At 41.6% G+C, this 72,089-nt stretch overlaps 1 protein-coding gene across 1 annotated transcript; it reads right to left on the bottom strand.

Annotated features, from left to right (window-relative positions):
- Nucleotides 1-29,527: 29,527 nt before the first annotated feature.
- Nucleotides 29,528-32,561, bottom strand: LOC120039465 (endonuclease domain-containing 1 protein-like). The gene is made up of 2 exons (XM_038984856.1): nt 32,177-32,561; nt 29,528-30,533 (listed from the first exon to the last, which is right to left on the bottom strand). Exons 1-2 carry the CDS (start codon nt 32,522-32,524, stop codon nt 29,916-29,918), a joined length of 966 nt encoding a protein of 321 aa, XP_038840784.1. The 5' UTR covers nt 32,525-32,561; the 3' UTR covers nt 29,528-29,915.
- Nucleotides 32,562-72,089: the final 39,528 nt, after the last annotated feature.

Genomic DNA, 72,089 nt, shown 5'->3' with positions numbered 1-72,089 from the left:
TCTTGTGAAAAGGCCCAGAGGTCTGATCACCATACAGTCCCATGGAATAGACCTACAGGAGGTGAGTCAGTCCCATGGAATAGACCTACAGGAGGTGAGTCAGTCCCATGGAATAGACCTACAGGAGGTGACTCAGTCCCATGGAATAGACCTACAGGAGGTGAGTCAGTCCCATGGAATAGACCTACAGGAGGTGAGTCAGTCCCATGGAATAGACCTACAGGAGGTGAGTCAGTCCCATGGAATAGACCTACAGGAGGTGAGTCAGTCCCATGGAATAGACCTACAGGAGGTGAGTCAGTCCCATGGAATAGACCTACAGGAGGTGAGTCAGTCCCATGGAATAGACGTACAGGAGGTGAGTCACATTTTATTAGTTACAGCAGTTTCCATGGAAACGTACAGAGGAGTTTCACACCATCAACACCATCATCCCAGAAACCCTAGACCCACTCAATTTGCATACCGCCCCAACAGATCCACAGATGATTCAGTCTCTATTGCACTCCTCACTGCCCTTTCCCACCTGGACAATAGAAAAACCTACAGTGGCAAGAAAAAGTATGTGAACCCTTTGGAATGACCTAGATTTCTGCATAAATTGGTGATAAAATTTGATCTGATCTTCATCTTAGTCACAACAACAGATAAACATAGGGCGCGCACTTCGTTATTTTTCTCCAGTAATGAACATATTATTCTCCATCTTAAATTGTACCGTTTATTTACATATTAGGGTACCTGAGGATTGATTAGAAACGTTGTTTGACTTGTTGAGACGAAGTTTATTGTTATTATTATTACTTTTCGGATTCCTTTGTATTATTTTGAACGAGGGGAACGGGTGGATTACTGAGTCAAGCGCGCCAACTAAACTGACTTTTTTGGGATATAAAGAAGCACTTTATCGAACAAAATGACCATTTGTTAAGTAGCTGGGACCCTTGGGATTGCAAAATCTTCAAAGGTAAGTGTTTTATTTTATTGCTATTTCTGACTTTTGTGACGCCTCTGCTGGTTTGGAAAATGCTTTTAATTGTTTCGTACGCGGGGTGCTGTCCTCAGATAATCGCATGGTATGCTTTCGCCGTAAAGCTTTTTTGAAATCTGACAAAGCGGCTGGATTAACAAGAAGTTAAGCTTTTAAATGATGTAGGACACTTGTATTTTCATGAATGTTTAATATTACAATTTTTGAATTTTGAATTTCGCGCTCTGCAATTTCACCGGATGTTGTCGAGGTGTTCTCAAAGAGGTTTTAACAAGAAATTTGTGGAGTGTTTGAAAAACTAGTTTAATGACTCCAACCTAAGTGTATGTAAACCTCCGACTTCAAATGTATATCCTACTGTACTGACCTGCTTTAGTAGACTACTGATCTGACCTGCTTTAGTAGACTACTGACCTGACCTGCTTTAGTAGACTACTGACCTGACCTGCTTTAATAGACTACTGTACTGACCTAATTTAGTAGACTACTGACCTGACCTGCTTTAGTAGACTACTGTACTGACCTGCTTTAATAGACTACTGTACTGACCTGCTTTAGTAGACTACTGACCTGACCTGCTTTAGTAGACTACTGACCTGACCTGCTTTAGTAGACTACTGACCTGCTATAGTAGACTACTGACCTGACCTGCTTTAATAGACTACTGTACTGACCTGCTTTAGTAGACTACTGTACTGACCTGCTTTAGTAGACTACTGTACTGACCTGCTTTAATAGACTACTGTACTGACCTGCTTTAGTAGACTACTGACCTGACCTGCTTTAATAGACTACTGTACTGACCTGCTTTAGTAGACTACTGACCTGCTTTAGTAGACTACTGACCTGGCCTGCTTTAGTAGACTACTGACCTGACCTGCTTTAGTAGACTACTGACCTGACCTGCTTTAGTAGACTACTGACCTGACCTGCTTTAGTAGACTACTGTACTGACCTGCTTTAGTAGACTACTGACCTGACCTGCTTTAGTAGACTACTGACCTGCTTTAGTAGACTGCCTGGGTGTGGCTGGAAGCATTGAGTGACGTATTTAAAGGGAAAGTGCATTTTGACCCCACAACCCAACCGCTCCTCGTTTCTTCAGCTGGTTGTTCAGGACAGCACCATTTCTATTCAACTGAAGAAGAGGGAGAGAAGAGAAGAGGGAGAGAAGAGAAGAGAAGAGGAGAGAAGAGGGAGAGAAGAGAAGAGAAGAGAAGAGAAGAGAAGAGAAGAGAAGAGAAGAGAAGAGGGAGAGAAGAGAAGAGAAGAGAAGAGAAGAGAAGAGAAGAGAAGAGAAGAGAAGACAAGACAAGACAAGACAAGAGGGAGAGAAGAGGAGGGAGAGAAGAGAAGATGAGAAGAGAGAGAGGGTAGAGGCAGGGGCCGCATCAAATTAGCAATTTAATTAAAAGTTAATCTTATTAAATTGACAACATTTATATAATTACTCCTGTCTATACATAAATCAAATAAATAATTGAAATTAAGTTAGCACACCAGCAAGCATTATTTGGCCACAGATGATCATTCTTTAATTTATAAAACATAAGACTGGATTGTTTTAAATCACAGCCTACAGTTAGAAGGTCTGCAGTTTGGACAGTTTGTTCGGCAAATACAAAACATAGATGATTGTTGCGTAGCGACTGTCAGTAGAAACCAGCTGAAACAGGTCCAGAAATGTCACAATATTTCACAATACAATCACGGGGAAACATAGTTTGGAAAGCAACTGGCTGTTGGTGTAAAGAGAAGACAATGAAAATACTGATCAGTCTTTTAGTGATCTAAATTCTCAACTGGAGTGAACAGCAGGTTATTTTATTGTCCCCAGTGGACAGCATCATCCATATCCCTGGTGATGCGCTGGGCTCATATTCACTCTTTATTATTGGGTCAGTCAGAGACACTTGAAACTTTGTTTTTGGACAATGATTTCCTCATCCAGGTTAGATGGACGTCACGTTGCACAATTTGTGTTTTCCCTTTTCATAGATGATGTGGTTGGAGACAATGTGGTTTTTATTCATCTGTTCATATTATATTGGTCACATACACATATTTAACAGATGTTATTGAGGGTGGAGAGAAATGCTTGTTTGTCAGTGTCAGCAGTAGACTATAGGTCTATACTACCCTGTGTCAGCAGTAGACTATAGGTCTATACTACCCTGTGTCAGCAGTAGACTATAGGTCTATACTACCCTGTGTCAGCAGTAGTCTATAGGTCTATACTACCCTGTGTCAGCAGTAGTCTATAGGTCTATACTACCCTGTGTCAGCAGTAGTCTATAGGTCTATACTACCCTGTGTCAGCAGTAGACTATAGGTCTATACTACCCTGTGTCAGCATTAGTCTATAGGTCTATACTACCCTGTGTCAGCAGTAGACTATAGGTCTATACTACCCTGTGTCAGCAGTAGTCTATAGGTCTATACTACCCTGTGTCAGCAGTAGACTATAGGTCTATACTACCCTGTGTCAGCAGTAGTCTATAGGTCTATACTACCCTGTGTCAGCAGTAGTCTATAGGTCTATACTACCCTGTGTCAGCAGTAGTCTATAGGTCTATACTACCCTGTGTCAGCAGTAGACTATAGGTCTATACTACCCTGTGTCAGCAGTAGACTATAGGTCTATACTACCCTGTATCAGCAGTAGACTATAGGTCTATACTACCCTGTGTCAGCAGTAGACTATAGGTCTATACTACCCTGTATCAGCAGTAGTCTATACTACCCTGTGTCAGCAGTAGACTATAGGTCTATACTACCCTGTGTCAGCAGTAGACTATAGGTCTATACTACCCTGTGTCAGCAGTAGACTATAGGTCTATACTACCCTGTGTCAGCAGTAGTCTATAGGTCTATACTACCCTGTGTCAGCAGTAGACTATAGGTCTATACTAACCTGTGATTTTTGTTGTCATAAAAAAGATTCTTCGAATTTCTGGAGACATAAAGTGTTGTAGAAATGCATGACGTCATCATCTAATTAATTGCATGACGTGTATCTTCCAAGATGGCGTAGCAGTCGGACGCCTGTTTGTTTTGTCCCGTCCCGTCCCGTCCCATGTATATATGTATATATAATATCACTTTCCATCTATGGACTGAATATACTCTCCTGCAACCCGCCTCACCAGATGTGGTACGGATCTGCTATTTTTATACTTAAGAATCCAGAACTCCCATCAAAAGCTAGCCAGCTAACTGGCTACTAGCTAACTGGCTACCAGCTAACTGGCTACTAGCTAACTGGCTACTAGCTAACTGGCTACTAGCTAACTGGCTACCAGCTAACTGGCTACTAGCTAACTGGCTACCAGCTAACTGGCTACTAGCTAACTGGCTACTAGCTAACTGGCTACCAGCTAACTGGCTACTAGCTAACTGGCTACTAGCTAACTGGCTACCAGCTAACTGGCTACTAGCTAACTGGCTACTAGCTAACTGGCTACCAGCTAACTGGCTACTAGCTAACTGGCTACCAGCTAACTGGCTACTAGCTAACTGGCTACCAGCTAACTGGCTACCAGCTAACTGGCTACCAGCTAACTGGCTACTAGCTAACTGGCTACTAGCTAACTGGCTACCAGCTAACTGGCTACTAGCTAACTGGCTACTAGCCAACTGGCTACCAGCTAACTGGCTACTAGCTAACTGGCTACCAGCTAACTGGCTACTAGCTAACTGGCTACCAGCTAACTGGCTACCAGCTAACTGGCTACTAGCTAACTGGCTACCAGCTAACTGGCTACTAGCTAACTGGCTACCAGCTAACTGGCTACTAGCTAACTGGCTACCAGCTAACTGGCTACTAGCTAACTGGCTACTAGCTAACTGGCTACCAGCTAACTGGCTACCAGCTAACTGGCTACTAGCTAACCACGGCCCGCTAGCTGTCTAAAGCACATCGGACTGTTAGCTTAAGAGGCCCATCGGACAAATTCTTTGGCCACTATACCTAGTTTGCCAATTGGCCTGGTTTACCACACAGAGCCCTGCTGATCCGTCCTCCGAACCGGAACCCCAATGGAAGCTAGCCAGCTAACTAGCTATTAGCTTGTAGTAAGCTAGCCACTGCTTGCGGTCCTCAGCTACCACGGACAACTTTCGCCAGTCTGCACAGCACGACTCAAACCAGAGCTAATCGGACGTATTATTATTTTTTTCTTCTCCATATCAAGCTCTGAACCTTTTTGGTTTGTTCTTCACCTGGATCATCTCAATTAGCTAGCTGCTATCCAAGTGGCCACTCCTGTCTAACGTCCCTGTCCAGAAGCAATAACAAATTAGCCTGGAGCTAGCCTTGCCAGGCCCATCTGCTAAGCCAATCTCCCTGCTAGCCAAAAGAGGTCCATCAGCCATTCCCTGGGCTACAATTACCTATTTTGCCAACTGGCCCGGTCCCCCGCCGACCCATCACGACTGGACAACCGACGTGATTTGCCTGCGTCGTCCCCCTGAATGCCCATCCGTTAGCCTGTTAGCCGCAGCCTGCTAGCTGTCCAGAGCACATCGTACTGTTAGCTTAAGAGGCCCTTCAAACAAATTCTTTGGCCACCATACCTATTTTGCCAATCGGCCTGGTTTACCAAACGGAGCCCTGCTGATCCATCTGCTGACGTAATAGCACGAGGGGGCCACAACAGACTTTCGTCCTTCGCGACATCCCTCCAAGGCCCTTTCTGCTAGCCCCGGCCCGCTAGCTGCCTGAAGCCATTCACTGGACTCCTATGATTCACTCGGCTATGCATGCCTCTCGCTAACGTCAATATGCCTTGTCCATTGCTGTTTTGGTTAGTAACTATTGCCTTATTTCACTGTAGAGCCTATAGCCCCGCTCAATACGCCTTATTTAACACATCACCTGGTTTAAATTATATTTCTAGAGACAACCTCTTTCATCGTCACTCTATGCACAGGTTTACACCCACTGTATTCACATCCTACCATACCTTTGTCTGTACATTATGCCTTTAATCTACTCTACCATGCCCAGAAATCTGCTCCTTTTACTCTCTGTTCTGAATGTACTGAGCGTCCAGTTCTTTTAGCCTTTAGCCGTACCCTTAACCTACTCCTCCTCTGTTCCTCTGGTGATGTGGAGGTTAATCCAGGTCCTGCAGTGCCTAGCTCCACTCCCATTCCCCAGGTGCTCTAATTTGTTGACTTCTGTAATCGTAAAAGCATTGGTTTCATGCATGTTAACATTAGAAGCCTCCTCCCTAAGTTTGTTTTATTTACTGCCCTAGCACACTCTGCCAACCTGGATGTCCTAGCCGTGTCTGAATCCTGGCTCAGGAAGACCACCAAAAACCCTGAAATTTCCATCCCTAACTATAACATTTTCCGACAAGATAGACCTGCCAAAGGGGGCGGTGTTGCAATCTACAGCAGAGATAGACAGAACTCTGCAGGCTATCCAGGTCTGTACCCAAACAATTCAAGCTTCTACTTTTAAAAATCCACCTTTCCAGAAACAAGTCTCTCACTGTTACTGCTTGCTATAGAACACCCTCTGCCCCCAGCTATGCCCTGGACACCAAATGTGAGCTGATTGCCTCCCATCTATATTCAGAGCTCGTGCTGCTAGGTGACCTAAACTGGGACATGCTTAACACCCCGGCCATCCTACAATCTAAACTTGATGCCCTCAATCTCACACAAATGATCAATGAACCCACCAGGTACAACCCCAAATCCGTAAACACGGGCACCCTCAGATATCATCCTAACCATCTGCCCTCTAAATACACCTCTGCTGTTTTCAACCAAGATCTCAGCGATCACTGCCTCATTGCCTGCATCCGTAATGGGTCCGCGGTCAAATGACCACCCCTCATCACTGTCAAATGCTCCCTAAAACACTTCAGCGAGCAGGCCGATCTAATCGACCTGGCCCAGGTATCCTGGAAGGATATTGACCTCATCCCGTCAGTAGAAGATGCCTGGTCATTCTTTAAAAGTGCCTTCCTCACCATCTTAAATAAGCATGCCCCTTTCAATTTTTTTTTAACAAGGAACAGATATAGCCCTTGGTTCTCTCCAGACTTGACTGCCCTTGACCAGCACAAAAACATCCTGTGGCATTCTGCATTAGCATCAAATAGCCCCCGCGATATGCAACTTTTCAGGGAAGTTAGGGACCAATATACACAGTCAGTTAGGAAAGCTAAGGCTAGCTTTTTCAAGCAGAAATTTGCATCCTGTAGCACAAACTCAAAGTTCTGGGAAACTGTTAAGTCCATGGAGAATAAGAGCACCTCCTCCCAGCTGCCCACTGTACTGAGGCTAGGAAACACTGTCACCACCGATAAATCCACTATAATATAGAATTTCAATAAGCATTTTTCTACGGCTGGCCATGCTTTCCACCTGGCTACCCCTACCCCGGTCAACTACCCGGCACCCTCCAACTCGCCCTAGCCTCCCCCATTTCTCCTTCACCCAAATCCCGATAGCTGATGTTCTGAAAGAGCGGCAAAATCTGGACCCCTACAAATGAGCCGGGCTAGACAATCTGGACCCTCTCTTTCTAAAATGATCTGCCGAAATTGTTGCAACCACCATCACTAGCCTGTTCAACCTCTTTCGTATTGTCTGAGATTCCCAAAGATTGGAAAGCTGCCGCGGTCATCCCCCTCTTCAAAGGGGGAGAAACTCTAGACCCAGACTGTTACACACCTTTATCTATCCTACCCTGTCTTTCTAAGGTCTTCGAAAGCCAAGTTAACAAACAGATTACCGACCATTCAGAATCCCACCGTACCTTCTCCGCTATGCAATCTGGCTTCAGAGCTGGTCATGGGTGCACCTCAGCCACGCTCAAGGTCCTAAACGATATCATAACCGCCATCAATAAGAGACATTACTGTGCAGCCGTATTCATCGACCTGGCCAAGGCTTTCGACTCTCAATCACCACATTCTTATTGGCAGACTCAACAGTCTTGGTTTCTCAAATGATTGCCTCGCCTGGTTCATCAACTACTTCTCTGACAGAGTTCAGTGTGTCAAATCGGAGGGCCTGTTGTCCGGACCTCTGGCAAACTCTATGGGGGTGCCACAGGGTTCAATTCTCGGGCCGGCTCTCTTCTCTGTATGCATCAATGATGTTGCTCTTGCTGCTGGTGATTCTCTGATCCACCTCTACGCAGACGACACCATTCTGTATACTTCTGGCCCTTCTTTGGACACTGTTAACTAACCTCCAGACGAGTTTCAATGCCATAACTCTCCTTCCGTGGCCTCCAACTGCTCTTAAATGCAAGAAAAACTAAATGCATGCTCTTCAACCGATCACTGCCCGCCCATCCAGCATCACTACTCTGGACGGTTCTGACTTAGAATACGTGGACAACTACAAATACCTAGGTGTCTGGTTAGACTAAACTCTCCCTCCAGACTCACATTAAGCATCTCCAATCCAAAATTAAATCTAGAATTGGCTTCCAATTTCGCAAAACAAAGCATCCTTCACTCATGCTGCCAAACACCCTCGTAAAACTGACTATCCTACTGATTCTTGACTTCGGCGATGTCATTTATAAAATAGCCTCCAACACTACTCAACAAATTGGATGCAGTCTATCACAGAGCCATCCGTTTTGTCACCAAAGCCCCATATACTACCCACCACTGTGACCTGTACGCTCTTGTTGGCTGGCCCTCGATTCATACTCGTCGCCTTACCAACTGGCTCCAGGTCATCTACAAGTCTCTGCTCGGTAAAGCCCCGCCCTATCTCAGCTCACTGGTCACCATAGCAGCACCCACTCGTAGCACGCGCACCATCAGGTATATCTCACTGGTCACCCCCAAAGCCAATTCCTACTTTGGCCGCCTTTCCTTACAGTTCTCTGCTGCCAATGACTGGAACGAACTGCAAAAATCACTGAAGCTGGAGACTCATATCTCCCTCACTAGCTTTAAGCACCAGCTGTCAGAGCAGCTCACAGATCACTGCACCTGTACATAGCCCATCTGTAAACAGCCCATCTATCTACCTCATCCCCATACTGTATTTATTTATCTTGCTGTTTTTCACCCCAGTATCTCTACTTGCACATTCATCTTCTGCACATCTACCATTCCAGTGTTTAATTGCGATATTGTAATTACTTTTCCACCATGGCCTATTTACTGCCTTACCTCCCTTATCTTAACTCATTTGCACTCACCGTATATAGACTTTTTGTTTTCTTTAATCTACTGTATTATTGACTGTATGTTTTGTTAATTCCATGTGTAACTCTGTTGTATGTGTCGAACTGCTATGCTTTATCTTGGCCAGGTCGCAGTTGTAAATGACAACTTGTTCTCAACTAGCTTACCTGGTTAAATAAAGGTGAAATAAAAAATAATAATAATTTAAAAAATAACACAAAACGAAAGAAGAAACGTATCTGATATAGACTGTAGCCTAGACCTACTCTAAGAAACGTATCTGATATAGCCTATAGCCTAGACCTGCTCTAAGAAACGTATCTGATATAGACTATAGCCTAGACCTACTCTAAGAAACGTATCTGATATAGCCTATAGTCTAGACCTGCTCTAAGAAACGTATCTGATATAGACTATAGCCTAGACCTACTCTAAGAAACGTATCTGATATAGCCTATAGCCTAGACCTGCTCTAAGAAACGTATCTGATATAGACTATAGCCTAGACCTACTCTAAGAAACGTATCTGATATAGAATATAGCCTAGACCTCCTCGAAGAAACGTATCTGATATAGACTATAGCCTAGACCTACTCTAAGAAACGTATCTGATATAGACTATAGCCTAGACCTTCTCTAAGAAACGTATCTGATATAGACTATAGCCTAGGCCTACTCTAAGAAAAGTATCTGATATAGACTTTAGCCTAGAGCTCCTCTAAGAAACGTATCTGATATAGAATATAGCCTAGACCTTATCTAAGAAACGTATCTGATATAGAATATAGCCTAGACCTACTCTAAGAAACGTATCTGATATAGACTATAGCCTAGACCTACTCTAAGAAACGTCTCTGATATAGACTTTAGCCTAGACCTTCTCTAAGAAACGTATCTGATATAGACTATAGCCTAGACCTACTCTAAGAAACGTATCTGATATAGACTATAGCCTAGACCTGCTCTAAGAAACGTATCTGATATAGACTATAGCCTAGACCTACTCTAAGAAACGTATCTGATATAGCCTTTAGCCTAGACCTCCTCGAAGAAACGTATCTGATATAGACTATAGCCTAGACCTACTCTAAGAAACGTATCTGATATAGACTATAGCCTAGACCTTCTCTAAGAAACGTATCTGATATAGACTATAGCCTAGGCCTACTCTAAGAAAAGTATCTGATATAGACTTTAGCCTAGAGCTCCTCTAAGAAACGTATCTGATATAGAATATAGCCTAGACCTACTCTTAGAAACGTATCTGATATAGCCTATAGCCTAGACCTACTCTAAGAAACGTATCTGATATAGACTATAGCCTAGACCTACTCTAAGAAATGTATCTGATATAGCCTATAGCCTAGTCTTACTCTAAGAAACGTATCTGATATAGCCGTTAGCCTACACCTACTCTAAGAAACGTATCTGATATAGACTATAGCCTAGACCTACTCTAAGAAACATATCTGATATAGCCTTTAGCCTACACCTACTCTAAGAAACGTATCTGATATAGACTATAGCCTAGACCTACTCTAAGAAACGTATCTGATATAGACTATAGCCTAGACCTCCTCTAAGAAACGTATCTGATATAGCCTTTAGCCTAGACCTACTCTAAGAAACGTATCTGATATAGCCTTTAGCCTAGACCTACTCTAAGAAACATATCTGATATAGCCTTTAGCCTACACCTACTCTAAGAAACGTATCTGATATAGACTATAGCCTGGACCTACTCTAAGAAACGTATCTGATATAGCCTTTAGCCTAGACCTACTCTAAGAAACGTATCTGATATAGCCTTTAGCCTAGACCTACTCTAAGAAACGTATCTGATATAGCCTATAGCCTAGACCTCCTCTAAGAAAACTATCTGATATAGCCTTTAGCCTAGACCTACTCTATACCACTATACGCTCAACCATGCATTGAAAACTGCAATCTGTTTTGCCAACAGTGTTTGAGTTGTTATCATTCTAAATTATGGTAATCTACTACTGGATAATCTACTACTTATCTACATCACCTTTGGAATATTGTGCTATCTTATTTAAATAAGTCTGTGCTATCTTATTTAAATAAGTCTGTGCTATCTTATTTAAATAAGTCTGTGCTATCTTATTTAAATAAGTCTGAAAATATGATGATTGATGCATTTATTATAAAGGTGCATTTTTACTGTGAAAATGAGCTTCATCAAACTCACAAGCCGCCTATGGGAAGAGAGGGACAGAGAGGGACAGAGAGGGACAGAGAGGGACAGAGAGGGATAGAGAGGGAGGAGAGGGACAGAGAGGGACAGAGAGGGATAGAGAGGGACAGAGAGGGACAGAGAGGGACAGAGAGGGACAGAGAGGGAGAGAGAGGGACAGAGAGGGACAGAGAGGGACAGAGAGGGAGAGAGAGGGACAGAGAGGGACAGAGAGGGACAGAGAGGGACAGAGAGGGAGAGAGAGGGACAGAGAGGGAGACAGAGAGGGACAGAGAGGGACAGAGAGGGACAGAGAGGGACAGAGAGGGACAGAGAGGGACAGAGAGGGAGAGACCCGTCTTAACTCAAACTGTCTTTCGTACAGCAAAGCGCGTGTCCAACTACAAACCCCACTACTGAATAGATACATATCACGAGAGCACAGTTGACAGAATCATGCTGACTGTGGCCCATATATAAATATCCAATGTTTTCTCTCCCCTAATCTCTCCCCTTCCACTGTAAAGTCCAGACCTGTTGTATTCGGCGCATGTGACAAATAACATTTGGTTTGATTAGGGGAGAGAAAACAACAGCTGGTGCACGATATCTAAGGAAGTGTCGAGTCATTGCTCGACTGAGGTAGAGTTTCTCATGATAAGCTGTAGACCACATTACCTACTGAGAGAGATTTTATCTATATTCTTTGCAGCTGTTTACATACCACCACAGTCAGAGACTGGAACCAAGATAGGGTTGAATGAGCTGTATTCCGCCATAAGCAAACAAGAACAGGCTCACCCAGAGGCGGCGCTCCTACAGGGAAACTTAAATCCGTTTTACCTAATTTACATCAACATGTTAAATGTGCAACCAGAGGGAAAATAACTCTGGACCACCTTTACTCCACACACAGAGACGCATACAAAGCTCTCCCTCGCCCTCCATTTGACAAATCTGACCATAATTCTATCCTCCTGATTCCTGTATACAAGCAAAAATTAAAGCAGGAAGCACCAGTGACTAGATCAATAAAAAAGTGGTCAGATGAAGCAGATGCTAAACTACAGGACTGTTTTGCCATCACACACTGAAATATGTTCCAGGATTCTTCCGATGGCATTGAGGAGTACACCACATCTGTTATTGGCTTCATCAATAAGTGCATCGACGACGTCGTTCCCACAGTGACTGTACGTACGTACATACCCCAACCAGAAACCATGAATTACAGTCAACATCCGCACTGAGCTAAAGGCTAGAGATGCCGCTTTCAAGGAGCGGGACTCTAACCCAGAAGCTTATGAGATATTCCTCCAGTCCCTCCAACGAACCATCAAACAGGCAAAGCGTCAATACAGGACTAAGATTGAGTCGTACTACACCGGCTCTGACACTCGTCAGATGTTCAACGGTTGTGGCAGGGCTTGCAAACCATTACAGACTACAAAAGGGAAGCACAGCCAAGAGCTGTCCAGTGAAACGAGTCTACCGGACGAGCTAAACTACTTCTATGCTCGCTACGAGGCAAATAACACTGAAACATGCATGAGTGCACCAGCTGTACCAGAAGACTGTGTGATCACGCTCTCCACAGCCGATGTGAGTAAGACCTTTAGACAGGTCAACATTCACAAGGCTGCAGGGCCAGACGGATTACCAGGATGTGTACTGCGAGCATGCAATGACCAACTGGCAAGTGTCTTCACTGACATTTTCAATCTCTCCCTGTTTGAGTCTGTAATACCAACATGTTTTAAGCAGACCACCATAGTGCCTGTGCCCAAGAACACTAAGGTAACCTGCCTAAATGTCTACCGACCAGTAGCACTCACATCTGTAGCCATGAAGTGCTTTGAAAGTCTGGTCATGGCTCACATCAACACCATCATCCCAGAAACCCTAGACCCACTCCAATTTGCATACTGCCCCAACAGATCCACAGATGATGCAATCTCTATTGCACTCCACACTGCCCTTTCCCACCTGGACAAAAGGAACACCTATGTGAGAATGCTATTCATTGACTACAGCTTAGCGTTCAACACCATAGTGCCCTCAAAGCTCATCTATAAGCTAAGGACCCTGGGACTAAACACCTCCCTCTGCAACTGGATCCTGGACTTCCTGATGGGCCGCCCCCAAGTGGTAAGGGTAGGTAACAACACATCCACCATGCTGATCCTCAACACAGGGGCCCCTCAGGGGTGCGTGCTCAGCCCCCTCCTTTACTCCCTGTTCAGGCACGACTCCAACCCCATCATTACGTTTGCTGATGACACAACAGTGGAAGGCTTGATCACCGACAACAATGAGACAGCCTATAGGGAGGAGGTCAGAGACCTGACCGTGTGGTGCAACAGAGGGATGTGCGTACGGCCCAGGTTTCCTGCCATCCAGGACCTCTATACCAGGCGGTGTCAGAGGAAGGCCCTACAAATTGTCAGACTCCAGCCACCCTAGTCATAGACTGTTCTCTCTGCTACCGCACGGCAAGCGGTACCGGAGCACCAAGTTAAGGTCCAAGAGGCTTCTAAACAGCTTCTACCCCCAAGCCATAAGACTCCTGAACATCTAGTCAAATGGCTACCCAGACTATTTGCTTTGCCCCCCTCCCCTCTCCACACCACTGCCACGCTCTGTTGTCATCTACATGTATGCAGAGTCACTTTAATTAACTCTACCTACAATGTACATACTACCTCACCTAACTGGTGCCCCCGCACATTGACTCTGTACCGGTACTTCGCTGTATATATTCTTCTGTTTTACTGCTCCTCTTTTATTACTTGTGACTTTTATCTCTTATTCGTATCCATATTTTTTGAAACTGCATTGTTGGTTAGGGGCTCGTAAGTAAGCATTTCACTGTAACATGTTGTTTTCGGGCGCATGTGACAAAAACATTTTGATTTGATTTGATCATTTATATCAATCATGCAACTGGTTTTAAAAATACATATATGTATAATTTATATATATATAAAAACCAACAAATGATTATACCATCTCACCACCAGAGGGTGTTGCAGCAACTCCAGCACCCCTACTTCCCACGGCTGTAGTATCTTCCATAAGAGACATGTAATTTTCTACACTGTATTGGTGAATCGTTGGTAGGTAGGCTGCTGGCAGGCTTCAGCTGCAGCACAGCAAAGCCAAGTCAGCCCGTACTCATTGTTCTCACAAGGGAAGGGAACTGATAGGCTACAATGACTCTGCTCATGATGTACGTCACAGATGATGTAACAACGTGTACATCGGACACGAATCACCAATACAAATGTAACAACAGCACAACAAAATCGATAAACAAGTTCCTTCAATATTATTATGCTGGTGCGTGTAGTGAAGCAAGACTTTAGAGGAATGGGGTTCTCAGAGTGAAGGAGTGGTAGAGGAATGGGGTTCTCAGAGTGAAGGAGTGGTAGAGGAATGGGGTTCTCAGAGTGAAGGAGTAGTAGAGGAATGGGGTTCTCAGAGTGAAGGAGTGGTAGAGGAATGGGGTTCTCAGAGTGAAGGAGCAGTAGAGGAATGGGGTTCTCAGAGTGAAGGAGTAGTAGAGGAATGGGGTTCTCAGAGTGAAGGAGCAGTAGAGGAATGGGGTTCTCAGAGTGAAGGAGTAGTAGAGGAATGGGGTTCTCAGAGTGAAGGAGTGGTAGAGGAATGGGGTTCTCAGAGTGAAGGAGTAGTAGAGGCATGGGGTTCTCAGAGTGAAGGAGTAGTAGAGAAATGGGGTTCTCAGAGTGAAGGAGTGGTAGAGGAATGGGGTTCTCAGAGTGAAGGAGTAGTAGAGAAATGGGGTTCTCAGAGTGAAGGAGTAGTAGAGGAATGGGGTTCTCAGAGTGAAGGAGTAGTAGAGAAATGGGGTTCTCAGAGTGAAGGAGTGGTAGAGGAATGGGGTTCTCAGAGTGAAGGAGTAGTAGAGAAATGGGGTTCTCAGAGTGAAGGAGAGGTAGAGGAATGGGGTTCTCAGAGTGAAGGAGTGGTAGAGGAATGGGGTTCTCAGAGTGAAGGAGTGGTAGAGGAATGGGGTTCTCAGAGTGAAGGAGTAGTAGACAAATGGGGTTCTCAGAGTGAAGGAGTGGTAGAGGAATGGGGTTCTCAGAGTGAAGGAGTGGTAGAGGAATGGGGTTCTCAGAGTGAAGGAGTGGTAGAGGAATGGGGTTCTCAGAGTGAAGGAGTGGTAGAGGAATGGGGTTCTCAGAGTGAAGGAGTGAGAGAGGAATGGGGTTCTCAGAGTGAAGGAGTGGTAGAGGAATGGGGTTCTCAGAGTGAAGGAGTGGTAGAGGAATGGGGTTCTCAGAGTGAAGGAGTAGTAGAGGAATGGGGTTCTCAGAGTGAAGGAGTGGTAGAGGAATGGGGTTCTAAGAGTGAAGGAGTAGTAGAGGAATGGGGTTCTCAGAGTGAAGGAGTGAGAGAGGAATGGGGTTCTCAGAGGAATGGGGTTCTCAGAGTGAAGGAGTGGTAGAGGAATGGGGTTTTCAGAGTGAAGGAGTAGTAGAGGAATGGGGTTCTCAGAGTGAAGGAGTAGTAGAGGAATGGGGTTCTCAGAGTGAAGGAGTGGTAGAGGAATGGGGTTCTCAGAGTGAAGGAGTGGTAGAGGAATGGGGTTCTCAGAGTGAAGGAGTGAGAGATGAATGGGGTTCTCAGAGTGAAGGAGTGAGAGAGGAATGGGGTTCTCAGAGTGAAGGAGTGGTAGAGGAATGGGGTTCTCAGAGTGAAGGAGTGAGAGAGGAATGGGGTTCTCAGAGTGAAGGAGTAGTAGAGGAATGGGGTTCTCAGAGTGAAGGAGTAGTAGAGAAATGGGGTTCTCAGAGGAAAGGGGTTCTCAGAGTGAAGGAGTGGTAGAGGAATGGGGTTCTCAGAGTGAAGGAGTGGTAGAGGAATGGGGTTCTCAGAGTGAAGGAGTGGTAGAGGAATGGGGTTCTCAGAGTGAAGGAGTAGTAGAGGAATGGGGTTCTCAGAGTGAAGGAGTGGTAGAGGAATGGGGTTGTCAGAGTGAAGGAGTAGTAGAGGAATGGGGTTCTCAGAGTGAAGGAGTGGTAGAGGAATGGGGTTCTCAGAGTGAAGGAGTGAGAGAGGAATGGGGTTCTCAGAGTGAAGGAGTAGTAGAGGAATGGGGTTCTCAGAGGAATGGGGTTCTCAGAGGAATGGGGTTCTCAGAGTGAAGGAGTGAGAGAGGAATGGGGTTCTCAGAGTGAAGGAGTGGTAGAGAAATGGGGTTCTCAGAGTGAAGGAGTAGTAGAGAAATGGGGTTCTCAGAGGAATGGGGTTCTCAGAGGAATGGGGTTCTCAGAGTGAAGGAGTGGTAGAGGAATGGGGTTCTCAGAGTGAAGGAGTGGTAGAAGAATGGGGTTCTCAGAGTGAAGGAGTGGTAGAGGAATGGGGTTCTCAGAGTGAAGGAGTGGTAGAGGAATGGGGTTCTCAGAGTGAAGGAGTGGTAGAGGAATGGGGTTCTCAGAGTGAAGGAGTGGTAGAGGAATGGGGTTCTCAGAGTGAAGGAGTGGTAGAGGAATGGGGTTCTCAGAGTGAAGGAGTGGTACAGGAATGGGGTTCTCAGAGTGAAGGAGTGGTAGAGGAATGGGGTTCTCAGAGTGAAGGAGTGGTAGAGGAATCGGGTTCTCAGAGTGAAGGAGTGATACAGGAATCGGGTTCTCAGAGTGAAGGAGTGGTAGAGGAATGGGGTTCTCAGAGTGAAGGAGTGGTAGAGGAATGGGGTTCTCAGAGTGAAGGAGTGGTACAGGAATTGGGTTCTCAGAGTGAAGGAGTGGTAGAGGAATGGGGTTCTCAGAGTGAAGGAGTGGTAGAGGAATGGGGTTCTCAGAGTGAAGGAGTGGTAGAGGAATGGGGTTCTCAGAGTGAAGGAGTGGTAGAGGAATGGGGTTCTCAGAGTGAAGGAGTGGTAGAGGAATGGGGTTCTCAGAGTGAAGGAGTGGTAGAGGTCCTGGTCTAAAGTAGTGCACTACACAGGGAATAGGGTTCAAACAGGCCCTGGTCTAAAGTAGTGCACTACATAGGGAATAATGGTCAAACAGGCCCTGGTCTAAAGTAGTGCACTACATAGGGAATAATGGTCAAATAGGACCTGGTCTAAAGTAGAGCACTACATAGGGAATAATGGTCAAATAGGCCCTGGTCTAAAGTAGTGCACTACATAGGGAATAATGGTCAAACAGGCCCTGGTCTAAAGTAGTGCACTACATAGGGAATAATGGTCAAATAGGCCCTGGTCTAAAGTAGTGCACTATATAGGGAATAATGGTCAAATAGGCCCTGGTCTAAAGTAGTGCACTACATAGGGAATAGGGTTCAAACAGTCCCTGGTCTAAAGTAGTGCACTACATAGGGAATAATGGTCAAACAGGCCCTGGTCTAAAGTAGTGCACTACATAGGGAATAATGGTCAAATAGGCCCTGGTCTAAAGTAGAGCACTACATAGGGAATAATGGTCAAACAGGCCCTGGTCTAAAGTAGTGCACTATATAGGGAATAGGGTTCAAATAGGTCCTGGTCTAAAGTAGTGCACTACATAGGGAATAATGGTCAAATAGGTCCTGGTCTAAAGTAGTGCACTACATATGGAATAGGGTTCCATTTGGGACGGAGCAATACATCACTGACCTGGGAGAAAACATGGAGAACCCTGTACTCACCATGTTACCAATCTGTCACCAATCACTTTGCTGATCCATCAGAAACCAATAAATATCTCCAAGTCTGTTGAACAAAGTGATTTTCATTGTAACTGGAGTCATACCGACACACACACACACACACACACACACACACACACAGACACACACACACACACACACACACACACACACACACACACACACACACACACACACACTGTCTGCAGTGATTGGCATTATAATGTAATTTACTTATGTATTTATTTTCTGTTGTACAGAGTTGTCTACTGTTGTCTGTCGCCCCCCAGTGGTTCTTTGTTGTAAGAACGAACTTAACTCCGTCCCAAATGGTACCCTATTGTAGTGCACTATAAAGGGAATAGGGGACCATTAGGGACGTATCTAACTGGAATATGTTGTTGCACTACGTCCTAATGATTAGCTCTGGTCCAGGGTGTGACGTGCATCTTGATGGTGCTGAACCGTCTTGATGGATATAACACCCTGGACCAGAGCTACCTAACAATACACAGCTGGATAATAAGTCCTGTTATCTGATATTCTGAATAATGTTGTATTTTATACGTTGTTAAACTGATAAAAAAGGAGAAACCCGCACACTGCTCTTGCTAGTATCACTGCTCTTTATTCAGCTTTCCGTATCGGCCTCAAGGCCTTCGTCAGAGCTCTGTGAGTGTTAGTCGTTTGCACCCTTATGTAGACATTGCATCGAATGGGGTTGGAGTCGAGGGGAAATGAACATGTGTTACCAAATATAACAATGTGCATTTCATAAGTATTCAAATAAAGTGTGTACATAAAACGTATTAAACACGTTCTGCCCAGGACCTTGACATTCTGCCCCGGACCTGGACGTTCTGCCCCCCCAATGTGTTTGGCTTTGGGTCCATTTTTCATCTCAGCTAAAAGTCGGAGGAACAGAACATAATAGCAGCCCAATTAATAGTCCTCTGCTACAAATGAAACACCATTTTAACACATCTGGTTAGTAGGGTATATAATCAGTTCAATGTCAGTAAAATAGCCTTGTATTTTCAATCTGATTACATTGATAAAATCACCAGTGGCCTGGTTGTTCTGCCGCCCTAGGCGAGACAAAAATAATTACATCTTAGACATCCTTATGGATCTAAACTTGGCACTTTCAAAAGTGACCTTTCCACCCAGACAGAGGCTCCACTGACGCAGAAAACTGTAAGCTTCAACCGCTGGCTTCTCGTCCCTTGTAAAACCCAACAACAGAAGCGCTTCACTAAAAGCTGCCTGGGTTTAAACAAATATATTCTCTTTTCAGAAAGAGAAAAGCTCAATTAATAGGGACAGAATAGTAGAGTCAGTTTTTTTGTATCTCTTCGAATATTCTAGGCTGCAGTTCAGCTTCAGATTGTCATAGAGAGGAATCAATATATCTCCATATGCATCGGAGTCCCGTCTTTCTCGGGCATTTCAGAGCTTGTTTCTACTATAAGACGTCACAGAGTTAAGCATTGTTATAGAACGCTTGATATCATCTGGATACGTTTTATGTATTTATTTACAAATATAAAGAAAACAATAGATATATAATTTTTGCTATTTTCATTAACAAAGGATACGTGATACCCTCAGTCAATTCGAGCCCTGGTTTTAGTCAAACACACCAAGCCCTTCCCAGACACGGAGGTATTTAATCAGAACCAAACACACCAAGCCCTTCCCAGACACGGAGGTATTTAATCAGAACCAAACACACCAAGCCCTTCCCAGACACGGAGGTATTTAATCAGAACCAAACACACCAAGCCCTTCCCAGACACGGAGGTATTTAATCAGAACCAAACACACCAAGCCCTTCTCAGACACGGAGGTATTTAATCAGAACCAAACACACCAAGCCCTTCCCAGACACGGAGGTATTTAATCAGAACCAAACACACCAAGCCCTTCCCAGACACGGAGGTATTTAATCAGAACCAAACACACCAAGCCCTTCCCAGACACGGAGGTATTTAATCAGAACCAAACACACCAAGCCCTTCCCAGACACGGAGGTATTTAATCAGAACCAAACACACCAAGCCCTTCTCAGACACGGAGGTATTTAATCAGAACCAAACACACCAAGCCCTTCCCAGACACGGAGGTATTTAATCAGAACCAAACACACCAAGCCCTTCCCAGACACGGAGGTATTTAATCAGTACATGCGCCAGTATTGTAGTATTTGTCTATACCGACATCTATGGAGGATAATTGTGTCCGTCAAACAGGAAGTCTTACCACTTATTTATTGGAGGATGAAGAAATAAGCTCCAATGATCTGTGTAATTGTGTGTTTCTGACCGTTAACATGTTGGGTGGACGCGTGTACATATAGGAGGTTCCTTACCAGGCAGAAGGGAGTTTCACTTTAACCGCTGCATCGGAGAGTTACAATGTTGCTGTCACTATGTAACCTACTACCTACAGTAGGAAAACGAGTTTCTAATTAATAATATCACACCTGTTATCACACATGGCACGACCCCATAATTGTTACAATTACAATAGAAATAACAGTTTTATATTACATATTTAACATATATTTTAATATTCCTGTAGAACTGTAAAACACAGTAAGATCATTTGAGCTTTGGAAACAAGCGCGTTCATGAATGCATGGTGGGCCTCATTATAAATGGGTGGGCCTCGTTATAAATGGGTGGGCCTCGTTATAAATGGGTGGGCCTCGTTATAAATGGGTGGGCCTCGTTATAAATGGGTGGGCCTCGTTATAAATGGGTGGGCCTCGTTATAAATGGGTGGGCCTCGTTATAAATGGGTGGGCCTCGTTATAAATGGGTGGGCCTAGTTATAAATGCATGGTGGGCCTCGTTATAAATGCATGGTGGGCCTCATTATAAATGCATGGTGGGCCTCGTTATAAATGCATGGTGGGCCTCGTTATAAATGCATGGTGGGCCTCGTTATAAATGGGTGGGCCTCGTTATAAATGGGTGGGCCTCGTTATAAATGGGTGGGCCTCGTTATAAATGGGTGGGCCTCGTTATAAATGGCTGGGCCTCGTTATAAATGGGTGGGCATCGTTATAAATGGGTGGGCATCGTTATAAATGGGTGGGCCTCGTTATAAATGCATGGAGGGCCTCGTTATAAATGCATGGCGGGCCTCGTTATAAATGCATGGCGGGCCTCGTTATAAATGCATGGTGGGCCTCGTTATAAATGGGTGGGCCTCGTTATAAATGGGTGGGCCTCGTTATAAATGCATGGTGGGCCTCGTTATAAATGCATGGTGGGCCTCGTTATAAATGCATGGTGGGCCTCGTTATAAATGGGTGGGCCTCGTTATAAATGGGTGGGCCTCGTTATAAATGGGTGGGCCTCGTTATAAATGGGTGGGCCTCGTTATAAATGCGTTGAGGGCCTCGTTATAAATGCATGGTGGGCCTCGTTATAAATGGGTGGGCCTCGTTATAAATGGGTGGGCCTCGTTATAAATGGGTGGGCCTCGTTATAAATGGATGGGCCTCGTTATAAATGCATGGTGGGCCTCGTTATAAATGCATGGTGGGCCTCGTTATAAATGCATGGTGGGCCTCGTTATAAATGCATGGTGGGCCTCGTTATAAATGCATGGTGGGCCTCGTTATAAATGCATGGTGGGCCTCGTTATAAATGCATGGTGGGCCTCGTTATAAATGCATGGTGGGCTTCGTTATAAATGCATGGTGGGCCTCGTTATAAATGCATGGAGGGCCTCGTTATAAATGCATGGTGGGCCTCGTTATAAATGCATGGTGGGCCTCGTTATAAATGGGTGGGCCTGGTTTTAAATGCATGGTGGGCCTCGTTATAAATGCATGGTGGGCCTCGTTATAAATGCATGGTGGGCCTCGTTATAAATGGGTGGGCCTCGTTATAAATGGGTGGGCCTCGTTATAAATGCATGGTGGGCCTCGTTATAAATGCATGGTGGGCCTCGTTATAAATGCATGGTGGGCCTCGTTATAAATGCATGGTGGGCCTCGTTATAAATGCATGGTGGGCCTCGTTATAAATGGGTGGGCCTCGTTATAAATGGGTGGGCCTCGTTATAAATGCATGGTGGGCCTCGTTATAAATGCATGATGGGCATCGTTATAAATGCATGGTGGGCCTCGTTATAAATGGGTGGGCCTCGTTATAAATGCATGGTGGGCCTCGTTATAAATGCATGGTGGGCCTCGTTATAAATGGGTGGGCCTCGTTATAAATGCATGGTGGGCCTCGTTATAAATGCATGGTGGGCCTCGTTATAAATGCATGGCGGCCTCGTTCCGCTGGAGCAGTGTAAAATAAGCTTTATGTCAATGACCCAGCCTTAACGAATTTGGTTTATTTCCATATTGAATGTGATTGTCCAACATCATCATGTATTTATTGTGTAGAGTGACCTCTTTCCTCTGTTGTGGTGCTGCATTGCAGTCAGCGATGGTTTCTCTCGGTAGCTGTCCAGGGTCCTGAAATCAAATCATCTGAGTTTGCTTGGACACCAGCCTGATCTCCAGCTCCTTCCACCTCTGGAAACTATCTGGGTGGTCATGTGACTTCTCATGAGAGGCTGAGGAGGTGACATTGATTCTTCCAGTCCCTGGTTCCATCCCTGACCAGCGCAGATTTGCACACGTGTGAAAAAAGTTTGCAACAAAAACAGAAGTCTGCATCGTTTTGCTTGGAATAGACAAGCCTTGGTCTCTCCACTCTCTCCCCGTTCGCCATCCTCCTATTGTAGTTGGCCACCGAAAACTTTCGTTGCCCCTCATCTCTTGGTAAATTCCCCTCCTTATCCTGATGTGGCCCATCCTGCGCTAACATATCCCGTAAAGATCCATTCATATATTTTGTCCACTCACCGGGATCTTCTATGATTTTGTCTGGGATTCGGATTTAGCAGCAGCACCACCACTGTCACCGGGGACAGGGAGCGACGAATCTGAGTCTGTGTCCAAGATAGTAGGGTCTTCCCAGGCATTGTTTGGAGGTGTAGCTAGGCCTGGTGAGACCACCTGTTCTTGTCCAGCCAGAGAGCTGTCATCATCGGTGGAAGTGCAAGGCTCGGACTCCTCCGGTTTGTCCTCTTCGCTGCTAGAATCAGCTAACGGGGGCTCGTCGTTCTCGGTGAATGAATGTCCTGTCCTCGTAGGCTTGTAATTCTCCACACCGGCTGATGGACATTGCTGCACACTGATACATTTCACCAGAGAATGTCTTTGGTTTAGAGATTGTGTCCTCACACAGACACTTAAACAAAATACAATCATTTATTTGGCAGATTCATTTATTAATGTTTCACAATAGTATAATCCCATATAAAGACACACCTCACCATTCCTACAAAGGATAGTGTGAGTGAACTTCGGGAGAAGGGGGAATGGGGTGGGGGAGGGAACTGTAGCAGCACTATGAGCTGGTGGCTGGGGCACCGCGGGCGGTGTAGTGACCGAACAGGGGCGCCGCGGGCGGTGTAGTGACCGAACAGGGGCGCCGCGGGCGGTGTAGTGACCGAACAGGGGCGACGGAGGGCGGCAGACAATTGTCAAAATATCGTCTCAACTTCAGGTGCTGCCATAGGCGACGGTCTAATGGGAGGGCTGGCCCTGAACACGTCTGTTATCCCACAATGAGGACATCAAGTAAGTTTTCATAAATCATTGGGTTCCGTTCAAGAAGAAACGTCAGAGTAGTCTGAAGTGGAGGCATTAATTCATGTTGACATTTACAACATAACATGCATGGACATTTCATCATTAAGACCTTTAGGGAATCATGTCTGGAGGGTGAAAATCCCCCAACATTCTCATTAGCTCAGTGTTATATCACCTCCCCTGTCTGATATCTTGACTTTCTCTCTGTCACACAACCTATAGGTATTACTGTCATGTTGTAGGTCATTACAATGTACTGAGACTGGATAATCCCTGTCCTTACTCCTGATTCAACTTTTATGTTCACTAATTCTCTGAGATAACGAGAGGTTTTACCTCCATAACACAACCCACATGGACATTTCATCATGTAGATAACATGGGTGGTGTTTACCTACATAACACAACCCACATGGACATTTAATCATGTAGATAACATGGGTGGTGTTTACCTACATAACACAGCTCACATGGACATTTAATCATGTAGATAACATGGGTGGTGTTTACCTACATAACACAGCCCACATGGACATTTAATCATGTAGATAACATGGGTGGTGTATACCTACATAACACAGCCCACATGGACATTTAATCATGTAAATAACATGGGTGGTGTTTACCTACATAACACAGCCCACATGGACATTTAATCATGTAGATAACATGGGTGGTGTTTACCTACATAACACAACCCACATGGACATTTAATCATGTAGATAACATGGGTGGTGTTTACCTACATAACACAGCCCACATGGACATTTAATCATGTAGATAACATGGGTGGTGTTTACCTACATAACACAGCCCACATGGACATTTAACCATGTAGATAACATGGGTGGTGTTTACCTACATAACACAACCCACATGGACATTTAATCATGTAGATAACATGGGTGGTGTTTACCTACATAACACAACCCACATGGACATTTAATCATGTAGATAACATGGGTGGTGTTTACCTACATAACACAACCCACATGGACATTTAATCATGTAGATAACATGGGTGGTGTTTACCTACATGACAACAGCTCACATGGACATTTAATCATGTAGATAACATGGGTGATGTTCACCTACATAACACAACCCACATGGACATTTAATCATGTAGATAACATGGGTGGTGTTTACCTACATAACACAACCCACATGGACATTTAATCATGTAGATAACATGGGTGGTGTTTACCTACATAACACAGCCTACATGGACATTTAATCATGTAGATAACATGGGTGGTGTTTACCTACATAACACAGCCCACATGGACATTTAATCATGTAGATAACATGGGTGGTGTTTACCTACATAACACAACCCACATGGACATTTAATCATGTAGATAACATGGGTGGTGTTTACCTACATAACACAGCCCACATGGACATTTAATCATGTAGATAACATGGGTGGTATTTACCTACATAACACAGCCCACATGGACATTTAATCATGTAGACAACATGGGTGGTGTTTACCTACATAACACAGCCCACATGGACATTTAATCATGTAGATAACATGGGTGGTGTTTACCTACATAACACAACCCACATGGACATTTAATCATGTAGATAACATGGGTGATGTTTACCTACATAACACAGCCCACATGGACATTTAGTCATGTAGATAACATGGGTGGTGTTTACCTACATAACACAACCCACATGGACATTTAGTCATGTAGATAACTTGGGTGGTGTTTACCTACATAACACAACCCACATGGACATTTAATCATGTAGATAACATGGGTGGTGTTTACCTACATAACACAACCCACATGGACATTTAATCATGTAGATAACATGGGTGGTGTTTACCTACATAACACAGCCCACATGGACATTTAATCATGTAGATAACATGGGTGGTGTTTCCCTACATAACACAGCCCACATGGACATTTAATCATGTAGATAACATGGGTGGTGTTTACCTACATAACACAGCCCACATGGACATTTAATCATGTAGATAACATGGGTGGTGTTTACCTACATAACACAGCCCACATGGACATTTAATCATGTAGATAACATGGGTGGTGTTTACCTACATTACACAGCCCACATGGACATTTAATCATGTAGATAACAAGGGTGGTGTTTACCTACATAACACAACCCACATGGACATTTAGTCATGTAGATAACATGGGTGGTGTTTACCTACATAACACAACCCACATGGACATTTAATCATGTAGATAACATGGGTGGTGTTTACCTACATAACACAACCCACATGGACATTTAATCATGTAGACAACATGGGTGGTGTTTACCTACATAACACAGCCCACATGGACATTTAATCATGTAGATAACATGGGTGGTGTTTACCTACATAACACAACCCACATGGACATTTAATCATGTAGATAACATGGGTGGTGTTTACCTACATAACACAGCCCACATGGACATTTAATCATGTAGATAACATGGGTGGTGTTTACCTACATAACACAGCCCACATGGACATTTAATCATGTAGATAACATGGGTGGTGTTTACCTACATAACACAACCCACATGGACATTTAATCATGTAGATAACATGGGTGGTGGAACACGTAATAATGTCATTTATTTGGAACCGTTCTCCTGTATGTGGGTGGCAGAAACGTTCACACTTCATCATATTGTTGCACTGGGCTCAGCATCTGCATTTATAGCTACCAATCAGAAGAGGGCGTAAAAGAGCCTGGCTCGTTTTCTTTTGTGGCTGGAAGTTTGGCATGGACCAATTTGTCACGTAAATACGGGGTGGGTTCTTAGATTTACCCGACCTCTCCTATATACAATACGGGTGGGTTCTTCAATTTACCCGACCTCTCCTATATACAATACGTGGTGGGTTCTTAAATTTACCCGACCTCTCCTATATACAATAAGTGGTGGGTTCTTAAATTTACCCGACCTCTCCTATATACAACATTTACATTTACATTTAAGTCATTTAGCAGACGCTCTCATCCAGAGCGACTTACAATAAGTGGTGGGTTGTTAAATTCAGCTGGCAGAGCTGGGTCTGATAAAACATGACAATGGTTCTAAGGAGTTATCTTATCCATAAAGAACTTCTCACAGTCTTCAACGTCACTGAACTTCACCACTACATGTCTGTGCATCTGTCTGTCTGTCATTCTGTCTGTGTGACTCTGTCTAGATTTAGGTTCCCAAGGAAGGTACTCCTGATAGCGCTCAAACCCGTCTGGATCTTGACACTCTGAACATACGTTCTGCATCATATCTCTTACACCAGATATTATATTTTTTGTATTTTGTACTTTGTAAAAGGGTATTTTCTTTTTGTTTGCTGCAAAAACTGAAAAACCTGCTTGGAACGAAATACTGCTGTGAAACCTACAGGAGCCGTATCTTAATTTGATCATCCTGTTGTTGTAGGAATTTTCCTGCACAGAATGAAATGTTAATTTGTAATGTATTCCAGGTTGAAAAGGCTTCTAAAGTTTGTATTTTCTTCTTTAAAATGTCATACTTTTTTTGACCAAACTATTTTTTAACAACCCCTACAAAAAAATGTCCATTAATTATAAACAACATAACAATTTCCTGTTGCTGCAGGATAATTTCTGTTGTGTGAAACTGTCTCAAATGAATATATGGCATCTCTCTCTCTCTCTGCCTCCCTCTCTCTCTCTCTGCCTCTCTGTCTCTCTCTCTCTCTCTGCCTCTCTCTCTCTCTCTGCCTCTCTCTCTCTCTCTCTGCCTCTCTCTCTCTCTCTTGAATATGAATATATTCATCCAAGATATTTTTTTCTATTCACTACTAAAGTGACACGTCATTTTCCAGGAAGTAGCCTTGTAGTTTTTGTAGTCTTTCTGAATAGTCTTCAATGGGTAAAAACGCATCGCAATGGTCTTCAAGCCAAATAATCCATTAAAGGAATCTAGGCAGAGGTAAATTCATCCAAAAACAAAATATGTATTTTATATATATATACAGTATATATATATATCAATCAATCATTTGAAACCTGTCCTGTCCACAGAGGTCATGGATTGGAGGTTTGAAAACTGAAACAAGGCTGACCTCTGCTGGTGAGATGATTTGAGAACACTGCTTGAAAATCCTTTTTTAAATAATTTTACATTTATTTAACTAGGCAAGTCAGTAAAGAACAAATTCTTATTTACAATTAACGGCATACCCCGGCCAAACCTGGACGATGCTGGGCCAATTGTGCGCCACCCTATGGGTCTCCCAATCACGGCAGGATGTGATGCAGCCTGGATTTTGATGATTCTAGAATAATGTTTGAAAATCCTTCTTGACCAGCTACAGGTATGTTTAGAGACATGGTAGCTTCTTGACCAGCTCCAGGTATGTTTAGAGACATGGTAGCTTCTTGACCAGCTCCAGGTATGTTTAGAGACATGGTAGCTTCTTGACCAGCTCCAGGTATGTTTAGAGACATGGTAGCTTCTTGACCAGCTCCAGGTATTTTTAGAGACATGGTAGCTTCTTGACCAGCTCCAGGTATGTTTAGAGACATGGTATCTTCTTGACCAGCTCCAGGTATGTTTAGAGACATGGTAGCTTCTTGACCAGCTCCAGGTATGTTTAGAGACATGGTAGCTTCTTGACCAGCTCCAGGTATGTTTAGAGACATGGTAGCTTCTTGACCAGCTCCAGGTATGTTTAGAGACATGGTAGCTTCTTGACCAGCTCCAGGTATGTTTTGAGACATGGTAGCTAGCTGGTATGCTGGACTGGTTGGACACATAGTTAAGGCAAAGTTTGAATGAATAACTGACAACTAAAATAGTACTTTCAATAATTTATATTTTTAGCTCAAATAATGTGGTTTAATGTTGAATTGGAACATTTTGGAGTCACATGGTTACATTTAAAAAGCATGAGAACAAAACACCAGACTCTCACAGGCTTCATTCATTATAGATGTTTATTCCTTCAAATGGGAAGAAGATGGATACATACAGTGATAGAATTACATTCAGAACATATAATAGCATCTCTATGGTAACAGTGATAGAATTACATTCAGAACATATAATAGTATCTCTATGGTAACAGTGATAGAATTACATTCAGAACATATAATAGTATCTCTATGGTAACAGTGATAGAATGACATTCAGAACATATAATAGTATCTCTATGGTAACAGTGATAGAATTACATTCAGAACATATAATAGTATCTCTATGGTAACAGTGATAGAATTACATTCAGAACATATAATAGTATCTCTATGGTAACAGTGATAGAATTACATTCAGAACATATAATAGTATCTCTATGGTAACAGTGATAGAATTACATTCAGAACATATAATAGTATCTCTATGGTAACAGTGATAGAATTACATTCAGAACATATAATAGTATCTCCATGGTAACAGTGATAGAATTACATTCAGAACATATAATAGTATCTCTATGGTAACAGTGATAGAATTACATTCAGAACATATAATAGTATCTCTATGGTAACAGTGATAGAATTACATTCAGAACATATAATAGTATCTCTATGGTAACAGTGATAGAATTACATTCAGAACATATAATAGTATCTCCATGGTAACAGTGATAGAATTACATTCAGAACATATAATAGTATCTCTATGGTAACAGTGATAGAATTACATTCAGAACATATAATAGTATCTCTATGGTAACAGTGATAGAATTACATTCAGAACATATAATAGTATCTCTATGGTAACAGTGATAGAATTACATTCAGAACATATAATAGTATCTCTATGGTAACAGTGATAGAATTACATTCAGAACATATAATACTATCTCTATGGTAACAGTGATAGAATTACATTCAGAACATATAATAGTATCTCCATGGTAACAGTGATAGAATTACATTCAGAACATATAATAGTATCTCTATGGTAACAGTTACATTGCAGTCAGAACCTGACAAACTGTTGGCCCATGTATTAACAACAGTAATGTCTTTATATCATAAATCAATTAAACTTTATTTTCTACAGAATTGCATTCCCTTTCATGTGATATAGAGACACAGCAGTGAAAGTAGAAGGTAGGATATAAAGGTTTGACTCAGGGATTGAACCCTGGTCTCCCATGGGGGACTGTACTTTATCCTTGTCTGTTACCGCTGGACCAAACTCTGGGACTGTTCTGTAACACGTACAACACGAGACATTAACAATCCTCATCACATTCCTTTAACCCTTTCCCACTAACATCCCCACCTCCCTCTCTCTGCTCTTCTCTCTCTCTTTCTGAGAAGAACCTATTGGACACTTCTTTGGGAAAACCTGGACATCACCACCTGGGTAGTACTGCTTCAACATGTCATACAGATCTGACAAGGGATGGGGATCCAATACTTTTTTGTTCGTTTCCTCTTTGTTCTCACCCCAGTGTGCTTCAGCCATCCACTCTTTCTTCTCACTGTTGTAACAGCAGTAGGCTGTCCACATGATATCTGGGATGTTCACTCGGTTGTTCAGTGTGTTGCTCTTACTGGGCACTGCTCCAGTCACCACATAGGCCTTGATAACGTTATTATCTAGACACTGCTTCAGGAGAATCTTTCTAACCTTAAGCTCCATCTTTGCCCAGCTACCTTCATTAAATGTCTTTACTTGAGGAACAGAGTTTGTCAGGGTAAAGGTGGAGTCCTGATTAACAGGTTGGTGAGCAAAAGCTTTTGAAAACATGTGACCTTTGTTCACCTTCTTGTTTTTACCATCTATATCATAATCCTGATTGACAGCCTGGTGTGTATAAATGACTCCTTGTTTCTCCAGAATCATAACTGGGTCAACTCCTCCGTCCAGCTGTAGGAACAATATTCATTGCAGTTATACTGTATATACGGAACTGACCTGTACATCAGACCTGTACATCAGACCTGTACATCAGACCTGTACATCAGACCTGTACATTAGACCTGTACATTACAGTGCATTCTGAAAGTATTCAGACCCCTTGACTTTTTCCACATTTTGTTACGTTACAGCCTTGTTCTAAAATGGATTAAATAGTTTTTTCCCTCATCAATCTACACACAATACCACATAATGACATCACAATACCCCATAATGACATCACAATACCACATAATGACATCACAATACCCCATAATGACATCACAATACCACATAATGATAAAGCAAAACCAGGGTCTGAATACTTATGTATATAAGGTATCTGTTTTTTATTTAGGAAACTATCCCTTTAAGGAACGAAACAGACATGTAATCTTGCTAGAACAGACAGTAGTAATTGACATGTAATCTTGCTAGAACAGACAGTAGTAATTGACATGTAATCTTGCTAGACAGACAGTGGTAATTGACATGTAATCTTGCTAGACAGACAGTAGTAATTGACATGTAATCTTGCTAGACAGACAGTAGTAATAGACATGTAATCTTGCTAGACAGACAGTAGTAATAGACATGTAATCTTGCTAGAACAGACAGTAGTAATTGACATGTAATCTTGCTAGACAGACAGTAGTAATAGACATGTAATCTTGCTAGACAGACAGTAGTAATTGATATGTAATCTTGCTAGACAGACAGTAGTAATTGACATGTAATCTTGCTAGACAGACAGTAGTAATTGACATGCAATCTCGCTAGACAGACAGTAGTAATTGACATGTAATCTTGCTAGACAGACAGTAGTAATTGACATGTAATCTTGCTAGACAGACAGTAGTAATTGACATGTAATCTTGCTAGAACAGACAGTAGTAATTGACATGTAATCTTGCTAGACAGACAGTAGTAATTGACATGTAATCTCGCTAGACAGACAGTAGTAATTGACATGTAATCTTGCTAGACAGACAGTAGTAATTGACATGTAATCTTGCTAGAACAGACAGTAGTAATTGACATGTAATCTTGCTAGACAGACAGTAGTAATTGACATGTAATCTTGCTAGACAGACAGTAGTAATTGACATGTAATCTTGCTAGAACAGACAGTAGTAATTGACATGTAATCTTGCTAGACAGACAGTAGTAATAGACATGTAATCTTGCTAGACAGACAGTAGTAATTGACATGTAATCTTGCTAGACAGACAGTAGTAATTGACATGTAATCTTGCTAGAACAGACAGTAGTAATTGACATGTAATCTTGCTAGACAGACAGTAGTAATAGACATGTAATCTTGCTAGACAGACAGTAGTAATTGACATGTAATCTTGCTAGACAGACAGTAGTAATTGACATGTAATCTTGCTAGACAGACAGTAGTAATTGACATGTAATCTTGCTAGACAGACAGTAGTAATTGACATGTAATCTGGCTAGACAGACAGTAGTAATTGACATGTAATCTTGCTAGACAGACAGTAGTAATTGACATGTAATCTTGCTAGAACAGACAGTAATAATTGTCTACTGAAGGTTATAGTTCAACTTTGGCATTAAATGTCGATTTGAAAAGTTGTCTAAATTACCTGAGGTTCAATCATCCATTTATCTGGTCTTTTCCCGCTCGATCCGACCCCAGTGAAGGTGTAGGCTGAGAACACAGGGATCCTGTTGGTCGTGTCGTAGAGAGTTGCAAACATGTAGGTGTTGTAAACAACCTTGTTCTTCATGTATTTAAACAACTGGCAGATCGGCTTGTAGCGGTTCTGTTCCTTGACTATCCCATCAACCAAAATACCTGGGAGATTTGGAGTTGTCCCCCACAGGAAAAACTCTGTGCACTCTGGATCGAACCTGTTCACCACACGAGAGAAAGCAGGAGGAAGGAGAGAGAGAAGGAGGAGAGTAGAGAGATGATTCAATACCCCCATCATCACCTGAAGACTGTACACCACAGAGACAAAGATGAAGTTACAGAGACCAGTTGGTAGACTGGAGAGACTGTTGAGCTGTCAGGACAGACTGCTTTAAATAGTTATTTCAGAGACTCCTCCTTCAGATGTCAAAACAGAGGGTTGATTTGCATAAACTCCTCTGTATTCTTCCGTGGAAACTGCTGTAACAAATAAAATGTGACTCACCTCCTGTAGCTTATGGTTCTACTTTAGAATGTGGAACACACAGCCAATAGGGAGGTTTGATTGTTACACATGATAAATAGTCACACCTGTTCCACATAGAGAGGAGTTTATCCAACCCTCCTTGTCCAGTCTTGACCACTAATTATACCAGACAGGACTCATCTTCATACAGAGGAGTTTATCCAACCCTCCTTGTCCAGTCTTGACCACTAATTATACCAGACAGGACTCATCTTCATACAGAGGAGTTTATCCAACCCTCCTTGTCCAGTCTTGACCACTAATTATACCAGACAGGACTCATCTTCATAGAGAGGAGTTTATCCAACCCTCCTTGTCCAGTCTTGACCACTAATTATACCAGACAGGACTCATCTTCATAGAGAGGAGTTTATCCAACCCTCCTTGTCCAGTCTTGACCACTAATTATACCAGACAGGACTCATCTTCATAGAGAGGAGTTTATCCAACCCTCCTTGTCCAGTCTTGACCATTAATTTTCAGAGACTATCTCTTTGAGTTTTTGAGTCAGAGGTGTTAAGCCTTGTGGCATATGAATGAATGTGAACTCAGCAACCGTAACCTTGGTGCTGCTATTACATGGAAAGTGCAGACAACATTTCACAACATTTTCAACCCTGTGAAAGCTTGAATTGTTTCTTTGTATTTAGTGTTTTTTATTTCATCCAGAAGACAACCATCATCTCCTTTATGTTGAGTGCCAAGCAGAGACGCATCTGGTCCCATTATTTACAGTCTTTGGTATGACTCAACCAGGGATCAAACCCCAATCCCCTACCAGGGTGGACACTTTACCCACAAGGCCACTAAGTCAGCAAATGACTGCTTGCAAGTCAGATAATTATGCCAGACAGGACTCATTTAAACAACCAAGTACATGTTGATCTGGTCAATGTAATAAACAAACTGAAAAGGAAGTTGATTGCTTACAGGCCGGATGCTCTGTTTACTTCAGACACACCTTCTCCCAGATATCATGACAGAAGAGTTCCTCATTCAGTAAGATAATGTTTACTCAGTGACATCCTGAGGCATTGATAGATCATGAGAGAGGAAGAAAAACTGTGTACACAGTCACTACATCCGGGTTCAGCATCTAGGAGAACAGAGAGGGTACATTCATTCTGCATTAAACTAACAAGTCAAGGTTCATCTGGGGAATTTGATCATCAGTTGGCCAGACAACCGTCAGGAGAAGGAAGGGCAGGGGGTTAAAAACATTTAAATTATTTGTCCTGCTAAGATTTAGTTTATGAAATCATGGTCAAACAATGTCAATGTGTTTAAGGTTGACTTTGGGGAAAAACGCATAAATAACAGCTTGAAACTGTACAGCTGATCAATGTACCATCATACCCGGTCATTTAATGGATGAATTAGAAGTTCAAATCCTGACTGATCTCTACAGCTTCGATCCAAAAACAAATACCCAAGTCTCCCCATTTCTTTAAAACACTTATTCCAGGAAAAGTCAAAACATGACATTCTCAATGGCAGATTTAGGGCAAATGTTTAATTCAGATGAAGTAAATTAAAATGTCTGTGGTGGTTCTTGTGAAAAGGCCCCGAGGTGTGATCACAGGAGGTGAGTCAGTCCCATGGAATAGACCTACAGGAGGTGAGTCAGTCCCATGGAATAGACCTACAGGAGGTGAGTCACATTTTATTAGTTACAGCATTTTCCGTAGAAACGTACAGAGGAGTTTATGCAAATCAACCCTTTCTGTTTTGACATCTGAAGTTGGAGTTTCTGAAAACCTATTTAATAAAGCAGTCTGTCCTGACTCAGCTCAACAGTCTCCAGTCTACCAACTGGTCTCTGTAACTTCATCTTTGTCTCTGTGGTGTACAGTCTTCAGGTGATGATGGGGGTATTGAATCATCTCTCTACTCTCCTCCTCCTCTCTTCTCTCTAAACTCCACAGCTGCATTTCATTAAAAATTAATGTGAGTTATGGAACAATGCTTGAAAGTGCTGATTGTTTGAAATATCTGGGACTGAGGATAGATTTTGAATTGTCTTTAGGAAAAGCATATAGATTACATTAGTAAAACAATGAAGTATAAGCATGTGGTTACTATACAGATCTAAGAAATGATTTACTGTGTCTGTTAGAAAGACCTTGGTAACCCAACTCAAATCAAATCTAGTTCTATTGGTCACACGCGCCCGAATACAACAGGTGTAGTAGACCTTACAGTGAAATGCTGAATACAACAGGTGTAGTAGACCTTACAGTGAAATGCTGAATACAACAGGTGTAGTAGACCTCACAGTGAAATGCTGAATACAACAGGTGTAGTAGACCTTACAGTGAAATGCTGAATACAACAGGTGTAGTAGACCTGACAGTGAAATGCTGAATACAACAGGTGTCGTAGACCTTACAGTGAAATGCTGAATACAACAGGTGTAGTAGACCTCACAGTGAAATGCTGAATACAACAGGTGTAGTAGACCTTACAGTGAAATGCTGAATACAACAGGTGTAGTAGACCTTACAGTGAAATGCTGAATACAACAGGTGTAGACCTCACAGTGAAATGCTGAATACAACAGGTGTAGGTAGACCTCACAGTGAAATGCTGAATACAACAGGTGTAGTAGACCTCACAGTGAAATGCTGAATACAACAGGTGTAGTAGACCTCACAGTGAAATGCTGAATACAACAGGTGTAGTAGACCTCACAGTGAAATGCTGAATACAACAGGTGTAGTAGACCTTACAGTGAAATGCTGAATACAACAGGTGTAGACCTCACAGTGAAATGCTGAATACAACAGGTGTAGGTAGACCTTACAGTGAAATGCTGAATACAACAGGTGTTGTAGACCTCACAGTGAAATGCTGAATACAACAGGTGTAGTAGACCTTACAGTGAAATGCTGAATACAACAGGTGTAGTAGACCTTACAGTGAAATGCTGAATACAACAGGTGTAGGTAGACCGTACAGTGAAATGCTGAATACAACAGGTGTAGTAGACCTGACAGTGAAATGCTGAATACAACAGGTGTAGTAGACCTGACAGTGAAATGCTGAATACAACAGGTGTCGTAGACCTTACAGTGAAATGCTGAATACAACAGGTGTAGTAGACCTGACAGTGAAATGCTGAATACAACAGGTGTAGTAGACCTGACAGTGAAATGCTGAATACAACAGGTGTCGTAGACCTGACAGTGAAATGCTGAATACAACAGGTGTAGTAGACCTGACAGTGAAATGCTGAATACAACAGGTGTAGTAGACCTTACAGTGAAATGCTGAATACAACAGGTGTCGTAGACCTTACAGTGAAATGCTGAATACAACAGGTGTCGTAGACCTCACAGTGAAATGCTGAATACAACAGGTGTAGTAGACCTCACAGTGAAATGCTGAATACAACAGGTGTAGTAGACCTCACAGTGAAATGCTGAATACAACAGGTGTCATAGACCTTACAGTGAAATGCTGAATACAACAGGTGTAGACCTCACAGTGAAATGCTGAATACAACAGGTGTAGTAGACCTTACAGTGAAATGCTGAATACAACAGGTGTAGTAGACCTCACAGTGAAATGCTGAATACAACAGGTGTAGGTAGACCTTACAGTGAAATGCTGAATACAACAGGTGTAGGTAGACCTTACAGTGAAATGCTGAATACAACAGGTGTAGTAGACCTTACAGTGAAATGCTGAATACAACAGGTGTAGTAGACCTTACAGTGAAATGCTGAATACAACAGGTGTAGTAGACCTCACAGTGAAATGCTGAATACAACAGGTGTAGTAGACCTTACAGTGAAATGCTGAATACAACAGGTGTCGTAGACCTTACAGTGAAATGCTGAATACAACAGGTGTAGTAGACCTTATAGTGAAATGCTGAATACAACAGGTGTAGTAGACCTCACAGTGAAATGCTGAATACAACAGGTGTAGTAGACCTCACAGTGAAATGCTGAATACAACAGGTGTCGTAGACCTTACAGTGAAATGCTGAATACAACAGGTGTAGTAGACCTTACAGTGAAATACTGAATACAACAGGTGTAGTAGACCTCACAGTGAAATGCTGAATACAACAGGTGTAGTAGACCTTACAGTGAAATGCTGATTACAACAGGTGTAGACCTTACAGTGAAATGCTGAATACAACAGGTGTAGTAGACCTCACAGTGAAATGCTGAATACAACAGGTGTAGTAGACCTCACAGTGAAATGCTGAATACAACAGGTGTAGTAGACCTCACAGTGAAATGCTGAATACAACAGGTGTAGTAGACCTTACAGTGAAATGCTGAATACAACAGGTGTAGTAGACCTTACAGTGAAATGCTGAATACAACAGGTGTAGTAGACCTTAGTGAAATGCTGAATACAACAGGTGTAGTAGACCTTAGTGAAATGCTGAATACAACAGGTGTAGTAGACCTCACAGTGAAATGCTGAATACAACAGGTGTAGTAGACCTCACAGTGAAATGCTGATTACAACAGGTGTAGACCTTACAGTGAAATGCTGAATACAACAGGTGTAGTAGACCTCACAGTGAAATGCTGAATACAACAGGTGTAGTAGACCTTACAGTGAAATGCTGAATACAACAGGTGTAGTAGACCTCACAGTGAAATGCTGAATACAACAGGTGTAGTAGACCTCACAGTGAAATGCTGAATACAACAGGTGTAGTAGACCTTACAGTGAAATGCTGAATACAACAGGTGTAGTAGACCTCACAGTGAAATGCTGAATACAACAGGTGTAGTAGACCTCACAGTAAAATGCTGAATACAACAGGTGTAGTAGACCTTACAGTGAAATGCTGAATACAACAGGTGTAGTAGACCTCACAGTGAAATGCTGAATACAACAGGTGTAGTAGACCTCACAGTGAAATGCTGAATACAACAGGTGTAGTAGACCTCACAGTGAAATGCTGAATACAACAGGTGTAGTAGACCTCACAGTGAAATGCTGAATACAACAGGTGTAGTAGACCTTACAGTGAAATGCTGAATACAACAGGTGTAGTAGACCTCACAGTGAAATGCTGAATACAACAGGTGTCGTAGACCTCACAGTGAAATGCTGAATACAACAGGTGTAGTAGACCGTACAGTGAAATGCTGAATACAACAGGTGTAGTAGACCTCACAGTGAAATGCTGAATACAACAGGTGTAGTAGACCTCACAGTGAAATGCTGAATACAACAGGTGTCGTAGACCTCACAGTGAAATGCTGAATACAACAGGTGTCGTAGACCTTACAGTGAAATGCTGAATACAACAGGTGTCGTAGACCTTACAGTGAAATGCTGAATACAACAGGTGTAGTAGACCTTACAGTGAAATGCTGAATACAACAGGTGTAGTAGACCTTACAGTGAAATGCTGAATACAACAGGTGTAGTAGACCTCACAGTGAAATGCTGAATACAACAGGTGTAGTAGACCTCACAGTGAAATGCTGAATACAACAGGTGTAGTAGACCTTACAGTGAACTGCTGAATACAACAGGTGTAGTAGACCTCACAGTGAAATGCTGAATACAACAGGTGTCGTAGACCTTACAGTGAAATGCTGAATACAACAGGTGTAGACCTCACAGTGAAATGCTGAATACAACAGGTGTAGTAGACCTCACAGTGAAATGCTGAATACAACAGGTGTAGTAGACCTTACAGTGAAATGCTGAATACAACAGGTGTAGTAGACCTTACAGTGAAATGCTGAATACAACAGGTGTAGTAGACCTTACAGTGAAATGCTGAATACAACAGGTGTAGTAGACCTTACAGTGAAATGCTGAATACAACAGGTGTAGTAGACCTCACAGTGAAATGCTGAATACAACAGGTGTAGTAGACCTTACAGTGAAATGCTGAATACAACAGGTGTAGTAGACCTTACAGTGAAATGCTGAATACAACAGGTGTAGGTAGACCGTACAGTGAAATGCTGAATACAACAGGTGTAGTAGACCTCACAGTGAAATAATGAATACAACAGGTGTAGTAGACCTTACAGTGAAATGCTGAATACAACAGGTGTAGTAGACCTTACAGTGAAATGCTGAATACAACAGGTGTAGTAGACCTCACAGTGAAATGCTGAATACAACAGGTGTAGTAGACCTCACAGTGAAATGCTGAATACAACAGGTGTAGTAGACCTTACAGTGAAATGCTGAATACAACAGGTGTAGTAGACCTCACAGTGAAATGCTGAATACAACAGGTGTAGTAGACCTTACAGTGAAATGCTTACAAGCCCTTAAACAACAATGCAGTTTAAAAAAAATACACCTGAAAAGCAAAAGATAAGATTAACAAATAATTAAAGACAGCAGTAAATAACAAGAGCAGCATAGAAGGGGGGCAATGCAAATAGTCTGGGTAGCTATTTGATTAGATGTTCAGGAGTCTTATGGCTTGGGGGTAGAAGCTGTTTAGAAGCCTCTTGGACCTAAACTTGGTGCTCCGGTACCGCTTGCCATGTGGTAGCAGAACGAACAGTCTATGACTGGGGTGGCTGGAGTCTTTGACAATTTGTAGGGCCTTCCTCTGACACTGTCTGGCATAGAGGTCCTGGATGGCAGGAAACCTGGACCGTACACACAACCCTCTGTTGTGCCTTGCGGTCGGAGGCCAAGCAGTTGCCATACCAGGCAGTGATGCAACCCGTCAGGATGCTCTCGATGGTGCAGCTGTAGAACATTTTGAGGACCTGGGGACCCACGCCAAATATGTTCAGTCTCCTGAGGGGGAATAGGCTTTGTCTTGCCCTCTTCACGACTGTCTTGGTGTGTTTTGACCATGATAGTTTGTTGGTGATGTGAACATCAAGGAACTTGAAGCTCTCAACCTGCTCCACTACAGCCCTGTCGATGAGAATGGGGACAAGCTCGGTCCTCCTTTTCCTATAGTCCACAATCATCTCCTTTGTCTTGATCATGTTGGGGGAGAGGTTGTTATCCTGGCACCACCCGGCCAGGTCTCTGACCTCCTCCCTGTAGGCTGTCTCATCGTTGTCGGTGATCAGGCTGTTGTGTCATCAGCAACCTTAATGATGGTGTTGGAGTTGTGCCTGGCTGTTCAGTCATGAGTGAACAGGAGGGAACTGAGCACGCACCCCCGAGGCGCCCCATGTGTTGTTACCTACCCTTACCCCCTGGGGGCAGCCCGTCAGGAAGTCCAGGATCCAGTTTTTTGGGGAGGTGTTTAGTCCCAGGGTTCGTAGCTTAGTGATGAGCTCTGAGGGCACTGTGGTGTTGAACGCTGAGCTGTAGTCAACGAACAGCATTCTCACATAGGTGTTCCTTTCGTCCAGGTGGGAAAGGGAAGTGTGGAGTGCAATAGAGATTGCATCATCTGTGGATCTGTTGGGGCGGTATGCAAATTGGAGTGGGTCTAGGGTTTCTGGGATAATGGTGTTGATGTGAGCCATTACCAGCCTTTCAAAGCACTTCATGGCTTCAGACATCGTCATTTAGGCAGTTCTTAGGTTAAAAAAAACCCAAACTACCCCCAGGGTAGTAAGAAACGCTTCACTAATTTGCGTGTCATCTTTTGCACTTTTTTGTTCCTGCGCAAGGCCAACCCGATGTCGAGCCGGTCTCAACTAGCAAAAAGCCACTGAAAGAAGGGGTCTCATTTAGATGTTTTGTGTGTCTGTGGAGCAGAAGAAACGTGTGTTAAGAATCAAAAAGATATCGGAGTGGAACGTTTCCTGTTTTCCTATCAAGGGGGGTATTTCTGGGGTGGCGCAATAAATAAAGGATATAACTGAAGAGGATATGTAGAGGATATAACTGAAGAGGATATAACTGAAGAGGATATGTAGAGGATATAACGGAAGAGGATATGTAGAGGATATAACTGAAGAGGATATAACTGAAGAGGATATGTAGAGGATATAACAGAAGAGGATATGTAGAGGATATAACTGAAGAGGATATGTAGAGGATATAACTGAAGAGGATATAACTGAAGAGGATATGTAGAGGATATAACTGAAGAGGATATAACTGAAGAGGATTTAACTGAAGAGGATATGTAGAGGATATAACTGAAGAGGATATAACTGAAGAGGATATGTAGAGGATATAACTGAAGAGGATATAACTGAAGAGGATATAACTGAAGAGGATATGTAGAGGATATAACTGAAGAGGATATGTAGAGGATATAACAGAAGAGGATATAACTGAAGAGGATATGTAGAGGATATAACTGAAGAGGATATAACTGAAGAGGATATGTAGAGGATATAACTGAAGAGGATATGTAGAGGATATAACTGAAGAGGATATGTAGAGGATATAACTGAAGAGGATATGTAGAGGATATAACTGAAGAGGATATAACTGAAGAGGATATAACTGAAGAGGATATAACTGAAGAGGATATAACTGAAGAGGATATGTAGAGGATATAACTGAAGAGGATATGTAGAGGATATAACTGAAGAGGATATAACTGAAGAGGATATAACTGAAGAGGATATGTAGAGGATATAACTGAAGAGGATATAACTGAAGAGGATATAACTGAAGAGGATATGTAGAGGATATAACTGAAGAGGATATGTAGAGGATATAACTGAAGAGGATATGTAGAGGATATAACTGAAGAGGATATAACTGAAGAGGATATGTAGAGGATATATAGAGGATATAACTGAAGAGGATATGTAGAGGATATAACTGAAGAGGATATGTAGAGGATATGTAGAGGATATAACTGAAGAGGATATAACTGAAGAGGATATGTAGAGGATATAACTGAAGAGGATATGTAGAGGATATAACTGAAGAGGATATAACTGAAGAGGATATGTAGAGGATATAACTGAAGAGGATATGTAGAGGATATAACTGAAGAGGATATAACTGAAGAGGATATGTAGAGGATATAACTGAAGAGGATATGTAGAGGATATGTAGAGGATATAACTGAAGAGGATATAACTGAAGAGGATATGTAGAGGATATAACTGAAGAGGATATAACTGAAGAGGATATGTAGAGGATATAACTGAAGAGGATATAACTGAAGAGGATATGTAGAGGATATAACTGAAGAGGATATGTAGAGGATATGTAGAGGATATAACTGAAGAGGATATATAGAGGATATAACTGAAGAGGATATGTAGAGGATATAACTGTAGAGGATATGTAGAGGATATAACTGAAGAGGATATGTAGAGGATATAACTGAAGAGGATATATAGAGGATATAACTGAAGAGGATATGTAGAGGATATAACTGTAGAGGATATATAGAGGATATAACTGAAGAGGATATGTAGAGGATATAACTGTAGAGGATATAACTGAAGAGGATATGTAGAGGATATAACTGAAGAGGATATGTAGAGGATATAACTGAAGAGGATATAACTGAAGAGGATATGTACAGGATATAACTGAAGAGGATATGTAGAGGATATAACTGAAGAGGATATAACTGAAGAGGATATCTAGAGGATATAACTGAAGAGGATATGTAGAGGATATAACTGAAGAGGATATGTAGAGGATATAACTGAAGAAGATATAACTGAAGAGGATATGTAGAGGATATAACTGAAGAGGATATGTAGAGGATATAACTGAAGAGGATATAACTGAAGAGGATATGTAGAGGATATAACTGAAGAGGATATGTAGAGGATATATAACTGAAGAGGATATAACTGAAGAGGATATGTAGAGGATATAACTGAAGAGGATATAACTGAAGAGGATATGTAGAGGATATAACTGAAGAGGATATGTAGAGGATATGTAGAGGATATAACTGAAGAGGATATGTAGAGGATATAACTGAAGAAGATATGTAGAGGATATAACTGAAGAGGATATGTAGAGGATATAACTGAAGAGGATATGTAGAGGATATAACTGAAGAAGATATGTAGAGGATATAACTGAAGAGGATATGTAGAGGATATAACTGAAGAGGATATGTAGAGGATATGTAGAGGATATAACTGTAGAGGATATGTAGAGGATATAACTGAAGAGGATATGTAGAGGATATAACTGAAGAGGATATGTAGAGGATATAACTGTAGAGGATATGTAGAGGATATAACTGAAGAGGATATAACTGAAGAGGATATGTAGAGGATATAACTGAAGAGGATATGTAGAGGATATGTAGAGGATATAACTGAAGAAGATACAACTGTAGAGGATATAACTGAAGAAGATATAACTGAAGAGGATATGTAGAGGATATAACTGAATAGGATATGTAGAGGATATAACTGAAGAGGATATGTAGAGGATATAACTGAAGATGATATGTAGAGGATATAACTGAAGAGGATATAACTGAAGAGGATATGTAGAGGATATAACTGAAGAGGATATAACTGAAGAGGATATGTAGAGGATATAACTGAAGAGGATATGTAGAGGATATAACTGTAGAGGATATGTAGAGGATATAACTGAAGACATCGATGGAGTGGTTGGTGCACGTTGATGGACTTGTATGGTGGACAGAGAAAATAAGTTCACTCCATCCATGCTACTGTTCTTCTGTAAATAATCTCTCCCTTCTCATATAAAGTCAGGTTTCATGATTTACCCGGTAAGAGCTTTAATGCACAAGCTCCTTCAGTGTCATAAATGTAAAAGATTTGGTCATGTGTCAAGTGTGTGCAGAAGGGAAGAATATCGTACGCCAGATGAAGGGAAATGCTGCAACTGTGGAGGTGAACATGTGGCTCTTGGAGTGCCCTGATAGGCTGAAGGAGAATGAGGTGTCAAGGGTAAGGAGTGAAAATGGGAAGGAAAGAATGGCAGGGAAGAACAATGGTAGTAGAGCCTCCAGGACCAGTGAAGGTTTTTCATCAACCGAGGGATAGTAAAATGCTACATGTTAAAATGGTGGACTTTGTATAATTTATTACAATAGTTATAAACTGTACAACACAAGCAGAGAAGAAGTCTAAGAACATTGGAATCATTGTGAATGCAGCTGAACGTTTTTGGGGGTCTTCCTGATTTCCTCGGTGCCAGAAATCCTGTCGGTGAATGTAGCCCCATCACAGGCCCCTGAGCCGGTGTACGGATGTATTTTGGAGTGGACTGGGATTGAAGACGTATGATGTTTTTTTTAGTTGACGTGTTTTATTTTGTATGATATCGTTTTACCTCTTATCCGGGATATTGTTTTTACGTTTCTTATTGAATACCTCGTCCAGCTGGTGGCGGTAATGCACCTTAACATTGGATGTCAACCGCCGTTAAACTCCACCGAAGAAGAAGACACTTTCCCTTCATTGGATCATTGTTTAAATCACAAGGAGAGTTACAGAGGAAGTATCTTTAATAAGGTTGAATGAAATGGATTGTAATCTTATTGCTACATCTGTGAAGTTGTAAGAAGAATGGAAAAGCGAATTGAAAACATTATACAGTTCTATCTCTGCAGTCATCTACCTATGATACCCGTAGCATTGGTTTGGTATCGGTAACTACCGGTACAATCAGCGGCCACTTGTCTGCATTTTCAATACTATTTTTACAATCGTAGCTATTTTAATGCATACTATCGCTTATATTCGCGCTTTGTTGTATGGTGTAAGACGTCTGTGAAGTTGTGAAATAGTGTTTACGTGATGCAGGCTACAGTTCAGTAACTTTAGCATGCTACTGTACAGTAGTTTATTTTCGGTTCCAGTGTATAACAGTTTTATTCAACATGTATCAGTCATGGATTAGCTAATACATGTATTATGTTATCTAGTTTAATGGGGTGATAATCGGGATATTTGCCTTGCATTTCAATCTACACATGAATATGGGTCTGCAATGTATTGCAATGTTAGGTAGGCTACTCATTTTTTATACATTTTACATTTTTAGTAGACGCTCTTATCCAGAGCGACTTACAGTAGAGTGCATACATTTTATTACATTTTTTACATACTGAGACAAGGATATCCCTATCGGCCAAACCCTCCCTACCGGCCAAACCCTCCCTAACCCGGACGACGCTATGCCAAATGTGCGTTGCCCCACGGATCTCCCGGTTGCGGCCGGCTGCGACAGAGCCTGGGCGCGAACCCAGCCCAGCCTGGGCGTGAACCCAGAGACTCTGGTGGCGCAGCTAGCACTGCGATGCAGTGCCCTAGACCACTGCACCACCCGGGAGATACTCAATTCCCTTGGCATTCTGCAAGCATGAATACTTTACAATAATGAAAGATATGCATTGTGTTAATCTTACTATTTGTCCATGTATTGAATGCTACACAACTTTCCATAAATGCAGTGTGGACTTTTTACAGATGAAACCCCTTCCATTATGACACTCCTTCCTGTATCTGTCATAAAGGCCTATGCATTCTTTGTCCTTTAGTTACACAACTAAATCTAGTATCTGTCACTTACCTTTCATGCTGTAGATCTGCTCTCATGGTGCTGAGAATGCTTAGTACTGTATCTGTCACTTATGTATTCTCTGTATGTATTAGGTATGAACCCTTGGACATACAGGTACCTCCAGCTCTCCCTCCTGCCTCACATTCGGCCCCTGTCCCTGGTGATCTACCCCAGGCCCCCTTGTATCCACCCCAGTCTTCTGAACTTGCCCCAGTGGGGTGAAGACCAGAAGAGGGTGATGTCCTTCCTGCCTCTCTCTCTCTCTCCCTTAAATGGAGCTGGTGATTCCAGAGAGCCGGCGGGCATCTCTCAACAAGAAGCAGCAGTGGATTGACCGGATGCTGTTTACCAGGAGCCTCCTACAGAGCTCACAGTTCATCACTGTCCTTTCCCTAGTGGGGTGAAGACCAGAAGAGGGTGATGTCCTTCCTGTCTCCAAGGCCTGCCTCAGAATGTGCTAGGGTGAGTTTTTACATAACAAATGAGCAGCTTAGAAATGGTCATTTAATATTTTCTTCTCTCATGATCTATCAATGTCTCAGGATGCCACTGGGTAAACATTATCTAACTGATTAACTTTTACGTGATGATATGTGTAAGAAGATGTGTCTGAAGTAAACAGAGGAACTGGCCTAGAGTTAGTCCTGTCTGGTATAATTAGAGGTCAAGACTGGACAAGGAGGGTTGGATAAACTCCTCTCTATGAAGATGAGTCCTGTCTGGTATAATTAGTGGTCAAGACTGGACAAGGAGGGTTGGATAAACTCCTCTGTATGTGGAACAGGTGTGACTATTTATCATGTGTAACAATCAAACCTCCCTATTGGCTGTGTGTTCCACATTCTAAAGTAGAACCATCATTTTACTTGCTGAAATATTGTCCAGAAATGACCTCATTGGACAGAAAGGGGAACTCCTCCCCACACGCATGTTGAACAAATATAATGTTTCCCTGAAACAAAGGATTCCTGTAGTTTCATGAAATAAGAAATTGATTGATAGTATATCATACGTCATACAAGCCAACATTAAAGGCAACACTTTATGTAAACAGTTAGCAAATAAACGTCCACATCTTTAAATCACAACTACAAAGGTAATTTTACAAGAAGTAAAATAGTGTGACCTGCTTCAGCTGTTTAACATTTTTATGGTGATTGAAGTAACATTTTGTTTGTCTTAAGTGAAGCAGTCATTTTAAATATTTTCCATGAAGGTAGGGTAGACTGGGGAACAAAGTAACACAGGGTCAGTTGTAACAGATAAATAAGTCCAATTAGAAACCAGGTAGAAAGCTCTTATTCAATGTGATAATGGTTGGTTAGTGTCTCTACATGACCAAGAGGTTTTGTTTAAAAAGGTGTTAGAGGCCCTAATGTAAATTTACTTGCCGCCTCTCCTTTTTTAAAGTATTAACCTGTGGAACATTCGTCTACTAGGTCAATTGTAACATTTAATTCCTTTCCACTTGGTTGAATTGTAAATGACTGGTAGTATGTCCAAGGAGCATACTTAGTGTGTTATGGTAGCTGAGATATGTTGTTAGTATAAAAATATGATTCCTCTAACTTAAATAATATTTTCATAATAAACTAAAGTCTAAAAGTGTTAGTTTGTTCCCCAGTCTCCTCTACTCTTACTGAGAAAAGGCCTCAACTGAAGAATCTACAGCTGCTGAGTCTGAGGTGTTAATCAGTCCAGTGCTGAGTCTGAGGTGTTAATCAGTACAGTGCTGAGTCTGAGGTGTTAATCAGTCCAGTGCTGAGTCTGAGGTGTTAATCAGTCCAGTGCTGAGTCTGAGGTGTTAATCAGTCCAGTGCTGAGTCTGAGGTGTTAATCAGTCCAGTGCTGAGTCTGAGGTGTTAATCAGTCCGGTGCTGAGTCTGAGGTGTTAATCAGTCCAGTGCTGAGTCTGAGGTGTTAATCAGTCCAGTGCTGAGTCTGAGGTGTTAATCAGTCCAGTGCTGAGTCTGAGGTGTTAATCAGTCCAGTGCTGAGTCTGAGGTGTTAATCAGTCCAGTGCTGAGTCTGAGGTGTTACTCAGTCCAGTGCTGAGTCTGAGGTGTTAATCAGTCCAGTGCTGAGTCTGAGGTGTTATCCAGTCCGGTGCTGAGTCTGAGGTGTTAATCAGTCCAGTGCTGAGTCTGAGGTGTTATCCAGTCCGGTGCTGAGTCTGAGGTGTTAATCAGTCCAGTGCTGAGTCTGAGGTGTTAATCAGTCCAGTGCTGAGTCTGAGGTGTTAATCAGTCCAGTGCTGAGTCTGAGGTGTTAAACAGTTAATCAGTCCAGTGCTGAGTCTGAGGTGTTAATCAGTCCAGTGCTGAGTCTGAGGTGTTGATCAGTCCGGTGCTGAGTCTGAGGTGTTAATCAGTCCAGTGCTGAGTCTGAGGTGTTACTCAGTCCAGTGCTGAGTCTGAGGTGTTAATCAGTCCAGTGCTGAGTCTGAGGTGTTAATCAGTCCAGTGCTGAGTCTGAGGTGTTAATCAGTCCAGTGCTGAGTCTGAGGTGTTAAACAGTCCAGTGCTGAGTCTGAGGTGTGTAAGGAATTGTTTAATATCTGTACATTATACAGAGATGCTTGAGCATGAGAGAGACATACTATGTTTGACCTATTGCTTACAAATAACACTTGTATTAAGAAACTTTTTGCAGAAGTCATATGCCTGTGTGTTGAACTTTACTGTTTGAAATAGATGAATTAAGGAACTAAGACACGTCCTGTTGTTGAGCTCCAGAATCTGTTTCTACAGACTTATGAAACCAATTAAGAGGAAGAGGAGAGAAACCATCTACTGCATCTTGCCTATGTCATCCTGTTATCGCTCATCCATATATTTATATGTTCATATTCTTAATCATTCCTTTACAAATGTGTGTATCAGGTAGTTGTGAAATCGTTAGTTTACTTGATAGATACTACTGCATGGTCGGAACTAGAAGCACAAGCATTTTGCTACACTCGCATTAACATCTGCTAACCATGTGCATGTGAACAATAAAATTTCATTTGATTTAAAAGTTAATATCTCCCACCAACTGTAAAGAACACGTGACTTAGTTATTATCAATAGTGCTGCAAGCTATGACCTTATATGGTATTAGTTAGAGGACATCACCCTGGGAGGGTGAACCATAGTATGGGATTAAAGGGGAATACGTCAAACACAATGCTGAGTGTCTTGCTTGCAGATTGATGTAAGTGTGTTGCAATCCTTATTAAACAAACTAACCTCTGATCAAAGAAGTTTCCGTTGGAATCTTTTCTTCACATAGGGCAGAATTCCCTTACAGGTGTTAAACAGTTAATCAGTCCAGTGCTGCTCTGACCACAGTGTTGTTAGGAACCACATTTTCTAACTCTACATACACAGCCTTGTGTCAACTCTTACTGTGAACTACTTCAGTTACTGGAAATAAACTCAGTGGTCAGACCACAGAATACATCAAGTTGTATAATGTCCCCCAACAACACCAGTAAATGAAACATCCATTATATGCCTTAGTTTACAGTAAGTGTGTTAGAGGCTAAATCAGAGGTGGAAAGTTGATTGACATTTGATTGCCTCCATTTCATTCAATTAGACACATCTTCCTCCGTTTCATTCAGTTGGACACATCTTCCTCTGTTTCATTCAGTTGGACACATCTTAATCCATTTCATTCAGTTGGACACGTCTTCCTCCGTTTCATTCAGTTGGACACATCTTCCTCTGTTTCATTCAGTTGGACACATCTTAATCCATTTCATTCAGTTGGACACATCTTCCTCCGTTTCATCCAGTTGTAAACATCTTCCTCCATTTCATTCAGTTGGACACGTCTTCCTCCGTTTCAATCAGTTGGACACATCTTCCTCCGTTTCATTCAGTTGGACACATCTTCCTCCGTTTCATTCAGTTGGACACATCTTCCTCTGTTTCATTCAGTTGGACACATCTTCCTCCGTTTCATTCAGTTGGACACATCTTCCTCTGTTTCATTCAGTTGGACACATCTTCCTCCGTTTCATTCAGTTGGACACATCTTCCTCTGTTTCATTCAGTTGGACACATCTTCCTCCGTTTCATTCAGTTGGACACATCTTGCTCCGTTTCATTCAGTTGGACACGTCTTCCTCCGTTTCATTCAGTTGGACACGTCTTCCTCCGTTTCATTTAGTTGGACACGTCTTCCTCCGTTTCATTTAGTTGGACACGTCTTCCTCCGTTTCATTCAGTTGGACACGTCTTCCTCCGTTTCATTCAGTTGGACACGTCTTCCTCCGTTTCATTCAGTTGGACACGTCTTCCTCCGTTTCATTCAGTTGGACACGTCTTCCTCCGTTTCATTCAGTTGGACACATCTTCCTCCGTTTCATTCAGTTGGACACATCTTCCTCCGTTTCATTCAGTTGGACACATCTTCCTCCGTTTCATTCAGTTGGACACGTCTTCCTCCGTTTCATTCAGTTGGACACGTCTTCCTCCGTTTCATTCAGTTGGACACATCTTCCTCCGTTTCATTCAGTTGGACACATCTTCCTCCGTTTCATTCAGTTGGACACATCTTCCTCCGTTTCATTCAGTTGGACACATCTTCCTCCGTTTCATTCAGTTGTACACATCTTCCTCTGTTTCATTCAGTTGGACACATCTTCCTCCGTTTCATTCAGTTGTATACATATCTGTAATGGATGTTAATTCTTTGAGAACTCATACTAAATATTTTGACTTGCTGTTCAAGGGAAATGTAAGTGTTACTACTTTTAGTTGTTGCGACATAGACGCTAAGCCTTGTGGGATATTAGTGAATGTGAACTCAGCAACCGTAATTCCAGAACAGTCCCACTGTTGTAATAGTGTGATGTGTATCTTCTGACAGACTCTATGCTGAGTAAAGTCATGTTTTTATCCTAAAACGTTGTTCTACCAGAACCAAAGTGTGGATGCAGTCACTATTTAGAGCAGTCTAATCTCATTAACCCAGAACTATAGTCTTGTGTGATTAAGTTCTGGTTCCATACGTGTCAGAAACTGGGAGTTCCGGTTCGCAAAGTCTCCACCCTCACAAAAGATACAAGTTAAAGATGTTTAGGAAACAAATCTGAATACAATATTTCGCTGAACTTTCCCATTACATTTAAATAGTCACTACCTTTAGAGAACCAGTAAAGTTTCCAGATGTTTAAATAGTCACTACCTTTAGAGAACCAGTAAAGTTTCAAGATGTTTAAATAGTCACGACCTTTAGAGAACCAGTAAAGTTTCCAGATGTTTAAATAGTCACTACCTTTAGAGAACCAGTAACGTTTCAAGATGTTTATAAAGTCACTACCTTTAGAGAACCAGTAAAGATTCCAGATGTTTAAATAGTCACTACCTTTAGAGAACCAGTAAAGTTTCCAGATGTTTAAATAGTCACTACCTTTAGAGAACCAGTAAAGTTTCCAGATGTTTAAATAGTCACTACCTTTAGAGAACCAGTAAAGTTTCCAGATGTTTAAATAGTCACTACCTTTAGAGAACCAGTAAAGTTGCAGCCAATCAAAGCCACGTGTGAAAATAGTTAAGAGACTGAAGCACTAGAATAATGTAAAGGTTATACATGTAACATTTCTACCTGGAAATCACACCTGTAACATTTCTACCTGGAAATCATACATGTAACATTTCTACCTGCTAATCACACCTGTAACATTTATACCTGGAAATCACACCTGTAACATTTCTACCTGGAAATCACACCTGTAACATTTCTACCTGCTAATCACACCTGTAACATTTCTACCTGGAAATCACACCTGTAACATTTCTACCTGGAAATCATACATGTAACATTTCTACCTGGAAATCACACCTGTAACATTTCTACCTGGAAATCACACCTGTAACATTTCTACCTGGAAATCACACCTGTAACATGACTACCTGCTAATCACACCTGTAACATTTCTACCTGCTAATCACACCTGTAACATTACTACCTGGGATTCACACCTGTAACATTTCTACCTGGAAATCACACCTGTAACATTTCTACCTGGAAATCACACCTGTAACATTACTACCTGGAAATCACACCTGTAACATTTCTACCTGGAAATCACACCTGTAACATTTCTGCCTGGAAATCACACCTGTAACATTAGTACCTGGAAATCACACCTGTAACATTTCTGCCTGGAAATCACACCTGTAACATTAGTACCTGCTAATCACACCTGTAACATTTCTACCTGGAAATCACACCTGTAACATTAGTACCTGCTAATCACACCTGTAACATTACTACCTGGAAATCACACCTGTAACATTACTACCTGGAAATCACACCTGTAACATTTCTACCTGGAAATCACACCTGTAACATTTCTGCCTGGAAATCACACCTGTAACATTAGTACCTGCTAATCACACCTGTAACATTTCTACCTGGAAATCACACCTGTAACATTAGTACCTGCTAATCACACCTGTAACATTACTACCTGGAAATCACACCTGTAACATTACTACCTGGAAATCACACCTGTAACATTACTACCTGGAAATCACACCTGTAACATTACTACCTGGAAATCACACCTGTAACATTTCTACCTGGAAATCACACCTGTAACATTTCTACCTGGAAATCACACCTGTAACATTTCTACCTGGAAATCACACCTGTAACATTACTACCTGGAAATCACACCTGTAACATTTCTACCTGGAAATCATACCTGTAACATTACTACCTGGAAATCACACCTGTAACATTACTACCTGGAAATCATACATGTAACATTTCTACCTGGAAATCACACCTGTAACATTTCTACCTGGAAATCACACCTGTAACATTTCTACCTGGAAATCACACCTGTAACATTTCTACCTGGAAATCACACCTGTAACATTTCTACCTGGAAATCACACCTGTAACATTTCTACCTGCTAATCACACCTGTAACATTTTTACCTGGAAATCACACCTGTAACATTTCTACCTGGAAATCATACATGTAACATTTCTACCTGGAAATCACACCTGTAACATTTCTACCTGGAAATCATACATGTAACATTTCTACCTGGAAATCACACCTGTAACATTTCTACCTGGAAATCATACATGTAACATTTCTACCTGGAAATCACACCTGTAACATTTCTACCTGGAAATCACACCTGTAACATTTCTACCTGGAAATCACACCTGTAACATTTCTACCTGCTAATCACACCTGTAACATTTTTACCTGGAAATCACACCTGTAACATTTCTACCTGGAAATCACACCTGTAACATTTCTACCTGGAAATCACACCTGTAACATTTCTACCTGCTAATCACACCTGTAACATTTTTACCTGGAAATCACACCTGTAACATTTCTACCTGGAAATCATACATGTAACATTTCTACCTGGAAATCACACCTGTAACATTTCTACCTGGAAATCATACATGTAACATTTCTACCTGGAAATCACACCTGTAACATTTCTACCTGGAAATCACACCTGTAACATTTCTACCTGGAAATCACACCTGTAACATTTCTACCTGCTAATCACACCTGTAACATTTCTACCTGGAAATCACACCTGTAACATTTCTACCTGGAAATCATACATGTAACATTTCTACCTGGAAATCACACCTGTAACATTTCTACCTGGAAATCACACCTGTAACATTTCTACCTGGAAATCACACCTGTAACATGACTACCTGCTAATCACACCTGTAACATTTCTACCTGCTAATCACACCTGTAACATTACTACCTGGGATTCACACCTGTAACATTTCTACCTGGAAATCACACCTGTAACATTTCTACCTGGAAATCACACCTGTAACATTACTACCTGGAAATCACACCTGTAACATTTCTACCTGGAAATCACACCTGTAACATTTCTGCCTGGAAATCACACCTGTAACATTAGTACCTGGAAATCACACCTGTAACATTTCTGCCTGGAAATCACACCTGTAACATTAGTACCTGCTAATCACACCTGTAACATTTCTACCTGGAAATCACACCTGTAACATTAGTACCTGCTAATCACACCTGTAACATTACTACCTGGAAATCACACCTGTAACATTACTACCTGGAAATCACACCTGTAACATTTCTACCTGGAAATCACACCTGTAACATTTCTGCCTGGAAATCACACCTGTAACATTAGTACCTGCTAATCACACCTGTAACATTTCTACCTGGAAATCACACCTGTAACATTAGTACCTGCTAATCACACCTGTAACATTACTACCTGGAAATCACACCTGTAACATTACTACCTGGAAATCACACCTGTAACATTACTACCTGGAAATCACACCTGTAACATTACTACCTGGAAATCACACCTGTAACATTTCTACCTGGAAATCACACCTGTAACATTTCTACCTGGAAATCACACCTGTAACATTTCTACCTGGAAATCACACCTGTAACATTACTACCTGGAAATCACACCTGTAACATTTCTACCTGGAAATCATACCTGTAACATTACTACCTGGAAATCACACCTGTAACATTACTACCTGGAAATCATACATGTAACATTTCTACCTGGAAATCACACCTGTAACATTTCTACCTGGAAATCACACCTGTAACATTTCTACCTGCTAATCACACCTGTAACATTTTTACCTGGAAATCACACCTGTAACATTTCTACCTGGAAATCACACCTGTAACATTTCTACCTGGAAATCACACCTGTAACATTTCTACCTGCTAATCACACCTGTAACATTTTTACCTGGAAATCACACCTGTAACATTTCTACCTGGAAATCATACATGTAACATTTCTACCTGGAAATCACACCTGTAACATTTCTACCTGGAAATCATACATGTAACATTTCTACCTGGAAATCACACCTGTAACATTTCTACCTGGAAATCACACCTGTAACATTTCTACCTGGAAATCACACCTGTAACATTTCTACCTGCTAATCACACCTGTAACATTTCTACCTGGAAATCACACCTGTAACATTTCTACCTGGAAATCATACATGTAACATTTCTACCTGGAAATCACACCTGTAACATTTCTACCTGGAAATCACACCTGTAACATTTCTACCTGGAAATCACACCTGTAACATGACTACCTGCTAATCACACCTGTAACATTTCTACCTGCTAATCACACCTGTAACATTACTACCTGGGATTCACACCTGTAACATTTCTACCTGGAAATCACACCTGTAACATTTCTACCTGGAAATCACACCTGTAACATTACTACCTGGAAATCACACCTGTAACATTTCTACCTGGAAATCACACCTGTAACATTTCTGCCTGGAAATCACACCTGTAACATTAGTACCTGGAAATCACACCTGTAACATTTCTGCCTGGAAATCACACCTGTAACATTAGTACCTGCTAATCACACCTGTAACATTTCTACCTGGAAATCACACCTGTAACATTAGTACCTGCTAATCACACCTGTAACATTACTACCTGGAAATCACACCTGTAACATTACTACCTGGAAATCACACCTGTAACATTTCTACCTGGAAATCACACCTGTAACATTTCTGCCTGGAAATCACACCTGTAACATTAGTACCTGCTAATCACACCTGTAACATTTCTACCTGGAAATCACACCTGTAACATTAGTACCTGCTAATCACACCTGTAACATTACTACCTGGAAATCACACCTGTAACATTACTACCTGGAAATCACACCTGTAACATTACTACCTGGAAATCACACCTGTAACATTACTACCTGGAAATCACACCTGTAACATTTCTACCTGGAAATCACACCTGTAACATTTCTACCTGGAAATCACACCTGTAACATTTCTACCTGGAAATCACACCTGTAACATTACTACCTGGAAATCACACCTGTAACATTTCTACCTGGAAATCATACCTGTAACATTACTACCTGGAAATCACACCTGTAACATTACTACCTGGAAATCATACATGTAACATTTCTACCTGGAAATCACACCTGTAACATTTCTACCTGGAAATCACACCTGTAACATTTCTACCTGGAAATCACACCTGTAACATTTCTACCTGCTAATCACACCTGTAACATTTTTACCTGGAAATCACACCTGTAACATTTCTACCTGGAAATCATACATGTAACATTTCTACCTGGAAATCACACCTGTAACATTTCTACCTGGAAATCATACATGTAACATTTCTACCTGGAAATCACACCTGTAACATTTCTACCTGGAAATCATACATGTAACATTTCTACCTGGAAATCACACCTGTAACATTTCTACCTGGAAATCACACCTGTAACATTTCTACCTGGAAATCACACCTGTAACATTTCTACCTGCTAATCACACCTGTAACATTTTTACCTGGAAATCACACCTGTAACATTTCTACCTGGAAATCACACCTGTAACATTTCTACCTGGAAATCACACCTGTAACATTTCTACCTGCTAATCACACCTGTAACATTTTTACCTGGAAATCACACCTGTAACATTTCTACCTGGAAATCATACATGTAACATTTCTACCTGGAAATCACACCTGTAACATTTCTACCTGGAAATCATACATGTAACATTTCTACCTGGAAATCACACCTGTAACATTTCTACCTGGAAATCACACCTGTAACATTTCTACCTGGAAATCACACCTGTAACATTTCTACCTGGAAATCACACCTGTAACATTACTACCTGGAAATCACACCTGTAACATTACTACCTGGAAATCACACCTGTAACATTTCTACCTGGAAATCACACCTGTAACATTTCTACCTGGAAATCACACCTGTAACATTTCTACCTGCTAATCACACCTGTAACATTTTTACCTGGAAATCACACCTGTAACATTTCTACCTGGAAATCACACCTTTAACATTTCTACCTGGAAATCACACCTGTAACATTTCTACCTGGAAATCACACCTGTAACATTTCTACCTGGAAATCACACCTGTAACATTTCTACCTGGAAATCACACCTGTAACATTACTACCTGGAAATCACACCTGTAACATTTCTACCTGGAAATCACACCTGTAACATTTCTACCTGGAAATCACACCTGTAACATTTCTACCTGGAAATCACACCTGTAACATTTATACCTGGAAATCACACCTGTAACATTTATACCTGGAAATCATACCTGTAAAATTACTATCTCAATCAGTAATGAAGGAATGAAAAGGGAGAGAGGGAGCAGTGGGAGATGGGGGAAGAGAGAGAGAGAGGAGTGGGAGAGGGGTGAAGAGAGAGACTGAGGACAGAGTAATAGCGGGGGAGAGAGCGAGGAGTGTGAGAAGAGGGGCAAGAGAGGAGTTGGAGAAGGGGGAAGAGTGAGAGGTTAGAGAAGGGGGAGATAGAGAGGGGAGTTGGGGAAGAGAGAGACAGATGACAGGGTAATAGCGGGGGAGAGACCGAGGAGTGGGATAAGGGGGAAGAGAGGGGGGAGAGAGGATAGAGAAGCGGGACGAGAGAGAGGATAAGAGAGGGGGGAGTATACTGTGTGTATTTATACTACCACAGTACCCAACCCTCTGCTATGTGTATTTATACTACCACAGTACCCTCTGATATGTGTATTTATACTACCACAGTACCCTCTGATATGTGTATTTATACTACCACAGTTCCCTCTGATATGTGTATTTATTCTACCACAGTACCCTCTGATATGTGTATTTATACTACCACAGTACCCAACATTCTGCTGTCATATTCACATAAAAGATGGAAGCAGAACAGGGTTAGAGGTCATCAGTTAGTGACTACTTTGAGAGTTGCTTTTCTTCTCTCATGATCTATCAATGTCTCAGGATGCCACTGGGTAAACATTATCTAACTAAATTATTCACTTTTATGTGATGATATGTGGAAGGTGTGTCTGAAGTAAACAGAGGAACTGGCCTAGAGTTAGTCCTGTCTGGTATAATTAGTGGTCAAGACTGGACAAGGAGGGTTGGATAAACTCCTCTGTATGAAGATGAGTCCTGTCTGGTATAATTAGTGGTCAAGACTGGACAAGGAGGGTTGGATAAACTCCTCTCTATGAAGATGAGTCCTGTCTGGTATAATTAGTGGTCAAGACTGGACCAGGAGGGTTGGATAAACGCCTCTGTATGAAGATGAGTCCTGTCTGGTATAATTAGAGGTCAAGACTGGACAAGGAGGGTTGGATAAACTCCTCTGTATGAAGATGAGTCCTGTCTGGTATAATTAGTGGTCAAGACTGGACAAGGAGGGTTGGATAAACTCCTCTGTATGAAGATGAGTCCTGTCTGGTATAATTAGTGGTCAAGACTGGACAAGGAGGGTTGGATAAACTCCTCTGTGTGAAGATGAGTCCTGTCTGGTATAATTAGTGTTCAAGACTGGACAAGGAGGGTTGGATAAACTCCTCTGTATGAAGATGAGTCCTGTCTGGTATAATTAGAGGTCAAGACTGGACCAGGAGGGTTGGATAAACTCCTCTGTATGAAGATGAGTCCTGTCTGGTATAATTAGAGGTCAAGACTGGACCAGGAGGGTTGGATAAACTCCTCTGTATGAAGATGAGTCCTGTCTGGTATAATTAGTGGTCAAGACTGGACAAGGAGGGTTGGATAAACTCCTCTGTATGTGGAACAGGTGTGACTATTTATCATGTGTAACAATCAAACCTCCCTATTGGCTGTGTGTTCCACATTCTAAAGTAGAACCATCATTTTACTTGCTGAAATATTGTCCAGAAATGACCTCATTGGACAGAAAGGGGAACTCCTCCCCACACGCATGTTGAACAAATATAATGTTTCCCTGAAACAAAGGATTCCTGTAGTTTCATGAAATGAGAAATTGATTGATATTATATCATACATCATACAAGCCAACATTCAAGGCAACACTTTATGTAAACAATTATCAAATAAACGTCCACATCTTTAAATCACAACTACAAAGGTAATTTTACAAGAAGTAAAATAGTGTGACCTGCTTCAGCTGTTTAACATTTTTATGGTGATTGAAGTAACATTTTGTTTGTCTTAAGTGAAGCAGTCATTTTAAATATTTTCCATGAAGGTAGGGTAGACTGGGGAACAAAGTAACACAGGGTCAGTTGTAACAGATAAATAAGTCCAATTAGAAACCAGGTAGAAAGCTCTTATTCAACGTGATAATGGTTGGTTAGTGTCTCTACATGACCAAGAGGTTTTGTTTAAAAAGGTGTTAGAGGCCCTAATGTAAATTTACTTGCCGCTTCTCCTTTTTTAAAGTATTAACCTGTGGAACATTCGTCTACTAGGTCAATTGTAACATTTAATTCCTTTCCACTTGGTTGAATTGTAAATTAATGGTAGTACGTCCAAGGAACATACTTAGTGTGTTATAGTAGCTGAGATATGTTGTTTGTATAAAAATATGATTCCTTTAACTTAAATAATATTTTCATAATAAACTAAAGTCTAAAAGTGTTAGTTTGTTCCCCAGTCTCCTCTACTCTTACTGAGAAAAGGCCTCAACTGAAGAATCTACAGCTGCTGAGTCTGAGGTGTTAATCAGTCCAGTGCTGAGTCTGAGGTGTTAATCAGTCCAGTGCTGAGTCTGAGGTGTTAATCAGTCCAGTGCTGAGTCTGAGGTGTTAATCAGTCCAGTGCTGAGTCTGAGGTGTTACTCAGTCCAGTGCTGAGTCTGAGGTGTTAAACAGTCCAGTGCTGAGTCTGAGGTGTGTAAGGAATTGTTTAATATCTGTACATTATACAGAGATGCTTGAGCATGAGAAAGACATACTGTGCATGACCTATTGCTTACATGTATTACACATACACATTACACAATACACATGTATTAAGAAACTTTTTGCAGAAGTCATATGCCTGTGTGTTGAACTTTTACTGTTTGAAATATAAGGAACTAAGACACGTCCTGTTGTTGAGCTCCAGAATCTGTTTCTACAGACTTATGAAACCAATTAAGAGGAAGAGGAGAGAAACCATCTACTGCATCTTGCCTATGTCATCCTGCCATCCATATATTTATATGTTCATATTCTTAATCATTCCTTTACAAATGTGTGTATAAGGTAGTTGTGAAATTGTTAGTTTACTTGATAGATATTACTGCACGGTCGGAACTAGAAGCACAAGCATTTTGCTACACTCGCATTAACATCTGCTAACCATGTGCATGTGAACAATAAAATTTCATTTGATTTAAAAGTTAATATCTCCCACCAACTGTAAAGGACACGTGACTTAGTTATTATCAATACTGCTGCAAGCTATGACCTTATATGGTATTAGTTAGAGGACATCACCCTGGGAGGGTGAACCATAGTATGGGATAAAAGGGGAATACGCCAAACACAATGCTGAGTGTCTCGCTTGCAGATTGATGTAAGTGTGTTGCAATCCTTATTAAACAAACTAACCTCTGATGAAAGAAGTTTCCGTTGGAATCTTTTCTTCACATAGGGCAGAATTCCCTTACAGGTGTTAAACAGTTAATCAGTCCAGTGCTGCTCTGACCACAGTGTTGTTAGGAACCACATTTTCTAACTCTACATACACAGCCTTGTGTCAACTCTTACTGTGAACTACTTCAGTTACTGGAAATATGTCCCCCAACATCACCAGTAAATGAAACATCCATTAAATGCCTTGGTTTACAGTAAGTGTGTTAGAGGCTAAATCAGAGGTGGAAAGTTGATTGACATTTGATTGCCTCCGTTTCATTCAGTTGGACACATCTTCCTCCGTTTCATTCAGTTGGACACATCTTCCTCCGTTTCATTCAGTTGGACACATCTTCCTCTGTTTCATTCAGTTGGACACATCTTCCTCCGTTTCATTCAGTTGGACACATCTTCCTCCATTTCATTCAGTTGGACACATCTTCCTCCGTTTCATTCAGTTGTAAACATCTTCCCCCGTTTCATTCAGTTGGACACATCTTCCTCCGTTTCATTCAGTTGGACACATCTTGCTCCGTTTCATTCAGTTGGACACGTCTTCCTCCGTTTCATTCAGTTGGACACGTCTTCCTCCGTTTCATTTAGTTGGACACGTCTTCCTCCGTTTCATTCAGTTGGACACGTCTTCCTCCGTTTCATTCAGTTGGACACGTCTTCCTCCGTTTCATTCAGTTGGACACGTCTTCCTCCGTTTCATTCAGTTGGACACATCTTCCTCCGTTTCATTCAGTTGGACACATCTTCCTCCGTTTCATTCAGTTGGACACATCTTCCTCTGTTTCATTCAGTTGGACACATCTTCCTCCGTTTCATTCAGTTGGACACATCTTCCTCCGTTTCATTCAGTTGGACACATCTTCCTCCGTTTCATTCAGTTGTACACATCTTCCTCCATTTCATTCAGTTGGACACATCTTCCTCCGTTTCATTCAGTTGGACACATCTTCCTCCGTTTCATTCAGTTGTATACATATCTGTAATGTATGTTAATTCTTTGAGAACTCATACTAAATATTTTGACTTGCTGGTCAAGGGAAATGCAAGTGTTACTTCTTTTATTTGCTGAGTCAGAGTCGCTAAGCCTTGTGGGATATTAATGAATGTGAACTCAGCAACCGTAATTCCAGAACAGTCCCACTGTTGTAATAGTGTGATGTGTATCTTCTGACAGACTCTATGCTGAGTAAAGTCATGTTTTTATCCTAAAACGTTGTTCTACCAGAACCAAAGTGTGGATGCAGTCACTATTTAGAGCAGTCTAATCTCATTCACCCAGAATTATAACCTTGCGTAATTAAGTTCTGGTTCCATACGTGTCAGAAACTGGGAGTTCCGGTTCGCAAAGTCTCCACCCTCACAAAAGATACAAGTTAAAGATGTTTAGGAAACAAATCTGAATACATTATTTCGCTGAACTGTCCCATTACATTTAAATAGTCACTACCTTTAGAGAACCAGTAAAGTTTCCAGATGTTTAAAAACTTCTTCTGGCTGCAAGCCCGACGTCAGTACACTTATGACAACAGCCAGCTCAAAGTGCAGGGCGCGAAATTCAAAATATATATATTTTTAAATATTTAACTTTCACACATTAACAAGTCCAATACAGCATATGAAAGGTACACATCTTGTGAATCCAGCCAACATGTCCGATTTTTAAAATGTTTTACAGGGAAGACACAATATGTAAATCTATTAGCTAACCACGTTAGCAAAAGACCACTTTTTTTACTCCACCAGTTTTTTACTCCATCAGTAGCTATCACAAATTCGACCAAATAAAGATATAAATAGCCACTAACCAAGAAACAACTTCATCAGATGACAGTCTGATAACATATTTATTGTATAGCATATGTTTTGTTAGAAAAATGTGCATATTTCAGGTATAAATCATAGTTTACATTGCAGCTACAATCAGAAATTGCACCGAAAGCAGCCATAATATTTACAGACACCAACGTCAAATACCTAATTACTCATCATAAAACATTTCTGAAAAATACATAGTGTACAGCAAATGAAAGACAGGCATCTTGTGATTCCAGACAATATTTCCGATTTATTAAGTGTTTTACAGCGAAAACAAAATGTAGCGTTATATTAGCGTAGCCACAATAGCCAGAAACACTTGGGCGCCGACGACCAGTTCACATGCACGACAGATATATGAAATAGCATCATAAAATGTTTCTTACTTTTGCTGATCTTCCATCAGAATGTTGGACAAGGTGTCCTTTGTCCAGAACAGTCGTTGTTTGGATTTAGAACGCCAACTTTCCCTCTTCAATTAGCATGCACACTAGCCAAGTGGCGCGAATCTCTCCATGTCAACAAACGGAAGAGAACGGAACACGGCAAAACTCCCGAAAAATTTTCAATAATCTTATGAAACTATATTGAAAAAACATACTTTACGATGATATGGTGACATGTATCAAATAAAATCAAAGCCGGAGATAATAGTCGCCTATTACGGCAGCTAAAGAGAAGGCAATCCCACTGTCCACGTCGCGCTCTTCAGAGTACCGAAAATGGGGGACACGTCATTCCAAGATGATGTGTTCCATCTCAGACCAAGATAATCACCTAATTTCTTCTCTCACAGCCTCTTGACATCCAGGGGAAGGTGTATGACGTGCATGTATACTAATAGATCTCATGCCCATTTATAGGCAGGAAGTAGAAGATAGCCTCCGTTTCAGACTTTCCACTTCCTGGTCAGGAAGTGTGCTGCAGAATGACTTCTGTTTCACTCAGAAAAATAATTCAAACGGTTTTAGAAACTAGAGAGTGTTTTCTATCCAATAGTAATAATAATATGCATATTGTACGAGCAAGAATTGAGTACGAGGCCGTTTGAAATGGGCACCTTTTATCTGGCTACTCAATACTGCCCCTTGCAGCCCAAACAGGTTTTAAGCAGTGCACTGCTAATGATACTCTGGAAAACACAGACTCTTAACTCTTAACTTTGATAGGACTTTTGCAGTGGTATTTATAACTTCAAATGTTGTTTGTGGGGTATAAAGGAAAAGTAAGAAGAGCTAAATTCATTGTTGACAAAGAACTTGTTTGAAATGGTTAAAAGTAATTTAAACTTTGTAGAAATCTTAGTAAACCAAGTTCTTAATTCAGTAACAAATGTATAGTCTAAAAAATCTTTGGCTAAAAAATGTAAGATTTGTCTGCTTAACACTACTGATTAGAAAATAAATGTAATTTTTTACTACAAAAAATATTTTGAATGTATTTGGCTAAAATGCAAATTTAGATAAAAATATACTGATTCTGCTCATTTGATTAAAAATGGTGGGTTTCTATTTTGGGAAACCTTGTATTTTATAATGGCAGAAATGCGTTTATCTGAGGTGAATGTGGATCATTTTGTGTATTTAATTAGGCTGTCAACTCAAATAATAACTTGTATTTGTCATCTCTTTTTTGAGGTTTTTCACCTGTTTACTGCCAACCAAAGAATGGTAAATAAAAGACAAACAACTGATTCCATGGCTGTTTATTGAGTGAAATCCAGTTAAAATCTTCATGTGGAGCGACTGTCCTTTTCAAGTGGGGAATTGCACAAGAAAGAGGTCAAAACTTGACAGTGATTGACGTATGCATTTGACATAGGTTGTCCACACCACCTGGTATAAAGAGTGTTGTCTCCTGTTTTACCACACAGATCTTTACTATAGACTACTGAGGTATTCTGGATGTGAGTCTCTGTCTGCAATGACATTTTATTACTAAAGAGTTTTACACCAAGGTTCCTGTGTCATCTATCTGGAAGACTGATTGTTGAAGGAAACTCACATCACCCCAGACAAAGGACACTATGAATACATTTCTTATTTCATGAAACTACAGGAATCCTTTGTTTCAGGGAAACATTATATTTGTTCAACATGCGTGTGGGGAGGAGTTCCCCTTTCTGTCCAATGAGGTCATTTCTGGACAATATTTCAGCAAGTAGAATGATGGTTCTACTTTAGAATGTGGAACACACAGCCAATAGGGAGGTTTGATTGTTACACATGATAAATAGTCACACCTGTTCCACATACAGAGGAGTTTATCCAACCCTCCTTGTCCAGTCTTGACCACTAATTATACCAGACAGGACTCATCTTCATACAGAGGAGTTTATCCAACCCTCCTTGTCCAGTCTTGACCACTAATTATACCAGACAGGACTCATCTTCATACACAGGAGTTTATCCAACCCTCCTTGTCCAGTCTTGACCACTAATTATACCAGACAGGACTCATCTTCATACAGAGGAGTTTATCCAACCCTCCTGGTCCAGTCTTGACCACTAATTATACCAGACAGGACTCATCTTCATACAGAGGAGTTTATCCAACCCTCCTTGTCCAGTCTTGACCACTAATTATACCAGACAGGACTCATCTTCATAGAGAGGAGTTTATCCAACCCTCCGTGTCCAGTCTTGACCACTAATTATACCAGACAGGACTAACTCTAGGCCAGTTCCTCTGTTTACTTCAGACACATCTTCTTCCACATATCATCACAGAAAAGTTAATCAGTTAGATCATGTTTACCCAGTGGCATCCTGAGGTATTGATAGATCATGAGAGAAGAAAATATTAAATGACAATTTGTAAGCTGCTCATTTATTATGGAAAAACTCACCCCAGCACACTCTGAGGCAGGCCTTGGAGACAGGAAGGACATCACCCTCTTCTGGTCTTCACCCCACCAGGGTAAGGACAGTGATGGACTGTGAGCTCTGTAGGAGGCTCCTGGTAAACAGCATCTGGTCAATCCACTGCTGCTTCTTGTTGAGAGATGCCCGCCAGATCTCTGGAATCACCAGCTGCATTTAAGGGAGAGAGAGGCAGGAAGGACATCACCCTCTTCTGGTCTTCACCCCACTGGGGCAAGTTCAGAAGCCTGGGGTGGATACAAGAGGGCCTGGGGTAGATCACCAGGGACAGGGGCCGAATGTGAGGCAGGAGGGAGCGCTGGAGGTACCTGTATGTCCAAGGGTTCATACCTAATACATACAGAGAATACATAAGTGACAGATATAGTACTAAGCATTCTCAGCACCATGACAGCAGATCTACAGCATGAAAGGTAAGTGACAGATACAGTACTAAGCATTCTCAGCACCATGACAGCAGATCTACAGCATGAAAGGTAAGTGACAGATACTAGATTTAGTTGTGTAACTAAAGGACAAAGAATGCATAGGCCTTTATGACAGATACAGGAAGGGAGTGTCATAATGGAAGGGGTTTCATCTGTAAAAAGTCCACACTGCATTTATGGAAAGCTGTGTAGCATTCAATACACGGACAAATAGTAAGATTAACACAATGCATATCTTCCATTATTGTAAAGTATGCTTGCAGAATGCCAAGGGAATTGAATAGCCTACCTAACATTGCAGAACCATATTCATGTGTAGATTGAAATGCAAGGCAAATGTTACGTTCCACAGTTTCTGTGTTGTTGTGGGTTTGTGTGTATTTCAGGAAATGGCATCCCGGGATGGCTGTTGGTCTGTAAAAGTTGTTGAAAGTATTTTGTAGCCTCTCCTGCAGAGGTATGTGTATGCCATAGGACTGAGTGTTTTTGGGTTATTGAAATTGTTCACTAAATTTGAATTATTCTGTTTCATTTGTTCCCAGAGGGGAAGGGGAAGGCACCTTGGGAGTGTTTAGGCAAGAGGCCTGCGGGCATACATAACCCGTAGTATTGAATCTGTCTATGCACACTAGGTAAGACCTGGGCGGATCACCTCCTGTATTTTGGTTAGCCGCCAGTTGGTGCTAAAGGTTAGGTAAGCTGTGGGAAGGCAGGTAAGGTAGGAGAGGGGACTTTTACTTTCTTTGCTTTGGTTCGGTCCAGCCCAGTTTCCCCACCTTAACGTGTTTAAGGAAGAATTAGATTCCCTGTAAACGGTATTTTTCCCTGCCGTCCTTCCCCGCACCTACGATCACATACCTTTTTCACTCCACGGGGAGTTGAGTTGTAGCAGGGTGTTGCGTTCCCTCCTCCAAGAGACGTACGTAACAGCAAATATCACCATTTTTACGCCATTAAACTAGATAACATAATACATGTATAAGCTAATCCATGACTGATACATGTTGAATAAAACTGTTATACACTGGAACCGAAAATAAACTACTGTACAGTAGCATGCTAAAGTTACTGTACTGTAGCCTGCATCACGTAAACACTATTTCACAACTTCACAGACGTCTTACACCATACAACAAAGCACGAATATAAGCGATAGTATGCATTAAAATAGCTACGATTGTAAAAATAGTATTGAAAATGCAGACAAGTGGCCGCTGATTGTACCGGTAGTTACCGATACCAAACCAATGCTACGGGTATCATAGGTAGATGACTGCAGAGATAGAACTGTATAATGTTTTCAATTCGCTTTTCCATTCTTCTTACAACTTCACAGATGTAGCAATAAAATGACAATCAATTTCATCAAACCTTATTAAAGATACTTACTCTGTAACTCTCCGTTTGATGTAAACAATGATCCGATGAGGGGAAAGTGTATTCTTCTTCTGTGGGTTTTATGGCGGACAACACACAAAAAGGTGCTTTGCCGCCACCAACTGGACGGTTCGAAACAAAAAAAAATACAATAAAAAATAAATAACTCCAAACATAATAGTGATACTAACTTAATCCATCCACCCTAATAAAATAGTACATCGCCAAAACAAACAAAACGTTTGAATGACGTCTGTGAGTATAACAGAACTCATTTGGCAGGCATAAACCTGAGACAAAATCCAACCAGGAAGTGGGAAATCTGAGGTTTGTAGTTTTTCAACTCTTTGCTTATCCAAGATACAGTGGAAATGGGGTCATATTGCACTTCCTAAGGCTTCCACTAGATGTCAACAGTCTTTAGAACCTTGTTTGAGCCTTCTACTGTGAAGTGGGGGTGAATGAGAGGTGATTGAGTCAGAGGTCTGCCAGAGAGCCACGAGCTGACCATGCGCGTTCACGTGATAGTTAGCTTGCTTTCCATTGCATTTCTGAAGACAAAGGAATTCTCCGGTTGGAACATTGTTGAAGATTTATGTTAAAAACATCCTAAAGATTGATTCTATACATCGTTTGACATGTTTCTACGGACTGTAACGGACATTTTTGACTTTTCATCTTTACCTAGTGATCGCGCGTCATCAATTTGGATTACTGGGCTAAACGAGCGAACAAAAAGGAGGTATTTGGACATAAATGATGGACTTCATCGAACAAAACAAACATTTATTGTGGAACTGGGATTCCTGGGAGTGCATTCCGATGAAGATCATCAAAGGCAGGTTGATATTTATAATGTTATTTCTGACTTCTGTTGACTACACAACATGGCGGATATCTGTTTGGGTTGTGTTGGTCTCTGAGCGCTGTACTCAGATTATTGCATGGTGTGCTTTTTCCATAAAGCTATTTTGAAATCTGACAAAGCGGTTGCATTAAGGAGAAGTGGATCTAAAATTCCATGCATAACAGTTGTATCTTTTATCAATGTTTATTATGAGTATTTCTGTAAATGTGAATCTCTGCAAAATCACCGGATGTTTTAGAACTACTGAACATAATGCACCACTGTAAACTCAGATTTTTGGATATAAATATGAACTTTACTGAAGAAAACATACATGTATTGTGTAACATGAAGTCCTATGAGTGTCATCTGATGAAGATCATCAAAGGTTAGTGATTCATTTTATCTCTATTTCTGCTTTTTGTGACTCCTCTCTTTGGCTGGAAAAATGGCTGTGTTTTTCTGTGACTTGGCTCTGACCTAACATAATCGTTTGGTTTGCTTTCGTCGTAAAGCCTTTTTGAAATCGGACACTGTGGCTGGATTTACAACAGGTGTATCTTTAAAATGGTGTAAAATACATGTATGTTTGAGGAATTTTAATTATGGGATTTCTGTTGTTTTGAATTTGGCGCCCTGCAGTTTCACTGGCTGTTGACGAGGTGAGACGCTACCGTCTCACATACCCTAGAGAGGTTAAGAGAGAGGAGTATCCCATAGCCAGATAGCATTCGCTATAAACTATCGTTCAGTTTGGTCCCTAAGACGAGGTTCTAATCTCATTCTTGGTACTTCATAGCACAGAACCATTACCTCATCCAATGGCATAACTCAATTGTCAACTCTAGATACTCCCATCTCAAGTAAACCCCCTCTTGACCCCACTCCTGGACAAGCTCACTGAGGGGAGTGACTTGCGCACAGACATTGTGAAGACAAGTAATTGGTTCCCCCTTAATCACGCCATCCCTTCACATGGTTTAACAGATACATTCACATATGAAGACAATGTTCCGTCCTGTCCTCTTCCCTTTCTGATATTCTGCATAGCACCAGAGACATGTAAAAGACAAGCCTGACCTCTCCCCTCTCTGGGCCCCAAGTGACTGAGCCCCAGCTGAGGGAAGAAGTGCAACTGCCAACACCAGAGTCTATTAGAAATACATTCTAATAACAAGTACATCACATAAGAATATTATGCAGATATGACATCTTAATTACTTATGTTACCCAACTAATTCTGATTCATCCTCCACAAATTACCTTTGTAATTGTGATTTAAAAGGTGTGGACATTTATTTGTTAATTGTTTACATCAAATTCTCCTTGAATGTTGGCTTGTATGACCTATGCAGTGGTTCCCAAACTTATTGTCCCGTACCCCTTCAAACATTCAACCTCCATCTGTGTACCCCCTCTAGCACCAGGGTCAGCTGTGTACCCCCTCTAGCACCAGGGTCAGCTGTGTACCCCCTCTAGCACCAGGGTCAGCTGTGTACCCCCTCTAGCACCAGGGTCAGCTGTGTACCCCCTCTAGCACCAGGGTCAGCTGTGTACCCCCTCTAGCACCAGGGTCAGCTGTGTACCCCCTCTAGCACCAGGGTCAGCTGTGTACCCCCTCTAGCACCAGGGTCAGCTGTGTACCCCCTCTAGCACCAGGGTCAGCTGTGTACCCCCTCTAGCACCAGGGTCAGCTGTGTACCCCCTCTAGCACCAGGGTCAGCTGTGTACCCCCTCTAGCACCAGGGTCAGCGCACTCTCAACGGTTGTTTTTTGCCATCGTTGTCAGCCTGCCACACACACACTATACGATACATTTATTAAACATAAGAATGAGTGTGAGTTTTTGTCACAACCCGGCTCTTATGGCGGTTTAGGAGCAGTGGCTTCTTCCTTGCTGAGCGGCCTTTCAGGTTATGTCGATATAGGACTCGTTTAACTGTGGATATAGATACTTTTGTACCTGTCTCCTCCAGCATCTTCACAAGGTCCTTTGCTGTTCTGGGATTGATTTGCACTTTTCGCACCAAAGTACGTTCATCTCTAGGAGACAGAACGCGTCTCCTCCATGAGCGGTATGACGGCTGCGTGGTCACATGGTGTTTATACTTGCGTACTATTGTTTGTACAGATGAACGTGGTACCTTCAGGCGTTTGGAAATTGCTCCCAAGGATGAACCAGACTTGTGGAGGTCTACATTATTTTCTGAGGTCTTGGCTGATTTCTTTTGATTTTCCCATGATATCAAGCAAAGAGGCACTGAGTTTGAAGGTAGGCCTTGAAATACATCCACAGGTACACCTCGAATTGACTCAATGATGTCAATTAGCCTATCAGAAGCTTCTAAAGCATGACATAATTTTCTGGAATTCTCCAAGCTGTTTAAAGGCACAGTCAACCTAGTGTATGTAAACTTCTTACCCACTGGAATTGTGATACAGTGAGTTATAAGTGAAATAATCTGTCTGTAAACAATTGTTGGATAAATGACTTGTGTCATGCACAAAGTAGATGTCTTAACAGACTTGCCAAAACTATAGTTTGTTAACAAGACATTTGTGGAGTGGTTGAAAAACAAGTTTTAATGACAACAACCCAAGTGTATGTAAACTTCCGACTTCAACTGTATACCAGGAGCTGTGCCAGACCAGCCACGTCTGTTGACTCATCCAGCTGTCACGCATATCATTCACTGGCTTGTATGCGAAGCAGCAATTGTTTGAAAACATCTCCTGACATGTCACTGATGCATCGTGTTGTTTGATGAAGGCATTGTCTGTGTATTATTTTTTGCCTTTTCCCCAGCATTGTCCCAGCCATATCCGCGGCAGCAGGAAGAATGAAGTCCTCCACAATAGTATGGGGCTTGCCGGTCCTAGCCACTCGGTAGCTCACCATATAAGACGCTTCTAGCCCCTTCTTATGAATGATATCTGTTGCTTTCATAAATGTCTTACTACTTGAAAGTTGTTCGTAATTCTCTCTCAAAATACTCCTGTGGCTTATTTTAGAAGGGGCATGTTTTGTTTCTAAATGTTTCGTCAGGTTGTGAGATAGTACTTTTGCACATATAATACACTGTGGCTGAGGAAAGGCTGCTAGATCGAATCCCTGAGCTGACAAGGTAAACATATGTCGTTCTGCCCCTGAACAAGGCAGTTAACCCACTGTTCCCCGGTAGGCCGTCATCGTAAATAAGAATTTGTTCTGAACTGACGTGTCTAGTTAAATAAATAAAATAATAATAATTGGACATTGTGTTGTTATTTCGCTGAACACTAGATGGTTTCATTTTATTTTTGGCAGTGAAACCAGGCTACTCAGGCGAGGAAAAAAAACTCACCCAAATGTATCCCTGTTCCTGCTGTAGGCTATTGTCACGATCGTCAAAGGGACTGAGAGACGACCAAGGCGCAGCGCGTGGAAAGTACATCTTCTTTTTATTTAAAGAAGGAAAAAACAAAACAAACCAACAAAACAGACGACCGTGAAGCTATACAAACATAAGTGCTGACACAAAACACTTCGACATAGACAATTCCCCACAAACAGCTAAAGCCTATGGTTGCCTTAAATATGGCTCCCAATCAGAGACAACAATAACCAGCTGTCTCTAATTGAGACCCAATTCAGGCAACCATAGACTTTCCTAGATACCTACACTCAACCATAGACACAGCTAGACTTCTATACTAAACATAAACCCAACTACTCTAATAAACCCCCTAAACCTTACAACCACCCTAGACACTACAAAAAACACATACATTCCCCATGTCACACCCTGACCTAACTAAAATAATTAAGAAAACAAAGAATACTAAGGCCAGGGCATGACAGCTATCCAATTCCTGCTGTAGACTATTCAATTCCTGTTGTAGGCTATCCAATTCCTGCTGTAGTCTATTCAATTCCTACTGTAGGCTATTCAATTCCTGCTGTAGGCTATCAAATTCCTGCTGTAGGCTATCAAATTCCTACTGTAGTCTATTCAATTCCTGCTGTAGGCTATTCAATTCCTGCTTTAGGCTATCCAATTTCTACTGAAGGCTATACAATTCCTGCTGAAGGCTATTCAATTCCTGCTGTAGTCTATTCAATTCCTACTGTAGGCTATTCAATTCCTACTGTAGTCTATCCAATTCCTGCTGTAGTCTATCCAATTCCTGCTGTAGGCTACCCAATTCCTACTGTAGTCTATCTAATTCCTACTGTAGTCTACCCAATTCCTGCTGTAGTCTATCCAAATCCTGCTGTAGGCTATTCAATTCCTGCTGTAGGCTATTCAATTCCTGCTGTAGGCTATCCAATTCCTGCTGTAGGCTATTCAATTCCTGCTGTAGGCTATTCAATTCCTGCTGTAGGCTATCCAATTCCTACTGTAGGCTATCCAATTCCTGCTGTAGGCTATCCAATTCCTGCTGTAGGCTATTCAATTCATGTTGCTGCAGCTTTCAAATGTAGGCTAACCAACTCTTACTTGCAGGCGATCCAATTTCTGCTAATACACTGGTCCAACAGTATATTTCAGGTGATTATAGGTAAACCAATCCCTCCTAATATACTGGTCCAACAGTATATTTCAGGTGATTATAGGTAAACCAATCCCTCCTAATATACTGGTCCAACAGTATATTTCAGGTGATTATAGGTAAACCAATCCCTCCTAATATACTGGTCCAACAGTATGTTTCAGGTGATTATAGGTAAACCAATCCCTCCTAATATACTGGTCCAACAGTATATTTCAGGTGATTATAGGTAAACCAATCCCTCCTAATATACTGGTCCAACAGTATATTTCAGGTGATTATAGGTAAACCAATCCCTCCTAATACACTGGTCCAACAGTATATTTCAGGTGATTATAGGTAAACCAATCCCTCCTAATATACTGGTCCAACAGTATTTTTCAGGTGATTATAGGTAAACCAATCCCTCCTAATATACTGGTCCAACAGTATATTTCAGGTGATTATAGGTAAACCAATCCCTCCTAATACACTGGTCCAACAGTATATTTCAGGTGATTATAGGTAAACCAATCCCTCCTAATATACTGGTCCAACAGTATATTTCAGGTGATTATAGGTAAACCAATCCCT

Source organism: Salvelinus namaycush, unplaced genomic scaffold, assembly GCF_016432855.1.
Source record: "Salvelinus namaycush isolate Seneca unplaced genomic scaffold, SaNama_1.0 Scaffold273, whole genome shotgun sequence".
NCBI classification, from domain to species: domain Eukaryota; kingdom Metazoa; phylum Chordata; class Actinopteri; order Salmoniformes; family Salmonidae; genus Salvelinus; species Salvelinus namaycush.
The sequence above is the reverse complement of the archived record's forward strand: the minus strand, read 5'-3'. Positions and strand labels throughout refer to the sequence as shown.

What these genes read in the sequence shown, in the direction of transcription:
- LOC120039465 (XM_038984856.1), bottom strand. Translation starts at nt 32,524, where the DNA reads ATGATGGGGGTATTGAATCATCTCTCTACTCTCCTCCTTCTCTCTCTC. An exon ending in AATGGATGATTGAACCTCAG is followed by an intron (nt 30,534 to 32,176) that starts GTAATTTAGACA and finishes TTGTTCCTACAG; the next exon opens with CTGGACGGAGGAGTTGACCC.